The sequence below is a fragment of the Gossypium hirsutum genome, chromosome A10, assembly GCF_007990345.1.
Source record: "Gossypium hirsutum isolate 1008001.06 chromosome A10, Gossypium_hirsutum_v2.1, whole genome shotgun sequence".
Classification (NCBI taxonomy): Eukaryota; Viridiplantae; Streptophyta; class Magnoliopsida; order Malvales; family Malvaceae; genus Gossypium; species Gossypium hirsutum.
Genome location: NC_053433.1, coordinates 18,671,465 through 18,743,553, shown reverse-complemented (window position 1 = coordinate 18,743,553; position 72,089 = coordinate 18,671,465). Strand labels below are relative to the sequence as shown.

General features: G+C 33.0%; 3 protein-coding genes and 1 non-coding gene across 4 annotated transcripts; 3 read left to right on the top strand and 1 right to left on the bottom strand.

The window, feature by feature from the left end:
• The first annotated feature begins 27,778 nt into the window (after positions 1-27,778).
• LOC121208664 (small nucleolar RNA R71) lies at positions 27,779-27,885 on the top strand. Its single transcript, XR_005903795.1, has one exon. It is a non-coding gene; the product is annotated as a small nucleolar RNA R71 (small nucleolar RNA).
• A 21,166-nt stretch (positions 27,886-49,051) lies between these two features.
• On the top strand, positions 49,052-50,850 carry LOC107914304 (GDSL esterase/lipase At2g23540). The gene is made up of 4 exons (XM_016843177.2): positions 49,052-49,517; positions 49,602-49,981; positions 50,073-50,328; positions 50,410-50,850. The coding sequence occupies exons 1-4, from the start codon at positions 49,235-49,237 to the stop codon at positions 50,631-50,633; spliced, it is 1,143 nt and encodes a 380-aa protein (XP_016698666.2). The 5' UTR covers positions 49,052-49,234; the 3' UTR covers positions 50,634-50,850.
• Positions 50,851-52,540: 1,690 nt separating this feature from the next.
• LOC121208300 (subtilisin-like protease SBT3.16) lies at positions 52,541-53,133 on the bottom strand. Its single transcript, XM_041078853.1, has 3 exons — positions 53,057-53,133; positions 52,846-52,943; positions 52,541-52,742 (listed from the first exon to the last, which is right to left on the bottom strand). Exons 1-3 carry the CDS (start codon positions 53,077-53,079, stop codon positions 52,636-52,638), a joined length of 228 nt encoding a protein of 75 aa, XP_040934787.1. The 5' UTR covers positions 53,080-53,133; the 3' UTR covers positions 52,541-52,635.
• An 8,525-nt stretch (positions 53,134-61,658) lies between these two features.
• LOC107914347 (dof zinc finger protein DOF3.4) lies at positions 61,659-63,015 on the top strand. The gene has a single exon (XM_016843242.2). It carries the CDS (start codon positions 62,097-62,099, stop codon positions 62,787-62,789), a length of 693 nt encoding a protein of 230 aa, XP_016698731.2. The 5' UTR covers positions 61,659-62,096; the 3' UTR covers positions 62,790-63,015.
• Positions 63,016-72,089: the final 9,074 nt, after the last annotated feature.

The window sequence follows — 72,089 nt, the reverse complement described above, 5'->3', positions numbered from 1 at the left end:
AGGTAGTTTTTTTTCTCGGTTTTCTTTTAGGAGTCGTGGAAATTCATCCTTCAATTTGCCAATGATTATTTATTAGAGGGTTGATTAAAGTTATTAACTGAGTTTGTTGGGGTTTATATCTCAAAGGGTTCAATTGGACACTTATCCATCTATCCATTATATCCATCGGTTTATTCAATTCTCTTCTCTTCCACTTTTTATTCTATCGTTTCTTTTTTTATTTATTATTTTAAATATTTATTCTTTATTATTAATTTCTATTTCTTTTCTCCAATCTCTAGCGTCGTCGTTCAGTCTCTGGTCACCAATCGTCTTCTCTTCTCCCCTTTAATTTCTACTACTTTTTTTTAAATCTTTAAATAAAAACTAGCCTTTTTCTTAAAGTTTCCGATGTTGCTCTTTAAATATGTTTTTTGTTGTTATTTGAATGATAATTCTTGTTTTTAAAATGTTGTTATAGTGGTAATAATTGAGGGTGGTTGGTGTAAAAAGGGTTAAGTTTGAAGGAGATGGTTTGGGTATAGGGATGTTGGTGGTTAAACAATGATTGAATGGTGTTGAGGTTTGGTTAGGTTGAAAGTTGGTGTTTGAGAGAGAGTGCTAAGGGGACAAAGCTTATGATAGCAATGATGAAAGTAGCTTGAAGTGGCATTAGATATTGGTTTAGTGTTGTGATGTTGAGAATAGTGAGAAAGAGGAACAATGGAAGGTGTGAGATGGTTCGGGATGGTAGTGGTGGTCGCTAGATTAAGAGGGAAAGGTTGGTGTTTGGAATGATTCTAGAAAAAAGAAGAATAAGAAAAAAAGGAAAAATAAAAATAAAATAAAAAAATAGTTAAAAATATGTTTAAATTAAGTGGAAATGACAAGAAGCCACGTCAACATTTAATGACACAATTTGTCCCATGTCAGAATTTCGTAACTCTTTTAACATCAGGTAACATCACAGTGACCAAATTATTATAAATCCATAACATCGATGACTAGTACAACAATTGAAAGTTAAGTGGCAAAACATAAACTTAAAAAATATAAGGGACTATTTTTTTGTAGTTTACCTGTAACACCCTGTACCTGACCCGATCATCGAGTCCGAGTTATAAGGTGTCACATTGGTTGTTGAAACAACTACGATCGATCACAGTCAATTTATACTATTTAATGTTTAAATTTAACCAACATATATTTAATACAATATGCAATCATTTTCGGGTCTTACACGAGCTTATGAAAGTTCAAATAGCAATTGAAAGTTAAAAAATGACCAAAATGTAAAAGTTCCAAAATACAGGGTTGACATCGTGATGTCAACATTTTCACGTCATAACGTAGCCAAACGTTCGTCATGTCATGACGTTAGACCACATGACGTTGCGACTTCACTTACTGTGTTGGCCTCGTCAAACAATGGGTTTTGTAACACCTTAAAAAATCGATATATTATAAAGGTAGTGTTAAATTAAATAGTGTATAATTGATTTCTAGTAAAATGAGGGGGAGATATAAAGATGATAAAAGAGAAGGTTAAGAAATGCTAAAGAAAATTTTAAATTAAGAAGTATGTTGAGATATGTTAGTCTAAAGCAAAGACTAAATTGTAAATATGCAAAAAGTTTATGGTCTAAGTGTAAATATTCAACATATGAGGGGTCAAAATTTTTCTCCCAAATTTTTTGATAATTTCCATAGTCACCCAAAAGGAGAAATGAAGTAAAGATACTAGAGAATGTTAAAATAGAATGTTGATAATGGCAATGTATCACAAAGAAAAGGAAGAAAAATAAAACACACAAATTTTACGTGGAGACCATTTCGGGAAAAAACCACTGGCAGAGGAGAAGAAAATTTACTATTTCAAAGTCAAAATTAAAATACAAGGAGCATAGACTGCTTCTATTTATAGGTTTAGAAAACCTTATTATAATAAACATCTATAGAAGTAATGCAATAAGGTGAAACACCTTATTCAAATTAATATAAAACAGAAGAAGTAAACTTCTATACGGATTCTTCTTGTGTAACCTATACCATACTACAAGGGCCTTTGGTCTTTACCCTCGTGGATCCTTTTGCTACTTGTATTTTATTTTAATAAGAATTTGGGTTACGACTCTAACAATATCCACCTTGACACAAATTCTCAACGAACAAGTTCTCCACCTATTCTATGAAACCCCTTAAGGGTTTATCTTCAACAATGAACACCAACCAAGTCTAAGTAATGTTCAAACTTGGTCATAGGAAGTGACTTAATCATCATATCTGTAGGATTAATATGAGTACTGATTTTTCTTACAACAATATCACCACGAGTAATAATATCACGAACAAAATGATACTGAACATCAATGTGCTTTGTTCTCTCATGAAACACTGGATCTTTTGTAAGGAATATGACACTTTGATTGTCACAAAATACTGTACTGATTTGATGGTCTTTATTGAGTTTAATAAAGAGCCCCTTTAACCAAATAGCTTCTTTATAAACCTTAGTAATTGCCATGTACTCAGCTTCAGTTGTAGACAAAGCGATAGTAGTTTGCAAGGTGCCTTCCAACTGATTTTACAACCCCTAATTGTAAAGAAATAAACCATGAGAGATCTCATTTTATCAAGGTCTCCGAAAAAATCAGTATCGACATACCCAATGAATCTACCTCTATTTCTTCCAAACTGTAAGCAAACATCAGTAGTGCCTCATAAGTATCTCAAAATCCACTAAACTGCTTTCCAGTGTTCTTTATCGGGATTCTCCATGTATCTACTAATTGCATTGACTGCATATGATAAATCTAGATGTGAACAAACCATAACATATATAAGAAATCCCACTGCACTAGAATATGGAACATTTGACATTTATTCAATGACATCACCTGATTATGGAGATAAAGGTGATGAAAGTCTAAAATTGGCCTCCAAAGGAGTACTAATAGGCTTAGCACTTTGCATATTGAACCTACAAAGAACTTTCTCAATGTACCATTTTTTATTTAGGTACAATTTACTTAATTTTCTATCTCTGAAAATCTCCATACTAAGAATTTTCTTTGCTGCTCCCAAATCCTTGATCTCAAATTCTTCACTGAGTTGCGCTTTGACATTTCTTATCTCTCATTTATCTTTCACTGCTATCAACATGTCATCAACATAGAGGAGTAAATACACAAATGAACCATAACTGTTCTTCTTAAAATAAACACAATTGTCAAAAATACTTCTTTTGAAATCATGAGAAATCATAAAAGAATCAGACCTCTTGTACCACAGTTTTGGTGACTGTTTCAAGCCATAAATGGATTTTTTCAACAAGCAAACATAGTCCTCTTTTTCTAAGACTGTAAAGCCCTCTAGTAGTTGCATGTAAATGTCTTCCTCAAGTTTTCCATGTAAGAACATTGTTTTTACGTCTAACTATTCGAGCTCCAAATCATACATGGCCATAATACCAAGTAAGGCTCGAATCAGACTGTGCTTCACAACTAGAGAAAATACATCTATGAAGTCCATACCTGGAATCTGACTGTAACCCTTTGCAACAAGCCTTACTTTATATTTGGGTTCTTCAACTCTTGGATTCCCTTTTTCCTCTTGAACACCCATTTACAACGATCAGTCTTCTTACCTTTAGGAAGCTTCACAAGATCCCATATTCTGTTCTTGTGGAGTGACTCCATCTCTTCTTACATGACAAACATCCACTTTTCTGAGTCTTCACAGTTAACTGTCTCGAAATAAGTAGATGACTTTTGATTTCTATCTATATTCAGCTACATTTAAAGTATAAACAACTAGACCAGCCTCGGCATGCCTCTTTGGAGGTTTAATTTCTCTTCTAGTTCTATTTTTGGCAATAGAATATTGTGGTGAAGAAGTGACTCTATTTTAATTTTCTATTCTAACTTGAGGAGCCGATTCTGCTGTAGATATTGGATCATTTGAAGCTCCACCTACTTTTGTTGTTTTTTATTTGAAGAGTCGTTAAAAGATAAGTTAGGTAGCATAGCAGCTTCATCAAAAACAATATCTCTGCTAATTACAACTTTTCTATTACACCATAACTTATACTCGTTTACACCAGCCTTATAACTAGGGGTGTTCAGTCGGTTAACCGATCCAAAATACTGTTAACCGAATTAATCAACCCTTTAAAACTTTTAACCGTTAACAAAATCAAAATTTTTTCAAAAAAAATTAACCGAATCAAAAAATTTTCGACTAATTCGGTCGGTTAACTGAATTAACCGAAAAATATATATATTTTTATTTTTGGTTAAAATAAGTATAAAAAATAACCTAATTAACCGAATTAAAGTATTAACTGAATTAAAGTATTGAATCGCTACATAATTAAAAACATTACATAAGTCTTGAAAGTAACACATAATTGAAATGTAAGTCTTTAATATTCTCCGTTTGTATCCATTTCTTCTCTCCAAAAGATTTCCATTTGCATTATACCTACAAAAAAAACATGTGTAGAAACTGAGCATATAATAGAAATATACACATTTAAAAAATATAATATTATAAACAAATGAATACATTGTAAGCTAACAAGAATAAGATAGTAAGCATACCCTTCGACTCATGAAAGCTTATGAATTTAGGGTAGGCTCTGATGAATTCCAAGAAAAGTCTAAATATTGAATCAATTAAATAAGTAGGAGTGGTAGGGTAAAAAAATTGAAACTATTAAAATAAAACAATAAATATACCATTTTCAATCTTGTCAAGCTCTTGGATTTGTTCTTCAATCTTTTTGATGTCTTCTTGTGATGATGATTTTCGAATCCAATCTTAAGTACACATAAGAGCTTGTACAATTTTAGGAGTTAACGAACTCCTATATTGATTAAGCACAAATTTCCCGGTGCTAAATGCATACTTTGAAGCAACCATAGAAACCGGTATAGTTAACACATCTCTAGCCATTTTTGAAAGAGCAGAAAATCTAGGGCTGTTCACTTTCCACCATAATAAAATATCAAAATCTTTGACAAAAATCCTCATTAGCCTCAGCTAGATATTTATCCAACTCAGATGTTTTATCCTCACCACCATCTTCCAACCCACGTTTTTTATATAAAGCTTGCATTCGCCTTTCCATTTTTGTTATGGTTCACTGAGAGAAACTTGGCACACTCGATTGGCTACAAGTACTATGAAGTGGAGGCCTATACTCACCAAACAATTCATACAAAGATTCCTTCAATTTTTGTATCATTTCATAAGCTTTTCCAGAACTAGACATTTCACTAAGTGCAAATTCAAGATATTTTAGTTTTTATCTAGGATCTAAAACACAAGCAACAAGCATAAGCAAATTCATCTTATCAATATCACCACAATACTTATCATACTTCTCTTTCATCTTGATGGCCATAACATTGAAATCAACATTACTATTTAACTAAGCATCTCGTAAAAAAATATCAATTTCAGAAAGCTCGTCAAAAAAAATTTATTAGACGTGGCATATGCCAGATATACGCAAAGTGACTTCATAAAAGTGTTCCAAGAAATCCCTCAAGTTTCTAACATTAGCCCAATCATCCACACTAGGCCATCCCTCTCCCCTTTCAAGTTTAGCCCTAAAGTTTGTATATTGCTCCTCAAATCTCTCAAAAGCTCTATCAAAGTTCTGAGCATTGGCTAACATTAAGTAGGTCGAGTTCCACCTAGTAGAAACATCAAGACACAACATCTTCTTGCACTCTATCTTTTCCACCACAACACACTCCTTATACTTTTGTAATCTAGCTGAAGATTGTCTCACATATCTAACAGCCTCCCTAACACGTTCAATAGATTTATTCATTTCCTTTAAGCCTTCAACAACAATCAAATTCACAATGTGTGTCATGCATCTCATATGAAGATATATACCATTTTGAACTAAAGCCCCTTGAGGGTTAAATTTCTTTCTCAAATAACCAATAGAAACATCATTTGAACTTGCATTATCAATAATAACAGTAAACAACTTACCGATCCCTCAATTCAACAAACATTTCTTAATCACCATCCTAATAGACTCACCTTTATGATTAGAAATTGGACAAAAGTTTAAAATATTTTTTATTCAAAACGTTATTAATAAAGTGAGCAGTGATACACAAATAATTAACTCTTTGCAAAGAAGTCCATATGCTTCTCAAAAGTTGTTTTATCTTGAGCCTTTCATCTAAATACAATTGATAAACATCCCTAGTCATAGTAGTTCGTGAAGGAATATGAAACCAAGGACATACTACAAACATAAATTTCTTAAAGACTTCACTTTCAACAAACTTGAAAGGTAATTCATCAATCACAATCATTTGTCCTAATCCTTTCTTACATGCTTCTTGATCAAATCTCTAAGTTGAAAAATGCTCTCCCCCTCCTTCAGCTCCCTTTCTAGGTAAAATTAGTTATCCTTTACTAGTGTCAACAACATTACTAGGATTTTTCTTCCAGGAACCAATATGATATTTCAATGACCTTGTACCATGTTTTTTCATATCACAACAAAATTCCTTTTGACAACAATTACTATAACATCCCTAACTCATATCGGTTGTAGGAATAGGGTTACGAGGCATTACCGGATAATACACATCATTCACATACATTTATGCATTCATAGTTAATATCCATTCAACTCATCTACATTGTCCCTTATAAGATCCTACGAGACCTTAAAACATGCTTAAAAGTGGTTCGGGACTAAACTGATAATATTTATAAACTTTGGGAAACTTATAAAATTTTCAATCATTTAAGGGTCACAGGTTGTGTGAACAGGCCATGTGCCTCACATGGCTACCAGACACGCTCGTGTCACAGGCCATGTGAAAACAGGGCATTCATTCTGACTTGCACCACACGGCTGAGGACACACCCGTGTGCCAGGCCGTGTGAAAACGGGAGGGTTACTGACTTGGGTCACACGGCCAGTCACACGCTCATGTGCTAGCCCGTATGTCACACACGGCTAGTAGACACGCCCGTGTGTCTAGGCCGTGTCAAACTTGTAAGGTATACTGACTTAATTCAAAAGGGTACCTCAGGGGACACACGGCCATGTAGCATGACCGTATGTCGCACACGACTGAGACACACGTCCATTTCTCTTCCCGTGTGGACAAAAATAGGCTATTTGCAATGCTAATTTGCCACCCTTTTCTCAAGCACACCTAGAAACCAAAATGGTACCATTTAAATGCATTTATAGGCAGCCAAAACATGCCAATTCATACACATTGCATTCTATTTATAAACCATTCTCTTAACTACTCAAATACATAACTAAAACATACCAAATCAATATGCCAAAATCATCTAACTTACATAATTTCTCAATGCATTTCGTCATCATCTTATCATCTATTTCATGCTTCAAATCATACCATTTCATCATCTCAAAACCAAGCCACAACATATCATCATTCAAGCATTAAGTCACCAAATGACAACTAGTTACTTGAGCAACCATATAACCATACCAAACAAACCAAAACATATGACAACTTATACATCATGAATTACTTACCAAACACCTAATTCAAGCCAATTTAAGTGGCCATACACACCAACATTTATATCATTTCACAAGTCAATACAAGTGACTAATATCATATCTCAAAACTTATCATCAGCCTACTAGCCTATACATGCCATATACTATATTTACAAAGCTTCAAAAGTACCAACAAGATGATCGGTAGTGTGATGATGTTTCCCGATGATCCCCGAGTCCGAGCTAGCTTTGATAATCTATAAAATAGGAAAAGAACATACAAAGTAAGCTTTAAAAGCTTAGTAAGCCATATACAAATAAAGTCATCATATGAATATTTGCATATCAATTCAATTATGCTAAGCATAGCTAAACACATACAAGTTCACAAACCTTTCTCATTGTACACATATTCAATATCATAATTGAACTCATCAAATACTTCCCTTTTCAATACTCGTATGAATCTCGTACGTACCTGAGTCACTTAACTCATTCACACATTCTTTCTCGACTTGACTTTGCCTGTTGAACCATTCGAAATCGTTAAGGATACTCTGAATTCACATCTAGCTCGTACAATACCATATCCCAGATATGGTCTTACATGTTATCACATATCGATGCCACTATCCCAAATAGGGTCTTACATGAAATTAATTAACGATGCCAATATCCCAGACATGGTCTTATACGTAATCACAATACAATGCCAATGTCCTAGACACGGTCTTGCATGTAATCACATCTCGGTAACCTAATGTCATGACATTTGTATCCAATATTATTCTTAAGGTTCGTACGAGACTTTCGGATATCGTAACTTCGTTCATATTTAATCGTTCAACATTCATAGTAATTCAAGGAAAAATAAACATATACAATTCAATTTAAAGACATTTATTTGCATATGAACTTACCTCGGTTGTAGAAACAACGAAACTAGCAGATTAATCGAGTACTTTGTTCTTGCCTCGATCTAAGCCCAATTTCTTTCGTTCTTGATCTATATATATTCAAAATCAATCCATTTAATCACCAACAATTTCATTCACAAACACATATTTAAGCCAATTTTAACTTTGGCCCTAAACTTTTACATTTCTTACACTTTAGTCCTTATTTCAATAAACACAAAATTACACCAATTCATTAAAAACCCATGTGTGCCGAATTACCATAGTACCCCTAACAGCCCATATTTCACATTTATTTCACATTCCAACCACATAATTTGTACTTTTCACAATTTAATACCTAAATAGTGTTTTTTTTGTTTTACCAAAAAACACTTTACAAAACATGTAAATTAAACACCAAGCTTTCATATTTCAATATCCACATCACAAAGCTCATAGGTTCAATAATGGCACTTCATAAAATCATCAACAAATTCAAAAATTAAGGCACGGACTAGCTAGTACTAGATGCAACGATCACAAAAACATAAAAAACAGCAAAAATTGAGCAAAATACATACCTTAATCAAGCCACACAAGTGCCGAATGGTTTAAGCATTCAAAAACCTATTATTTTCTTTAATTTCGATTCAAAAAGATGAGAAATAATGAACCATTTTGTTATGTTTTGTTATAATTAACTTAATTATATAATTACTATTTTAACCTTAATAAAATAAATGCATAATTCACTATTATAAGGTCATTTGTGACCAACACTACTATCATTGGTCCAATAACATAATAAAGGCCTCACATTTAACTTATCAAAGCAAATAAGCACTTAAACAATTAGAATGCAAATTTTGCATTTTACGCGATTTAGTCCTTTCATCAAATTAAGCAGTCAAACACCAAAATTATTTAACGAATTTTCACTCGTACATATTCCCATAATATTAACGCCAAAAATAATATTAAAATTTTTTTATGAGCTCAGATTTGTGGTTCCGAAACCACTGTTTCGATTTAGTTAAAACCAGGCTGTTACAACTCCCTCCCCTTAAGGATTTTTGTCCCCGAAAATCTTACCAATGAATAGGTTTGGATATTGTTCTCTCATAGCATTCTCGGGTTCCCATGTAGCTTCTTCAATCCTGTGTCGATGCCATAATACTTTCACTAATGCAAATTTCTTATTTCTTAGCTCTTTGATCTCACGAGCTAGAATCTGAATTGTTTTTTCACTATACGACATATTTGATTGAATTTCAACCTCAGTCGGGGAAATTACATGTGAAGGGTCAGATCGATATCATTGAAGCATCGACCCATGAAATACGTTATGTATCTTTTATAACTCAGACGACAATGCTAGCCGATAAGCAACTGGTCCGACTCGCTCGATGATCTCATACGGTCCTATAAATCTTGGACTTCATCTGCCTTTACGACCAAATCAAAGTATTTTTTTCCATAGAGATACTTTCAAAAACACTCTATCCCCAATCTAAAATTCAATATCTTTCCGCTTCAAGTCTGCATATGATTTCTTACGATCTGACACTACTCTCAGACTATCACGAATTACTTTCACTTTTTGTTCGGTCTTTTAAATCAAATCGACCCCGTGAATCTTATTCTCGCTTAGCTCAGTCTAGTACAACGGTGTTCAACACTTTTGACCGTATAAATCTTCGTACGGTGCCCATTTAATACTCGATTGGAAACTATTATTATATGCAAATTCAATCAACGGCAAATACTTTTCCCACGTACTTTTGAACTCACGAATACAACATCTTAACATATCCTTGAGTATTTGTATAACTCACTTGGATTGACCATTCGTCTGTGGGTGAAATATGGTACTAAAATGTAATTTTGTACCCAGCGCATCATGCAGTTTCTTCCAAAACCTCGATGTGAACCTCGGGTCTCTATCCTAAACAATAGAAACAGGTACTCCATGTAATCTCACAACCTCGGAGATATACAACTCAGCTAACTTTTCAAGCGAATAGTCCATTTGTACTGGAATGAAATGAGCCGATCTTACCAATCTATCAACTATAACCCAGATTGCATCTTTCTTTCATAGAGATAGGGGCAATCCTGACAGAAAATCCATAGTCACTCTATCACATTTCCACTTGGAAATCATAATTGGCTACAATATACCAGACGGTACTTGATGCTCAACTTTAACTTACTGACAAATCAAACATTTCAAAACAAATTTTGAAATATCACGTTTCATACCAAGCCACCAATAAAGCTATTTTAAGTCGTTATAAATTTTCGTGCTTCCAGGATGAATAGATAAACGGCTACTATATGCTTCATTCAAAATCATTTGAATCAACTCTGAATTTCTTGGAACACATATTCAGCCTCTAAATCTCAAACAATCATCAGTGTCAACTTGAAATTTTGAATCAAGGTTCGAATCACATTGAACCTATTTTGCTAACATTTCATTATCAACTTTCTGAACCATACAAATCTACTGTAAAAACAACGGTCTCGCTTTCAACTCAGCTACAACCGAGCTGTCGTCAGAAAGAGCCAACTGAGTATTCATTGCACATAGAGCAAACAAAGATTTCTGGCTTAATGATAAACCGTAATTTAGACATATTTTTACCTCATGCTTAGCATATTTTTGGATAAATTATCCTTAGATTTGGTGAATTCAATGCTTCTAATCCTTTAATTTCATGTTTTATACTTAGGTGAGCATAGAAGAGTAAAAAGAGGGAGAAACGGGCCAAAAACGGAGAAAATGGACCAACATGTGAAATCAACACGACCTAGACTTCCGTACATGGGCAGACCACACGCCCGTGTCCTTTTAGTAGAATTGAGCACGACTTACACGGGTAGACCACACGCCCGTGTCTATTTAACAGACTCGAACACGTTTTGAAGCAATCGCACACGGGCGTGTCCCTGTCGAGCCCAAGTCTAGTCCTATTCAGAAAAGGCCACTCTTGAGGGTTTAGAAGTATTCTAAAGCCTATATAAACACCCTCGGAGGTACCAAAAAGAGACACATGGAGTAGGAGGCAAGGAATTACTCAAGGGAAGCCGATTGATCCATCTCAAAAGTCGAATTCACCTTCAAGATTGAAGATCTCCCTTCAATTCCCTTCAAGAGTTCTTGGGTTTTCTTCATGTTTTGTTATCATTATTCTTTTGAGATGTTTTCTTTCACAAATATAAACTAAACCCCCTAAATACCTAAGGGGAATGAAACCTAAGACGGATCTTGTTATTATTATCTGAATTGTATGATAAATATTTGACTTGTTCTTAGTTCTTGCTTTAATATTCTAAGATATTGATTCAAGTATTGATGTGCTTATTCAGAGGAGAAAAAGTTACTGTCTAAGAGTAGATCTAACATAATTAAGTGGATTTGATTGCACGCCTAGAGATAGAGTGATAAGATTTTTCGGATTAGGGTGAAACCTAATAAGGGAATCCATAGATCGAGTTAATGCAACACTAGGGAGTTAATTAGAAAGAGATTTCAATTAATCAACCTAGGGTTAGACGTTGTTAGTCTCTCGAGAGATAATAATATAAATTAGGGATTTCTATGGATTAAGTCAAGTGAATAAACCGTCTGATTCAGAGTCAATAACAAGTTAAGTCTAGGTGGATTTTTCCCTTAGGTATTGTCCAAATCATTCAGTTTCCCAGAGGACATTACTGATGATGTCCCTCCACGTCATGAGGACCCGCCGTCTCAGCCACCACCCATCCATTGTCCAGTTCATGAGGCGGCTTCATACTTTGACATTTCTGAGTGCCTTACACGATTTGAGCAGCAATGTTTTTAGTGCTTTGATCACATTGATGCGACTCTACATCAGATTTGCCAGCACTTCCACATCTCATCGCCACCACCACCTCACGAACCATCCGGCGATGACGATGTTTAAAATCTTTTTATTTATTATTTATTATTTTTACTTTTATCTTTATTTATCTTATTTAAGTACTTTTTAATTCATTTTAATTTATTATTATTTTAATTTTAGTTTTTATAATTTTTATTGAATAATTTATAGTTTCAGCTATTTCATTATGAGTAATTATGCTTCCTTATATTTCCTAAAAAGTACCTGATTCTATCACAATTATAAAGAGCTCCAAAGCTCATCATCGCATAGGAACTAAAAACCCCACTGACAAATGTTCTCAACGACTACCATGTCCTGCTTGACCACGACCATAGATACCACTAGATATAATATTCTTTTGGCACAGGACTTATGGACTACTGAACCCCTACCACCACCGGAGTATCCTCCTCTACTCTCATCATTGCCTTGGCTGATTATTCTCCATAACTCCAATTCAAGGAGTTTATTCATCATTCAGGAAGTTTCAACAGCCTGTGCCTATTCACGTTTTACACGGGTAGACTACACGCTTGTGCCTATTCAACAGCCTTGACCACGGACTGGAGTAATCGCACACGGGCGTGTCCCTACCGGACCCAAGTATAACCTTATTTAGAAAAGGCCAATTTTGAGGGCTCTTAGGCATTCTAAACCCTATTTAAACACCTAAGGAGGCACTTAGGAAGGGGACGCAGAGTAGGAGGCAAGAAATTACTCAAGGGAAGCCGATTGGTCCATCTCAGAAGCCAGATTCATCATCAAGACTGAAGATCTCCTTTCAATTTCCATTCAGGTGTTTTCGGTTTTCTTTATGTTTTGTATTCATTATTCTTCTGAGATGTTTTCTTTCATAAATATGAACTAAACTCCCTAAATACCTAAGGGGAATGAAACCTAAGACGGATCTTGTTATTATTATCTGAGTTGTATGATAAATATTTGACTTGTTCTTAATTATGTGTTCTTAATTCTTGTTTTAATATTCCAAGATATTGATTTGAGTTAATGCTCTTATTCAGAGGAGGAATAGACCCTGTCTAAGAGTAAATTTGTCATAATTAACCGGAGTTGATTGCATGCCTAGAGATAGGGTGATAAGATTTTGCCGGATTAGGGTGAAACCTAATAAGGGGATCCATAGATAGAGTTAATGCAACACTAGGTGTTAATTAGAAAGAGATTTAAATTAATCAACCAAAGGTTAGACATTATTAGTCTCGAGAGAGATAATAATATAACTTAGGGATTTCTACGGATCAAGTCAAATGAATAAATCGTCTGATTTAGAGTCAAATAACAAGTGAAGTCCAGGTGGATTTTTCCTTAGGTATTATCTTAATCTATCGAGTTTTCCCAAAAGTTTTTTCCCCAATCTTCTCTCTGTGCACTATTAGTTTTGTAATTAGTTTAGATAACCAAATCCCTTAATTTTAAGGCTAGATAATAAAAAGAAGGTAATTACTAGTACTTTTGGTTCCTTTGGGTTTGACAATCCGGTCTTGCTAAAGCTATACTACTGTTCGATAGGTACACTTGACTTCATTGTGATCATAGTTAGTTTCAAGAACGATTAATTATAAATATTTAAAACCTATCGAGAATATCACGTATCAGGGAGACAATATTTGCCATCTTCGATCTGCTCCACTACTACTTAGGGAGATAAGATCTACAATCTTCAACCTACTCCACTATTACTTAGAGAGATAGGATGGTGGCTTAAATCTACTCCACTACTGCTTAGGGAGACAAGATTTTCCATCTTTGATCTATTCCACTACTGCTTAGGGAGACAAGATTTTCCATCTTCGATCTATTCCACTACTGCTTAGGGAGACAAGATGGTGGCTTAAATCTGCTCCACTACTGCTTAAGGAGACAAGATTTGCCATCTTTGATCTGCTCTACTACTGCTTAGGGAGACAAGATCTACAATCTTCAACCTACTCCACTATTGCTTAGAGAGATAGGATGGTGGCTTAAATATGCTCCACTACTACTTAGGAAGACAAGATTTTCCATCTTCTATCTGCTCCACTACTGCTTAGGGGAAATAGGATCTACAATTTTCAACCTACTCCACTACTACTTAGGGAGATAGGATGGAGGCTTAAATCTGCTCCACTACTGCTTAGGGAGACAAGATTTGCCATATTCGATCTATTCCACTACTGCTTAGGGAGATAGGATCTGTAATCTTCAACCTACTCCACTATTGCTTAGGGAGATAGGATGGTGGCTTAAATCTGCTCCACTACTGCTTAGGGAGATAGGATCTGTGAATTTACCAATGTTGCTACACCATCCTCTAGGGATATAATCTGTAGAATCGATTTCATGGGCCTATGTTTATGCCAAATAATTAAGATGCCATGATCAGAATGAGCCAAATGCTCCTAGCTAGATAAATTATATGAATGCAGAAATGTCATGAGAATAATTCCTTTTTGAGTGCTTAAGACGTCATCGCTCATAGTTTTTCAGGGCTTTATCATCGACATATTATGTCGCCCTCTTGTTCGGCTGGTATTTTTGATAGAGCCCAAAGAAACAATTATGTCTTGCTCAATAGCTTTCTTCCACTGTAACTTTAGGGTTTTTTTCATCCAACCCATTGCAACTCAGGGTATAAGATTTGTTTCATCTTCAATCCATCCTACTGCAGCTTAAGGGTATAGGATTTGTATCTTTTCAATCCGTTCTGCTACAAATCAAGGGTATAGAACCTGTAGCTTTTTCAATTGATCTATCACACCCCTCTGGGTAACATGACCGGATGGGTATATAGAATGACAAATTTTCAAGAATAAACCCCTTTTGACGCTTGGGTTAACATTGCCTGCTATTCATCGAGGTTGCGTTACCAACAAAATACCTTGTTTTTTCGTGCAACTGATATCTTTAACAAAGAATCTGGAGAGATAGCCACAATTTTAGACTCCTCTCTCTCAAATATTTCCAACCCTTAGGCTTGTTGAGTTCTAAATAATGGTTCTATTTTAGGTTTCTATACTATTTAGAAGCTTCTAGAGTAATATACAGAACTTCTTTTGTGAAAGTATTATTGGTCCATTAATCATTATTTCAAAGCAAAATGCTTGAAAAAGATCAAAATGATATACAAACTGGAATTTATCAAGAACAGAATCTAAGAAGGATGGATTAATCAAATAAAGCAAATATTGCTGGAATACAAAATGGGCAAAAGGAAAGTAGGTGCCCCAGATATCACAATATGAGCTTCTCCGTACAAAATTCTTCAGGACCGTTTTTTAAGCTCAACATGTCTTTAGGGGATCTAAAGTACTTTGTTGATGCCTCAAGACGTAACATTTTCCTTTTTTTTGTTAATCTGGAGAAAGCGAGACCACTGCATGCCCCACCTTTGATAAAAAATTTGAATTTCCCATTTTTAGGTTTTCAACTCAAAAACCCCTTTTGTCTCAAGGCGCCCTTTGCTGGTTTTCACCTCGGCCTCTCCTTTTTTTTCTTTTTTCTTTTTTTTTGGTGAAGTATTTTTTGATTGAATCTGAATTCACAAGATTAGGCAAGTTTTTGCCATCACATTGGTCAGTATCGACACTCTTTCAGAGGAGGCCTTCTTTACCATATAAGGTCCTTCCCAATTTGGCGTACACTTTCCTTTGAAGTCCTTTGAAGTCCTTCTTGTATAGGAAAGATCTTTTTCAATACTAGGTTTCCCTTTTGAGGTGAACCTTTTTTATATTTGTTTTTGGTACATTTGCTCATGGTGGATAGCATTCAACCTCATTTTTTCGATCAAATTCAACTGATCACATTAGAATTGGATCCATTTATCTTCTAACTTCAGCTTTGACAAGACTCGAAGAAAAGGAATCTTGTCTTCAAAACTGTTTCTATCCCATAAACCAATCAGAAATATATTGCCCCGGCGAAAGTCTTGGCTGACGTTCGACAAGCATAGAGGGTAAATGTAACTTCTTTATGTCAATCTTTACAAGTCTCGGTCATTTTTTGTATGATCCTTGTTTAGTTATTTTTATTCATGTACATTTTTTTCTACCTCCACTGTATTATTTATTTTGAGGTAATATGGCGTCTGTTCTTTGAACAGACTGCGAACTTTTGACATTATGCAGTTGGATATGATTTTTTTGACATTTCTTGTCGACACATAATCTCACTCCTCTATTTTTTTGGGACTCTGATGACTGTCGACTTTGTAATATTGGCATATGAAGCGACGTTTACCCTCTTCGCGAAATAATTGATGCTTGCTAGAACCTTTCGACGAGATCAGCTTAATAACCTCCATGCCCCATATGGAGAACGTCTACGAAGAAATGAAGGGGCACATGAATCTTGTCTCCATAAATTTGGCATTTACGGTATTACTGATGCAATTCCCTTCCACGATGGACCAGTAGAACCTAAATCTCATGATTAGCCTAGCCATCGTAAACCCATTAGCATGTGTACTTCTGACGTACTTAGGGACCTCTTTTAGCAGCATCCATAGGTCTTAGTAGCCCAGGTATTTCTTGATAGGAACGCTTCGCTTTGTCTTTGTGGTGATGCAGGCTTTGATCCTTTCCTTTTTCTCTTCTCTTAGACCTACTGTTTATTGACTCTTTGTAAGGTAGGATATGTTTTTCATCTTGTTCTACCATCATTAACAAATCAGGAGATGGATTACTATCTCTGTCATCTTTAAAGTGCTAAGATCCCTTTAGGCCCATATTTCGCTCAAAAGGAGATTCTAGGTCAGTAGCAACATTGCTCATGTCATTGATATTTGAGGATCTATTGTAGGTACGAAGGCAGACTCCAAGAATAAATTATTCTAAGGATGATTACTTGTAGGGTATGATCTTGAGTGAAGAACATTTGAAAGAAAGTCCCAAAAAATGAAAGAATCTAAGGATAATTGTTTGTACGATATGAAATGGAAAGAATAAAAGAATATTTACACAAAATGATAACAAACATGCATTTTATTGAAATAAAGATTTTGGATATAAGCTTATTTCACAAAAGGATTCTTGTTGCTTCTAGGCTTAAAGAAACAAACGTGTTTTGAATATTACTCTAGATTAGTTCTAAAAATATAGGGGTCTCTTCCACAGTCTCATGGTTCAAAACACTCCCAAGTATGTAAAGGCAGATGCTCGAAAAATTCTATTCCCTAGGTCCCTCTTCTGATACGTCGTTAATGTTCAGATTCCCTAATATCAGGTCTTGCACTAGAGCCCTGAACTCGATGCATTCTTAGATCTCACGCCCCTCACATTATTTACCTCTTTAACAGAATGGTTGGGTAACAGGTTTTTTGCACTAGAGGGATCATCGAATTTTACAATACCCATTTTGATGAATCTTTCGATTAACTTTTTAAAAGTGGTACAGTTCTCGAATGAATGCCTTGTGATTCCCGTATAGTATTCATATTGGCCATTTACATCGTACCATTTAGGCTATGGAGGTTGTATTGGTTCTACGAAAAAAGGGGATACAACATGTGTGTCAAACAAAATTTGGTACAACACCCTATATGTGATTGGGATGGTTGCAAACTGGGGTTTTTCTGAGTTTGATTTTAGATTGAGTTTTTACCTTGGGGAGACCTAATGGCTGGTAGTTACCGTCCTTGGCTGGATTACTATAATCTACTCCGAATAGCCCTTGTTATACCTACTCATACTATTTGCTTCCTTTTCCTTCTTCTTTGGGGCATTTAAAGTCCACTCTCCTCTTTCCTTTGTTTCTGCCAGAACAACCGGTTTGGCTCGATCATCCTCCGGGTTAAAACCTAAAACTATCGGGAAGTTCAACAGTACTAAGGTATCAGTCTGATATTGAGGTTCGATAATGACGGGTACCCCTTGCGAATGTGTGTCTAGTTGGGTCAGGACGCTTATTGGGGAAAAACTTGGGGAATAGATGAGGTCTTCATTATCATCTCCACTGTTGACCACTGGGCCACTCCTTTTTCCAAGTTCTCTGGCTAGTAACTAGGTTAACTGGCCCATCATATTCCTTTGGAATTCTAGCATTTTTTCCCGCATCTCTTGTTGAATTTTGGTCAATTGCTCTTGCATCTGTATTTGCATTTGCTATATTCTTTCCAAGATTCGGTCCATGGCCTTTTTTTCTTGCACGAGTACCCTAACGATGCTCAGTTTAGTAGAGTTTTGAAGGTTCTCAAGTTAGCTGAAATAATTTTACCTAATTAGAGTTCTTTTGTGAAAATGTAATGCATGTGATGAAATGCAATGGAAATGCATGGGATGAATGCAAAAATAGAGGCGTTGATTTTGGATTCAATTCCATTAGAACAACTTTTCTAGAAAACAAATTTCTTTACATAAAACATATTACATATACGGCCTTGCCCTCATATTCCAAGCGAAGACACCGGTCATTTTCTTCATATCCAGATGTTATGGTTAAATCTTGCAAATTTTCCAAAAGATGTCTCTATTATCACTTTTTTGCTTGATCCGGACCGCGGCCCATTGCTCACTTATCCCCGCGATGCTCATCAGCTTCTTTAAGACATGACGGCTCTCGAATAATCTTTGTTGGGTTGAATCCTCAGGCAATGAAGCAAAGTTGTGTATTCCTTTTTGGACTCTCAGCCTTCTCTTGTTTTTTATTCGGACCATATTTGGATGGTCATATTATATTCCACTTTATCAAGAAATCTATTCTCCATGAAAAGCTTTTCTATTTAGCAATCGAATGTGACTTAACATCCCCTTTCTATGATAAAAATGCAATGCAATCAAAACAAAAGAAAACATGATAGCATAGGAGAAATAAAAAAAAATAGAGTACCTATCCGGGTGACCACTAAGGGGTTCGGAGTGGCTCTACCTAGGGTGGGCTCTTAAGGCTCGCTATATGGGGTTTGGTTCTAAAGAAAGGGTACCTGAACCAGCAAATTCTTCAATCTTCACCCATTATAGGCTCATATAGATCGAGTTCAATTCAGGGGGCTATACGGAGATGAAAATCTCACGAAGACATAGGTATGGATGTATCCCGAAAGTAGTCTATTAGCCCATGCGGAGGTGAAAACCTCACGAAGGTATATCTTCTCACTCCCACTTAAAAGGGTAAGATCGAACGATCATGTAATGCAATATGCAGAAAGATGTCTAAACTCAAACCAACACAACAATTATAAACCGCAATGATAAGGACCGTAACAAAGACGAATAAAAATGCAACGAAAGGATCTCTTATGATGAAAATGCAATGTGATCGAAGCAAAATCAAACGCATCAGCACAGAAGAAATAAACAAAATAGAGCACCTATCCGGGTGACCACTAGGATTTGGCATGCCTCTACTTAGGGTAAGCTCCTAAGGCTTACTACATACAATTTAGTTCTAAAGTAAAGGTACCCGAACCGATAGATTCCTCAATCTTCACCCATTATAGGCTCATATAGACCGAGTTGAGTTCAGAGGAATATATTTCCCTATGGATGCACGGAGATAAGAATCTCATGAAGATATAGGTACGAATGTATCCCGAAAGCAATCCACTATCCTGCACGGAGGTAAAAACCTCACGAAGGAGTAGTTTCTCACTCCCACTTAAAAGGGTGTAACCAAGTGGTCATGCAACGCGATATGCGAGGATATATGTATAAAAAAACTGGAAGCAATAAAGAAAATAGGAATTAAATGATGAAAATCGTAACAAAAGTGGATGAAATGCAAAGAAGGGATCGTATATTAAAACCAAAGTTTCTAATTTCGACCAAAAGACAAAAGTTAATCAACTTGTGGCTTGACTCTCTTATTTTGGTCCCCAGTGGAGTCGTCAAGCTGTCGAAACCATTTTTATTGAAAAAGGGGTTGACATTTTATTTTGAAAACGAAAGATGGGAGTCGCCACTAATCTTTTTTGTTTAGGTGCGATCGGATCACCTCGTAATTTGATTGTTTTAATAAAATGTTTTGTTTTACTAAAATAATGATTTTGGTCTACGAAATTCAAGAAAACGAGTTCGGGAGTCGGTTACGTACGAGGAAGGGTTAGCACCCTCGTAACGCCCAAAATTGGTACCTATTTGATTAATTAATGTCTTAATGTCGAAATTTAAAAAAATCGAAAAGAACTAAAAGTATGATCCTCTCTTTTTTAATGTTAATTTTTGTATGAAGAATTTGCTTGAGTAAATCGAAACGGATGTTAAAAACCTTCTTGTCCTGAAGTAATAAAATGCCACTTCCAATACGTAGGACACAACATTTTAAAACCTTGAGAATGAGCTTGTCTTTTTCAAAATTCATGCGTTTTAATTTTAAAGGGTTATTCGGTCTTTTGAATCAAACGAGACAAATCGAAACCTAGTACGTTAGGGCACGATTTCTCGAATTTCCAAAACACAGAATATTGCCTTTATTAAAGAATCCCCTTTTTTATGAATTTTGGTGAAAGTTGGTGAAATATTTAAAAACGATGTATGTGTAGTTTTTTTCGAGTATGGCTAACGTGTAAAAATCTCATATTGGATGAATGATAATGCAACATAAATTCAACAAATTAGTAAAGCATGAAGACATAACAACAATATGCATAATTTTATAGCATTAATAATAAAAAATAAAATAATGATGAAAATAATAATAATAATGATACAAATACCAACAATGAAAATAATAATAGTAATAATAATAATAATAACGACGTAAGTAAATACGAAAAAGAAATATATAATGTAGTATAAAATTAATTAGTTTAATAATATGATGATAATAATAGTGATAGTACAATAATAATAAAGTGGAAGATAAATAATAATAATACATTAAGAATAATAATAATATATTAATAATAACAATAATACAAAAAATAATAATACAAAAAAATATTGAAAATAAAATAGCAAGTAAAAATATAAATAAAATTAAGGGAGCAATTTGTATATAAATACATAAATAATAATATTGGATAGTAAAAAACATACTCAATAAAAATAAAATAAACAAAGAAATAAATAAATAAATAATGAATTGGAAAATAAATAGTTTTATTAAAAAAGGGGCTTAATCGAGATAAAAATGAAATTAAAGGTAAAAACTATAATAAAATAAATAAAGAAGGACCAAAATGGGATAAAAATAAAAAACGGGGCGAAATTTAAAGAAAAGAACAAAATAGGACCAAAATTAGACGCGCGAACGAAGGCGGGGACCGGTTAGGGAATTATTCCCATTCCTTATATGCAGCGTTTCAAAATGGGCCAAAGTGAGAAAAAAATGAAATTGTATGACAAAATTAAAAAGGAAAAAAAGACAGACAAGGGCTAAATCGCAACGTACTGCAAAATCAGAGGGACCGAACGCACAAATAGACCATAAGTCTAAAACCCACGGATCCCCTCCTGTTATGGGTCGAGTCGTACGGATTCCCTTCGAAACGGCGCCGTTTTGAGGCGTGTGGGGGTTTTGCAAAACATTGTCGTTTTGCATGGCTATTAAAGCCAAAAAAAAATTTAAAATTTTCATTTCTTCCCTTTCTTTTCAAAAAAATCAGAGAGTGGCCCTCCCCTCTCCTCAATTTTCTTTGCTAGGGTTTCAAAAACCCACTTTTGCATCGTCACCAAGCTTGCCGATCGAGAGAAGAGAGTTTCTCCCCTCCCCCTTTGGGGTTCGTTTTTGGCGACGGAGAGAAGGTCTCCGACGACAAAACCACGGGGGATCTCGGGTAAGTCTTCTCCTCCTCTTTCCTTTTTTATTATTTTATTTAAAAATAGATTCGGAATAGAAATATAAAAAAAATAAATCAAAAAAAGAAAAGAGAAAAAAAATAGAAGAGAAAATTAAAATCAACTTTTTTAGCCTTTGTTTTTGCTTTTGATTGCTTAATATCCATGTGTAGAAAAATACAATGAAATTTTGAGGCATTTATAGTCAAAGTACAACATTCGTTCTTATTCATATTTTTTGTTTTCTGCCATTTTCTTGTTTTTTTCTTGTTTTTTCTTTTTCGTTTGCGTGTTGCAGGTGATGTCAGTGGCGCCTGATGCGCGTGGAGGCGACGGTAGCGTACGGGGAAGGAGCAGCAGCAGAGAGACCTAGGTGCGGCGCACCTAGGGTTTCTTTTTCCTTGCTCACTTGTGTTTTGGGCTATATTGGGCTATTAGGGTTTAGGTTGTTGGGTTTGTCATTGGGTTTTCATTTTGGGCTAGTTTAGTTGATTTGTTTAGGCTTTCGAGTTTGGGTTTTTAACCGGTTTAGTTGTAATATGGGGCCTGATCAATGCATTTGGCTGTAAAAACCTGGACTGTAGCTTTCTCTTTTATGTGTTTTTAATTTTGGTTTTATTATTTGATTTGGATTCCTTGATTTGGGCCGGGTAGAAATTGGGCCCTACACAATGACTTGTAATCGTCAAAGGCTTATGTGGCTATTTGGCCATGTAAGTTGGCTTATAGTGGCAACATGGTTGTAAGCCTAAATATATTCATATATGTGTCAATGTCTATGGTGATATGATCATGGTATGCTTGCTGAATATGAAATATTTGGAAATATGATTTATGGCATGATTGTGTAATGTTTGGAATTGTGACCTATTGATAAGATGAGGAATATGAGTATAATTTGGTAACTAGATAGTAATTGAATGAAGCCTAATGAATGTGAGATTTGTATGTTTGATTTAGGGCTTAATAAATGTAGTAAATATGTTAGATAAAGATATAAAGTTGATATGTTTTAACCATGAATGTGGATGTTTTGGTTGCCTAAGTATGTATTATTTTGTGCCTTTGAATTGGGGTAAGTTGATCTCGTGATTTCGTGATAGGTTTTAAATATTTATAATTAATCGTTCTTGAAACTAACGATTATCGCGATGTAGGCAAGTGTACCTATCGAATAGTAATATAGTTTTAGCAAGACCGGATTGTCGAACCCAAAGGAACTAAAAGTACTAGTAATGACTGTCTTTTTATTATCTAGCCTAAGAATAAAGAGGTTTTTGTTTTAACTAATTAATTATCTAAACTAAGAATTCACAGACAATAAAATTGGGGAATTTCTTCTGGGAAAACCGATTGAATTAAGACAATACCTAAGGTATTGAATTAAGACAATACCTAAGGAAAAATCCACCTAGATTGTACTTGTTATTCTAGCTCCGAATCGGACGATTTTTTCATTTAACTTGTTCTGTAGAGATCCCTAAGTTATGTTATTATCCCTATTCAAGACTAATAACGTCTAATCCCTAGATTGAATAAGTGAGACCTTTCTCAAATTTACACCCTAAGGTTGCATTAACTCGATCTATGAATCCCTTTTTTAGGTTTCACCCTAATCCGACAAAATCTTGTCACCTTATTTCTAGGCACGCAAACAACTCCGCTTAATTATGACAAATGTACTCTTAGACAGGGTCTATTCCTTCTCTGAATAAGAGCTTACCTTGAATTAGTATCCTGGGTTATCAAAACAAGAATTAAGAACACATAATTAAAAACAAGTTAAATATTTATCATACAATTCAGAAAATAATAACAAGATTCGTCTTAGGTTTCATTCCCCTTAGGTATTTAGGGGTTTTAGTTCATAACTAAATAAGAAAACATCTTAGAATAATAAAGAATACAAAACATAAAGAAAACCCAAAACTCCTGAAGGGAAAATTGAGGAGAGATCTTCAGTCTTGATGGTGAATCCGGCTTCTGAGATGGATCAATTGGCTTCCTTGGAGTAATTCCTTATTCCTTATTTTGTGTCTCCCTTTTCTTCCTCCTCTAGGGTGTACTTATAGGCTCTGGAATGCCTAAGAGCCCTCAAAATTAGCCTTTTTCGAATTGGACTTAACATGGGCTCGGTAGGGACACGCTGGTGTGCGATTACTTCAGGCCTTCCTCAAGCATGCCAAATTGACACAGCCATGCGGTCTGCCTGTGTGAGGAGGTCCAGGCTGTGTTGATTTCGTACTTTGGCCCATTTTCTCTGTTTTTGGCCCGTTTCTCGTTCCTTTCGCTCTCCTATGCTCTCTTAAGTATAAAACATGAAATTAAAGTATTAGGAGCATCGAATTCACCAATTCTAATAGGAAATCATCCACAAAATGCGTTAAACATGGGGTAAAAATAGGTATAAATTACGGTTTATCAAATACCCCCACACTTAAGCATTTGCTTATCCTCAAACAAAATTTTCAACTCATAATCAAAATAAATTCTTTCTTAACTTATAATTTCTATCGGTAATATCTCAAAATAATCCATAGGTGATACATTGAGAATTCAACTAAAAGAACATAAAAGTTTCAAACATTCCAAGTTGAGTATTTAATCATGCAAACATAGGTGTCTCCCCTCATCTAAGTAATTGCCTTTGATTCAAAATATCACAGAGTTTCATATCTTCACCAAAGATTCACTCAAATCACTCGAGGTGTTTAAAGACAATAAATGAAGCACTCAATAATCAATAATGAAAAGTCATTACCATAGGCTTGCATGAAAATCAAATCTCCACCACTATAATTTAAGATGATACATCAATCAAAAGGTCTTTAGAGGGTTGTAATGAGGCTTGGTTAGGGGGTGTATTCACAAGCTGAAAGAAAGGGTTAGAATCGAGATTCAGTTGAAAAATTACTTAACTAGAAAAATATTTAATCATCACTTACGTACAACATAACTCTTTCTCTGACTATGGAATTTAAATACTGAAGCTTACAAATAGAAGATCACTACTAATATGTATGCATGTTTTTTTGTTTTTTTTAAGAACAAGTTAAATAACATAGACTAACTATTAAGAAAAAGACATAGCTAAGCAATTTATTCAACTCAAATCTCGACAAAAATAGGGATTAATTTAGGAAATTTCAACAATAATGGGTTAAGGGTTAATATTAAGGGTAATACACAAGGGGGTTTACTAGGGGTTAATCGTGGAGGTAGGCTTTTCATGGCATGAGTGGGTTAATCCTAAGTGCCTCTATCATCTTGACATATCAAATCAAATGGTGTGGTCTTGACATGCATAATCAAGCAAGTTCTAGAATAACAGTTCAATACTATTGCACTCAAAGCAATAATAAAAGTGAGCATGAAAGAATTAATAGATGCTCAAAAGACTCAAAAATCTCACAAAAATTATGGCTTTTTGATGTTTAAAACTTGTGAATTCCAACTCAAAGTAATACCTAAAATTTGGGGAAACAACATAGATTTTAAATTCTTAAAAATCAACTTATCATGCTTGATTCTCTAATGTCTTGAGGTTTAAACAATAAATGCATAAATGCCTATATTTTAGTTCAAGATATATCAATCAACGTCATAAATCAATCAGAATTTATCCTAAATACGATATGAGAGCTTTTCAAGAGAACAAGGCAGTTATTAAAGGATTTTTCTGATAATGAAATAAATACCCCCCACACTTAAGATGTACATTGCCCTCAATGTACAAAGATAGATATTAGAATATAAAAATAAGATAGGGAGAGAAGTGAAACTTCCTGTATGATGAATTCCTCGAACTGGAGTTTTGGAGAGTAATCGGTGCGAGAGTGGAGGAGATACTCCGGCAGTGGTAGAGGTTCATTAGTCCATAAGTCCTATGCCAAAAGAATATTATATCTAGTGGTAGCTATGGTCGTGGACGATCAGGACATGGCAGTCGTGGAGAACCTTTCCCGGTGGAGTTTTTAATTCCTATGTGATGATGAGCTTAAGAGCTCTATATAACTGAGATAAAATCAAGAACTTTTTAGGGGATATTAGGAAGAATAATTACTCATAAAGAAATAACAGAAATTGATAATTAAAAATAAAATTCTAAAATATAATAAAAATAAAAAGTAGTTTTAATAAAAATTAAAAACATAAAATAATAAATAAATGTTTTTAAACATCTTCATTGCTAGATGGTTTGTGAGGTGGGACTGGCGATGAGATGTGGAGGTGCTGAAAATTCTGCTGTAGAGTAGCATCAATGTTGTCAAATCGTTGAAAACACTGCTGCTCGAATTGAGTGATGTGCTTAGCGATGTCAGCATATGAAGTCGCCGCATGAACTGGACGAAAGGGTGGTGGTGGCTAAGTCGGTGGGTCCTCGTGCTATGGAGGGACATCATCAGAAATGTCCTCGTAGGCCTCCTCCTCGGTAGATTGGGCGAGACGATATTAAGGAGGGTAGGTTCCCCGCCACTTTTCGATCATCCTCGTGCTAAGCATGCTCGAGATGCCTTGTGGAGACATCTGGCCAATGAGAGTTAAGAATGATTCTTGAGCTACGGTGCTGAGGAGCCCGAAGTGTCGAGCCAACCGAGTAACATAGGGGCCAATGGAGATGACCCCCTTCCTATGCCGCTCTGTCTGGTGCTGAATCACGAGGGCGATGAAATAGGCAAGGTCAATGATGTTCTCGTGCGACATACACCATAAAAAGTAGGCATCGTGAGTGTTGGCGATGCCAGTGCTCTCTCACCGTCCTGTAATCGTGTGAGCCAAAATGGCGTGTAGGTACCTCAAAGATGGAGGGAGAGCCGATGCCTTGGAGCGGCTAGGATTGTAGGTGGCCCCACCTGGTGCTAGTGCGTCCCAGCACCGTGAAGGAGAATGATGGATGTGGCGGTTGAGAGCATGTAAGTCATTCTCCTCCTTGAATTCTTCTGTATATAAACCCAGCGCCGTACCGAATTCTGGGATGCTGAACTGGCGGACTAACCCGCCTAGGCGAAATTGGACCGTACCGGGATCATCGTAGTTCGTCATTACAGTCTGAAGATGGAACGTTGAGCATAGTTCCATCGTGATCTCGAGGTATGCTGGCTCGATGATCCCAAAAAACAGCTCCCAAGGGTCGGTGGTTAGGAGGGCCCGAATCGCTTCAGCCAACTGAACTTGTTCTACTGCGGCCAGTCAATGCAGCGGTCCACAATTAAAGGTCGGGCTCGAAGTATTTGGTAAAGTTCTTCTTGGGGCCCACGAGGAAACTGCAGGAAAGGGTGACGAACTTCCACGGTAGGACCCGAGGAAGATGACGCTCCCTTCCTTTTATTGTAAGTGTTACTATATGGGTTATTTTGGGATCGAGAGTTATTGTTACCCATATATTAGACTTGTTCCTCCTCAATGCTAGGGTTGAAGGGTTGATACTCTGTGCATGCTCCTCCTCCATTCGTCTCGCACCTCATTACTGGATGTACCTGAGTAGAACCAAGTAAACCATCAATCTTTTTATTTAGAAGTTCTACCTAATTTGGCAGCATAGTAACCGAATCGATGTTATAAACACCTGCTGTTTTAGTTGGCTTAGTCCTCATGACTTGCCACTGATAGTTATTCAGTGACATCTCCTCTATAAACTCATAGGCATCTTCAGGTGTTTTATTATTGATGGTTCCGCCAGCAGCTGCGTCAACCATTTGTCAAGTCGAAGGATTCAGGCCATTATGGAACGTTTGAACCTGTAGCCAAAGCGGTAACCCATGGTGAGGGCACCTTCTCAGTAAGTCTTTGTATCTCTCCCATGCATTGTAAAGAGTTTCTAAGTCCATCTGCACAAACGAAGAGATATCATTACGTAATTTAGCCGTTTTAGCCGGCGAAAAATATTTTAATAGAAATTTTTCGCTCATTTGTTCCCAAGTAGTGATTGACCCTTGTGGTAATGAGTTCAACCACTGTTTAGCTTTGTTTCTCAATGAAAAAGGGAATAACCAAAGACGAATGACATCATCAGAAACACCATTAATTTTAAAAGTATTGCATAGTTCCAAGAAGTTTGCTAAGTGAGCGTTAGGATCCTCGTCCTGCAAACCATCAAACTGAACAAATTGCTGTATCATTTGAATAGAGTTAGGTTTTAGTTCAAAAGTATTTGCAGCTACAGCAAGTCTAACTATGCTTTATTCAGTTCCTGTTAAAGAAGGTTTAGCATAATCATACATAGTGCGTGGAGTAGGATTTTGACTAATTGCAATTGCAGGAGGTAGCTGATTGTCTTGGTTTTCAGCCATCTCTTCGGTTGCGGGATGAGTATTCATCCTCTTGCTCGTTCTCTGTGTATCTTAAGCTTCGTTGTATTTCTCTTTGGTTTCTACAAACTATGCGATCGATTTCTTCGTCAAAAAGTAGTGGTCCTGACGGGTTTCTTCTAGTCATAAACTATAAAAACCTGCCAAGAGAAAGGAAAAAAGTAAATTAATAAATAATAATAATTAAATTAATTAAATTACAAGAAAAATAAATGGCTAAATTAATAAAAAATGAGCGTTCCTAATATCTTAGTTCCCCAGCAACAGCGCCAAAAACTTGATTGCATGATTTCGTGATAGGTTTTAAATATTTATAATTAATCATTCTTGAAACTAACTATTATTGCTATGTAGGCAAGTGTACCTATCAAACAGTAGTATAGTTTTAGCAAGACCAGATTGTCGAACCCAAAGGAACTAAAAGTACTAGTAATGATTGTCTTTTTATTATCTAGCCTAAGAATAAAGAGGTTTTTGTTTTAACTAACTAATTATCTAAACAAGAATTCACAGAGAATAGAATTGGGGAATTGCTTTTGGGAAAACCGATTGAATTAAGACAATACCTAAGGAAAAATCCACCTAAACTGTACTTGTTATTCTAGCTCTGAATCGGATGATTTATTCATTTAACTTGTTCCGTAGAGATCCCTAAGTTATGTTATTATCCCTATTCAAGACTAATAACGTCTAATCCCTAGATTGAATAATTGAGACCTTTCTCTAATTAACACCCTAGGGTTGCATTAACTCGATCTATGGATCCCCTTATTAGGTTTCACCCTAATCCGGTAAAATCTTGTCACCCTATGTCTAGACGCGCAAACAACTCCGCTTAATTATGACAAATGTACTCTTAGACAGGGTCTATTCCTCCTCAGAATAAGAGCTTATCTTGAATTAGTATCCTGGGATATCAAAACAAGAATTAAGAATACATAATTAAGAACAAGTTAAATATTTATCATACAATTCAAAAAATAATAACAAGATTCGTCTTCGGTTTCATTCCCCTTAGGTATTTAGGGGTTTTAGTTCATAACTAAATAAGAAAACATCTCAGAATAATAAAGAATACAAAACATAAAGAAAACCCATAACCCCTGAAGGGGAAATTGAGAGATCTTCAGTCTTGATGGTGAATCCAGCTTCTGAGATGGATCAATCAGATTCTTTGGAGTAATTCCTTACTCTCTATTCTGTGTCTCTCTTTTCTTCCTCCTCTAGGGTGTATTTATAGGCTCTGGAATGCCTAAGAGCCCTCAAAATTAGCCTTTTGTGAATTGGACTCAACTTGGGCTCGGCAGGAACAAGCCCGTGTGCGATTACTTCAGGCTGTGCTCGAGCCTGCCAAATTGATATGATGGTGTGGTCTGCCCGTGTGAAGAGGTCCAGGCTGTGTTGATTTCGTACTTTGGCCCATTTTCTCCGTTTTTGGTCTGTTTCTCGTTCATTTCGCTCTCCTATGCTCTACTAAGTATAAAACATGAAATTAAAGCATTAAGAGCATCGAATTCACCAATTCTAATGGGAAATCATCCATAAAATGCGTTAAACATGGGGTAAAAATATGTATAAATTACGGTTTATCGTAAGTGTATGTGTGAATAAGGGTGGCAAATGGCTTGGTAAATAGCCTTATTATTTTCCACACAGGTAGACACACAGGCGTATGCCTAAGCCGTGTGTGACACACGGTCAGCCCCATGGGCATGTGATCGACTGTGTGTCCCCTGCACTTAAATTGTTAAAAAATAGAATGCTCAGTATCAAGCACACGGCCTAAGCACACAGGCGTGTGTCATGGCTGTGTGACTTCAATTTGTTCTTTGGTGACAAACAGAGAGTTACACAGGTTAGGGATATGGGCGTGTGTAAACACACGGCCTACCCGCATGGGCGTGTCTCAAGCCACACGGGTGTGTGACCCCTGTTTTAGCAAAAAAAATTTAAGTGTCGTAAAATAAAATTTTCTAAGGTTCTCGATTTAGTCTCAAACCACTTCCAAAGCACATTTTGGGCCTCGTAGGCTTGTATTAAGAACTTTATGATTAAATGTAAAAATTTTGAATTTGATGCCAAATTTTATGGCTTAGAAATATATGTTTGCTTGTGTTTAAGTCTAGTAACGCCTCATACCCTGTTCCGACATCGAATACGGGTAAGGGCTGTTACAATTACCATGATCGAGATAAGTAACTCAAAAATCTTTAATACCAATTTGTTAAAATAAAATGTTGATAATGACAATGTATCGCAAAGAAAAGAAAGAAAAATAGAAGACACAGATTTTACGTGGAAACCCTTTTGAGAGAAAACCATGGGCAGAGGAGAAGAAAATTTACTATTTTGAATTCAAAATTAAAACACAATGAGTATAGACTACGTCTATTTATAGGTTTAAAAAACCTTATTCTAATCGACATCTAATAGAAGTAATGCAGTAATGTTAAAACACCTTATTCAACTCAATATCAAACAAAGGAAGTAAACTTCTATACGGATTCTTCTTATGCATCTTATACTGTACTGTAGGAGCCCTCAGCCTTTGCCTTCATGGATCCTCTTGCCACTTTTATTTTGTTTTAATAAGAATTTGGGTCACAACCCTAATAGAGAGTATGTTCATCAATTTAAAAGTAAGAAATTAGTATATGAAAGTGAAGAAAATTAGAAGAAAAGATAATGATAGTGAGGAAAATGAGAAAGAAATGGAAGTGAAGAAAAAAGGAAGAAACTCTTGACAAAAGGTAAGTTCCCATATGAACCATACTTCTATTAAATAAATTGAATTAAATATGTTGAAAATAAAATGTACGAAATGTGTATTTTAATCTAAATTCTTAAAATAGAAGGTATGTAATGAAGCATGACATATAGAAACTTGAAATACTAAGCTTTCAAATAAGAGATAATATGATGTGTGTTGTAAAAAGAATTAAGAATTAAGAATTAAGAATTAAGAAATGACCATGTTCTCTACACAAAAATATGAGTGATTAAATTTAATAGAAAGCAAAGGGATAAAGACTATGAATGATTAAATGAAAATAATGTAAAGAACCATGGAAAAGTTGAGAAATTTACTAAAAACAATTGTGGACAGCAACAGTGACTCTAATTTGAAAATTCACCAAACATTTTAGAAATTAATTTAGAGGTTGAATAAAATATGAAATTAAAGCTTAACGAGTCTAGTTTTGCACAAAATAAACAGTGCAAACAATAGAATTATATAATGTGAGATATAATAATTTTTGTAAGATAAGGTTAGAATGATTTCGGGTTCCCCTATTCTGACTTTGAAAAATTATTACAAATTGTACAAAACTGTTAAGGAGATGAAATTTATATGACTAAAACCTTAGTGGTTTTATTTTCAAAGGAAACAAATAGTAACATAATTTGTGCTCTTCACTAAAAGATATTTAATTTTTAGTGAAGAAGGATTAAAGCTGCCTAGCAACAGAACAAAGTAAGGTTTGAGGAAAAAACTGTATTAATTGGCTTATATGGAAATTATAAAATTTTTATGGTAAAAATTTCATTGAGCCTAGCTTCAAAAACAAAAAGCAGATCCTAATTTTGTTTTCTTTAGAAAAAGATAAAAAATAATTAATTATACATGTGATTTGTATAATCATAATTAATGTTACATGAAAGCATGTTATATACTAAAAGCAAAAAAATCTTATATATGTACAATAAGGATGTGGAATAGAGTGGAGGAGGAGGGGAAAATAGTAGAAGGATTGTAATATTATAAAGTTGTTATAAGGGTTGGAATGACTAATACATATGAGAAGTTTAAAAGAATTGATGAGATAATAAGTGAATAACGGTTATTTGATGTGACATCAAATGTTAGTTAATAAATTGAAGTATTGTGTTGAAGAATATATTGATTCGATTAACTAAATTGTGAAATATATAAGCTATTTTAGATCATAAATAGTTCTAATCTGAATTCAATTGTTACGATAAGAGTGAAATTGTCTTCAATAATAAATTAATATGATTAATTGATTTAAAAAATTTTTAATTACTTCAGCAACAAATGTGATGTCCTGGTACCATGACTCGAAAATCGAGTCGAGTATGAGGGAGTTTGATAATTCTTGAAAAGAGTTATATTTCATTCCTTTAGACCTAGCTAATTGCTTGTACTTAGGTATATTTAGTTGCATTTTAGGACATTTTATTAGTATTTTTCTCAATTGCATTAGGAGCTTGGACTGTGTTTAAATGTTAGGTACTTTTAATTGCATGTGGAAGGGTTGTAGGTATAGGATGTGGAGAAAGAAATAAATGAGTGAAGATTTGCTAGAGCAAAAGGTTGGATAGTTTACCAATTTGTATGCCGGGGCAATTCCAGGAAGATGATCGACTCAACACTTAACGCATACTAATCTCAGCCCAACTCTACTTGTACCAGAAAAATCTACCTAAAAAAGAGGAGAAGATGTCATGGGCTGTTGGATTTACCTTAGGGAAAAAGATTATAAAAAGCCAAGGGAGGAAACCCTAAAAGGGGCGAATAAAAAAAGAGGAGAGAATCTTAGGCAAACACAAAAGTGTATGGACATTCGGAGGCAACAGTAGAAGGTAGCAGCTGATTCGAGAAAGAAAGAGAAAGCCAAAGGCAGTCCCTCTCAGCCACCACAGGACACTATGTTGCTAGATTGAGAATTGGTTTGGTGACAACCATCTTCCTAAGTTCTTTCATTATTTCTTATTCTATTATCCTATAAATTGATTTGATCGAAATGATGTTGGATGCTTTTTTGAACTTGAATTTTAATCTCCAACCCATGAATTAAATCTCATAGGGTTGAGATTACATGATGGAACTTTTATTTCCTTTAATTTTTGAAGCAAATATTTGATTTAATCTACTGTTTCATTCAATTGCTTTTATTTTCTAACTATATGTGTACATTCTCTAAACATGGATGAGTGTGCAATATGCCCATAAACTAAATCTAATTCTGAAAAGGTGGATTAGTTGGACTGAAATTGAATGATACAAGTGGAAATTTGACCGAATACTGTACCAAACTCTAGACATAGAGCAAGGTTTGTATAGAATGAAGACAAAACAAGTTTAGTGCTAAGGCCTATAGAAAAATGCCAGGTAACTTGATATCTTGCTCTTGAAAGAAGCATGTCACTTTAGGTCTCTTTTGGGTAGTAGGTTAAGTACAATTTTGCTGACGCATTATTGAAAGTAAGGGCAAATTCTAGTAATCCCAACCTTCCAATCAACATCGTAGATCTTCTATCCTTTGCCGTAGTATCTTTGCCATAGCATTCTTAATTGTTTATTTATTCGTTCATATTTTATTCTCGTAATTGTTCTCGTAATTTCCATTTTGTTTTTTACTCTTGCTTTGCCTTAACATTTTCCAATATTAGTCAATATATATTTTGTACTTATCCTTATTATTTTAACTTACCACTACATACTTACTCGGTTCTGCCATAACATTAGTCATTATCATAACTTGACCATTTCTATACCTAATCCGGTCTCTGTGGAGACAATCTCACTTATCACTTTATTACTTGATTCGACATGTATACTTGAACAATTCACATATATATTCACACATGACAAGTTTTTGGCGTCATTGTTGGGGATCGACAATTTGGTGTAATTTGGTTTGGTTATTTTACTTAACTCTGTTAGTTTTATTTAACTTAGTTATATTTAATTTCTACAGGTTTGTCATCAGTGTATGAGAAGAGGCATTTCTGCTAACAAAGAATATCCTTTTGACTCAGATATCGAAAGAACTTGTAACACCCTTAACTCCTCTTCGTTGTCAGATTAGGGTTATAAGCATTACTAACGAATCAAACAATTAATTCAATCATAATCAACATATAAACTAACTAATAACATTATAATATGTAAGGGTAGGTCACGACAATCTAATACTTTCATGCTAGATTCTTATACATTCGAATAATAAATTATGCTATACATTTCTAAACTTGGTTTTCCACTATCTACACTCTTATAACTATTTATACATTGCTAAACTTAGTCTTCCACTTTCTACACTCTTATCACTATTTATCCCTTCTAGAATGTCAGAATTTGGATACATATAAGACTATTCCAATTATTAGCATCAGAGTATTAGTCCACACTCTGTCTACGATTATCTTTTTAATTTATCTTTGATGATGTTAGTGGAATGCACTTAATTTAGGTTTTATAATCCAGGCCGTGCAATTCTCTGACTTGGGTCACACGCCCATGTGTGTTGCCCGTGTGTGACACACGCCTGTGTGGCTAGACCGTGTGCACCCAAAAGTACCTTAAAACTCAAGTTTACCAATTCCTACTTACTGGGGCACTAAGCAACTAAATTACCAATCATTTAACCTATCCAAAACACGATTAAAAATGCCCAAAATACACCAAATTTATCACCTAATATTCCTAACCAATATATCCTCATTGGTACCACATTTTATATGTTCAAATACATCAACAACACATCACAAATTCAAGACTATCATTCATATCACACTTACCATATTTGAACTAACTTTCAAACTTCTAAAGTTACCAAATATGAAACTAAACACATACCAAGCATTATGCTAAGCTACCAACTTTAAACTATCACATACCAAAATATAAACTAGGCTAGCATACCAACATAGCCTCAGTTACAACCATATACACATTTAACCATCATTTCACTAGCAACTAAGTTAACCACATCTTGTAAACGATATCAACAAAACACTCCCTAGGTACATGCCATTACAAAATGAAATATCACTACAGTTGAGCTCGGGATTTGTGATTTGATGCTGAGTCGACAACAATTCAAGCAATACTTAGCTTGCACATAGAAAATAAAACCACATACTGAGAAAAACTAATTAATATTCCTATAATCTGAGTAACATAAACTTGATGTAAGTATTTAAAATGCAAAATGTAACAAGTAAGCTATGTTCATGAGTTTCAATTCAATAGTATAATTTTTGCTCATTCCTTATTCATATCTACTAAGATTTTCACATGTTCAAATATATAAGTATATATCAATGGCATTTTATTAAACATTTGAATACATCATCTCATGCAATGGCATGATTCATATCTTTGATCAATACTTGAATTCATTCAAGTTTCACATATCAATTCATCAATTCATATTTCATTTCTCATCACATAATCATTTCTCATATTTTTCATTTCAATATTTTCTTATCTCATATTCATTTATCATCTTTGCCATTTCAAAATCAATCATATAAATTATTATTTTATTTTCCCCCATTAACACGACACGGACTCGGACGGATACACGAATCCAACCAACACACCAATTTTGCACCGAGTGCCTCATCGGATAAATCTGAAGTAATAACTGCGACTAGCCTATATAAATTGATACATAGTGTCTTATCGGTTAAACCGAAACAAATTGACACCCAGTGCCTCATCGACTCGAGGTCAAAGTAATCCCTAAACTCTTCATTTCTTATGATATGCCATCTATATCTGACTTAGTCTGATAAAGTTAATAGGGTTTCATTTCATTTTTCAATACAACCAATGTCTCAATTTCATGAATATATATCATCACATATAAGCATATATTCAATTTGATAAAAATCACATTGTTCTCAATACACATATATTCAAAAGCAATACATCTCATAATATAAAAAATCAATCTATTTCATTTCAATTATTAATTTAATTCAATTCCCAAGTACCAAAATACTCACCTCAAATGCTTCCCATATGCAAACAATTATATATGCAATAATCTACTATTTAATTCGGATTATAGAAACACAAATTGTGATTTTCGAGCTATTTGACGTTGATTTTACCCTTCCTTTTTTACTCGAGGATTCCGGTACGACATTAGCTACAAAATAAAACAATTAAATCACATTAATACTACACATTTCAATTTAACATTAAATTTAAATTTTCACACTATATTTTACTTATTTATCAATTTAGACCTTAAACCGAGACTAATTTTAACCTTCACAATTAATTTCATATTTTTATACTAATTTCACTCTAGACCAAATTTAGCTTCCTCTTTTCTAATTTGACCCCATAATTTTGAATTTTTCACAATTTAGTCCCTATTGTTCAAAATCAACAATTAATTCCACAATTTAGTCCTTTTCCATTTCTAACTTAAAAATCTTATTCCCTAATATTTAAACTATTCAACAATGTTAACATCTAAAATCTTGAACAATACTAAAAATTATAATATGGGTCAGGTAACCCTGAATATCGAGATTTCAAAAATATAAAAATTACAAGTGTAGGGACTAAATTGCACTAACCAATTTGGATTTAAACTTCAAACCCCCAAAATTACAAGTGTATGAAACATTATATGAAGCTTGGGAAAGATTGAAAAACTTAATTCAGAATGTTCGATGCATGGATTTCAACACTAGACTCAGATGGAGATATTCTATAATGGGTTGAATGCACATACGAGGATGGTAGTTGATGCTTCTGCCAATGGTACTTTGTTAGATAAATCTTATAATGAAGCATATGAGATTTTGGAAAAGATTGCCAACAATGATTATCAATATCATACCATAAGAGTTGGGATGGGCAAGAGAGCTGTTGGTAGTATAGAGTTGGATGCAATCACTTTGTTGACAGCCCATTTATCTTTTTTGGCTAATATGATTAAAACAATGAAAAGGCCTACTACAGTCTAGGAGATAAAATTACTCAAACTATTGTCTGTTTATTATGGTGAAGATCATGTGTTTGATGAATGCCATCAAAATTAGCATCCGTGTGTTACATGGGTAATTTCCACTGGAACAATAACCCACATTCCAACACGTATAATCTTGGGTGGAATCAAAATCTAAACTTTAGTTGGAAAAATCAAGGTACGAGGAATTTTAACAATATGGCAAGACAAAATGCCATCAATGCACCACCTGATTATGCTCTACCTATGCTGAAGCAAAATGTCCAGCAAGGTCAGCCATCAGTTTCATCATTATTATTATCATCAATTGAAGCCTTACTAAAGGAATATATGCTAAGAATGATGTTATAATTTAGATTCAAGCTGCGGCTCTCCAAGCTGATGTTGTAATTTAGATTTAAGTTACGTCTCTCTGAGCTCTTAAGAAACAAGTAAGGCAAATAGCGAATGCTATAAATTCGAAACCATATGGAGCATTACCAAGTGATACTGAGAATTTAATATCACAAGGGAAAGAGCAGTGCAAGGTCATCACTCTTAGAAGCGGAACTCAGTTTGATGATGTTTCTCAATATGCCACGGTAGAAAAGGATAACTCGAATAACGACTAAGTAAAGATCCCAAAGTCATCTGAAAAACATATTAAACCTAAAAAGGGTAAGTAACCAAATGTTGTGGCAAAATCAAAACATTTTGTCAATAAGAATGCCATAACAAAACAATATCAGCAACCTAAAGCATGATCACCTTTATCTTTTCCTCAGCGATTTCATAATTCACAATAGGATATTCAGTTCAAAAGATTTTTGGAGGTTTTGAAGCAACTCCATATCAAGATACCTTTAGTAGAAGCTTTGGAGAAAATGCCCAGTTACGTAAAATTTATAATAGATATATTGTCAAAGAAGCGCATATTGGGAGAATTTGAGACTATCGCTTTCACTGAATGGTACAATAATGTTGAATAATAAATTTTCTCTAAAGTTGAAAGACCCAAGAAGTTTCAGTATCCCATATTCAATTGGAAATCATTATGTTGGTAAGGCATTATGTGATCTAAGAGCGAGTATAAATCTAATGCTTATATTTTTAGAAAGCTAGGAATTGGAAAAGCAAAACCTAGTACGATTACGTTGTAAGTGGCTGACTGATTCGACGCGCATCTGGAAGATAAAATTGAAGATGTGCTGGTAAGAGTAGATAAATCTATTTTTCCTAGGGATTTCCTTATTTTAGAATGTGAAGCTGACCAAGATATGACAATTATTCTCGGAAGACCTTTTCTTGCTACTAGCAGGACTTTAATTAATGCACAAAAAAGCAAACTGACCATGAGGGTAAATGATCACCAAGTTACCTTCAATATGTTTAATGCTTAAAAAATGTGATGATGTTAATAATGAATGCCACACCATTGGGTTGATAGAAATAGTAGTGAAGGAATTCATCAGATATTGCCATAACAATTCTAACAGTGGCGAAGACTCACTTGAGTAGAGTGATGCAGCAAGTTTTGAGGAATTAAATGAATTTATGGAAGCTAAGCAGATAGTAGATAAACTAGGGAAGAGGTTTGAACCCTTGGATTAATCAAATCGACCTTTCAATCCTCTTAAACCTTCTATAGAGGAACCTCCTACACTAGAGTTACAACTTGAAGTATACATATTTAGGCAAAAACAATATTTTTTCGATAGTAATTTCTACGAAGCTGACACCTGAGAAAGGGGCAAGGTCGTTAGAAGTTCTTCGGCGATTTAAGAAGGATTGAGATGGATCCTGGTTGATATAAAGGGAATTATCCCTGCCTTGTGCATGCATAATATTTTTTTGGAGGATTGCCCTAGCAATTCCATTGAACAATAGAGAAGACTAAATCCAATTATGAAAGAATTTTTCAAAAAAGAGATTATTAAGTGGCTTGAAACTAACATTATTTACCCTATTTCAAACAGTTCATAGGTGAGTCCTGTGCAATTTGTACCTAACAAAGGAGGTGTCATAGTGGTACATAATGACAACAATGAGCTCATACCAACTCCCACTGTCACGGGATGGAGAGCATATATGGATTACCACAAGCTTAATAAGAAAACTAGGAAAGATCGTTTTTCCCCTATCATTCATTGATCAGATGTTAGATAGATTAGCTGGGAAAGCTTTCTACTGTGTTTTGGATGGTTATTCGGGATATAATCAAATTGCCACAGCCCCCAATGGCCAAGAAAAGACAACTTTCACATGTCCATATGGTACTTTTGCATTCAGATGGATGCCGTTCGGGTTATGTAATACCCCAGGAACTTTTTAATGTTGTATGATGGCCATATTTTCTAACATGGTGTAAAATTTTCTTGAAGTCTTCATTTTTCTGTATTCGGGAATAATTTTAAAGATTGTTTGAAAAATCTGGAATTGGTTCTATGCAGCTGTAAAGAAACGAATCTTATTTTAAATTAGGGGAAATGCCACTTCATGCTTCGTGAATGAATTGCCTTAGGACATAGGATATCACAGAAAGGAATTGAAGTGGACAAAGGAAAAATTGAAGTGATAGAAAAGTTGTCACCTCCCACAAATCTCAACGGTATTAGAAATTTTTTAGGTCATGCAGGTTTTTACAGAAGATTCATTAAGGATTTTTCAAGGATATCTAAACCCTTGTGCACTTTGTTAGAGCAAAATAAACTTTTCAATTTCGATGAATAATGTTTGGTAGCCTTTGAGGAGTTAAAGAAAAAACTTATAGCAACACCAATTGTAGTAGCTTCGGAACGGTCATTGCCTTTTGAACTCATGTGTGACGCTAGTGATTATGCTGTGAGAGCCATGTTAGGGCAAAGATAAGAGAAAATACTGTAGGCAATATACTATGCTAGCATAAATTTATCATAAGTACAGCTTGACTACACCACCACGGAAAAGGAGTTATTGGATGTGGTGTTCACGTTCGATAAATTTTGTTCTTATCTAGCTTGTATTAAGGTCATAGTCTACATAGATCATTCTGCTATTAAGAATCTAATGAGTAAGAAAGATACTAAGCCGAGGTTGATTAGGTGGATACTATTGCTGTAGGAGTTTGACTTGGAAATTAAAGATGGAAAGAGACTGAGAATCAAGTGACTGATCACTTGTCAAGGTTAGAATTTGAAAGTGAAGGTGATCATGATACACTTATTAAAGAAGAATTTCTAGACGAACAGTTGTTAGTTGCCATGGCATTACCTTGGTATGCTAACATAGTGAACTATTTAGTGAGTGGTGTGTTGCCACCTGATCTCAACAGTCAAAGAAGACGAAAATTTTGAATAGAATATCACCCTCAAACCATCAGACAAGCTAAAATTTTGAACAAAGAAATTACTTTTTTTATTAGAAAAGTGGTAAATCCTACTCGTAAGTTTAAGGATGTCACCTTTTAAGCTTGTCTATGGCAAGCCATGTCACCTTCCTATAGAACTTGAGCACAAAGCGTTTTGGGCTATTAAGAAGCTAAACATGAATTGGGTCACTGCTAGTAATAAAAGGTTGTTAGAATTGAATGAAATGGAAGAGTTCCAAGAATAAGCATATAAGAATGCTAAGCTGTACAAGGAAAAGACCAAGCGTTGGCGTGATAAAAGAATCATGTCATGGCAATTTGAACTAGGACAACAGGTGTTGTTATTTAACTCTATGCTCAAATTGTTTCCTGTTAAATTAAAGTCTCGTTAGTCAAGTCCTTTTGAAGTAGCCCAGGTGTATTCTCATGGAGTTGTTAATATCAAAGATTTGAAAATGGGGGTCACATTTAAAGTTAATGGGTAGCACTTAAAACACTACTGGAGTACTCATGTGGATCGAGATAAGAACTCCATTGATCTCCGAGATGTTTGAGCTAACAATTTCTTTTATCTGTATTTTTTTAATTGATTTACTTTAATTTTATTTTTAATACTTATTTAATACTATTTCCATTTCTGTTCTTATTTTTGAATAGTTCTTTTCTAGAGACAGAATAAAGAATATGAACTAAGTAGTTGCGATATTAAGTGGAGTTTGTCGTAGCATTGCGACAAACTGAGAAATAGGTAACGTAAGGATGACCAAACAGATAAGTCCATAGGGAGAGATTTGTTCTTTTGTTAGCTGGGCCAATTTGTATTACTTAGGAGCCCATGGAAGAGCAGTTAAAGTTTTTGTTTATAGATTATGGTACTTCACATTTTTCCCCCAAAATCCTCTTAATTTCCTTTTTTCCTCCTCCACGTCATGCAACTTCCCTAGCACATTTCACTTTTGTTGAACTGTTATCACTATCTCCTTATTTTTCTCTCATCAACTGCTCACGTCTCTTAAGTTTTCCTTAAAATTTTCATTTTTATTACTTTTTATCTTCAATCTCTCCTATTTTTTCTTCCACTACATTCTCTAAGATTTCTTCCAGCTTTCTTCAGTGGCTCACATCAAAACTACCTCCAAAACTGTTGGATCATCAAGGGCTGGTGTTACTTAGCCAAAGACGTTCTTTAACAGTGCCGCAGCCATAAGATACAATAGCAACATTGCAAAGCGCCCTTTCTGTTTTGAGCAAGGGTTCTTATTTAAAGATGAACTATATATGGGATATGATGAATCTGTGTCTTTCATGGTAGAAAAACATAATTGAAATATTTTTTGTTTGCACCTCGGAAACATTTTAGGAAAAATTGTTTAAGAATTTTATGCCTATGTAAACTCTCCAGATTCCCTTTTTATCTATGTAAAAAGTACTTCAGTTCCTTTTGATGAAGACCATATTATTGCACAGTTTGGTCTTGCAGGTATCCAAGATGAGCACACATCATTTGTTGAAAGTATCACTGCTGAGGTTTTAAAGTAAGTGTTGGAAGATTTATGTATTGAAGGAACATGATGGACTATTTCTAGTTAGGAGTGTTATACTATCGAGAGGGCTTTGTTGAAGCTTATTGGGAAAATATAGTATCATTTTTTAAGGAGCCGACTTATGTCGTCTACGCACAATACAACTATTTCAAAAAAAAGAATGTTTTTGTTACACTTCACTATAAAATGGAGAAGGATTAATGTCAAGAGGATTATTTTTCAAGAAGTACATCGGTGTGCTGAGAAGAATGCGAGTGGTTTAAACTTTCCCTCACTTATTACTGCTTTACGTCGAATCGCCTGAGTCCCTTTTAATGCGGAGGAGGATATCACCTCTAACAAAGGTGGACTGACCAGGACTATTTTTGCTAAGATCCAGGGTACTGGTGCTACTACGACAACTCAGCAGAGTCATGCCACCACTTCCTTTACTACACATACTCCCACAACAACACCTCCAGTTTCTCGTAGCTCCTTTAAATAGTAAATAGTGCATCCTTGAAGCAATTAGAGCAGATGATTCTCCCTTTTTGAAACCCAATAGTTTCACCTGACTAAGGAGATGACACATGCCTAGCAGCAGCAAGCTGAATATTGGGCTTATGTGAGGAGTAGGGATTTGGCTCTAAGAAAATCCCTGCAAAAGAATTTTACAAAGCCAATGCCAAAATTTCCTATCTTCCCAACCATCTTACTCGCATTTCTTGATTTTGCCAAGGAGCCCACTCAAGCTGCTACTGAAGCACCCACTCAACTTGCTGTTGAGACACCTACTCAAACTGCTATGGAATAGCCCAAGAAGACGGCGCCCCTAAATGCTAAGACGGTGGAAGAAAGAGAAAAGGATGATACTGCCACCACTGCCACTACTAAAGGGAAAAACCCTGTTACACCTTCGCCACCAGCTCCTGTAACTGTACAGGACCGTGACATAGATCGTATGATCGATGAACTCGCAAAAATTAACAAGGAGAGGAAGAATTGACTCCCTCGAAAGAGGAAGTGGCAATACAAAGTCAGTGCTCGAAAATCCACTTGTTGGGCAAAATAAAGTATCTACATGCTAGTCCAAGCCAGCTAAGTTTTTTTTTCTTTCTTTCATGCATCATGCATTTCATTTCTTTTGCTATGGTATTTGTTGTAAAAATTTCTCTTTTGGTTGTTCTTTTATATATCTAATCATACATTGAGGACAATGCATCCCTTAGGTTTGGGAGAGTGTTGTGCATTTTAGGTTGCATGTTATATTTAGTATGTACGATCATTTTAGTTTAGTTGAATCTACTTTTCCACGACAATGTAACTATTACATACTGTTTGCCTATGAGGAGTACAATTTGTACTTATGATGTTTGATGATGAGCTAAGATTCTTCAATACACTTAGAACATGTGACAGTGGATTGGGTGAATTTAGCTTAGGATTGGTTGCTTGAAAATTAATTTCTAAAAATAAGATGTCTTATACTCAATTTTTTCGAGTTGTAGTGAGTATCTTCTAATGAACTTAAGGACTATTGAAGCCAAAATTCAGTCATTTTGCTTTGGCATTATTAAATAAAGGACAGTAGGCACTCTAATGCTTAGAATTGCTGAGTGAGTCAGCACCACTTTGTTTGCTCCATCATGTTGTTCACTAGAAAGGTGAGTTTAGGTAAGAGTGTGTAATAGAAAGTAAATAAATTAGGGGCAGTTCGCTATAGTAACGAGCTGAGTAGCTAAGGAGGTAGTTCGGTGTATGCTCCATTGTGATTATCAAGCGAAAAAATTTTGTGACATGCTAAATCCCTATTATAGTAATATTATATGAAAAAACATGCTAAATCCCCTATTATAATAATATTATATGAAACAAAAACACAACTGTAAATGGTTTATACAAGTATGATTAAGAGCAAGAGTGACTTGAGTTTAGGTAACAAATGAACTGAATAAGCTAGGAGATATTTATTATGGCCACAACACACATGGAACTTAGAAAATCTTATTTTTAGGGAACAATTTTCTACACTACCTTTGTTAAATCAAACCTTTGTAACTTGAACATGTTTTTTTTAAGAGAAGATGGCTGAAAACTGATGTATATATTAGTCTTCGAATAGATTAACAATACAAGATAGGTATATGTACTAGTAATACTGCTACATACATGCATTTATGCATATATTGCTTGAGGATAAGCAATAACTTAAGTTTGGGGGTGTGATAACTCTTGAAAAAAGTTATATTTCATTCCTTTAGACCTAACTAATTGTTTATACTTGGGCACATTTAGTGACATTTTATTAGTATTTTTATCAACTGCATTAGGAGCTTGGACTGTGTTTAAATGTTAGATACTTTTAATTGCATGTGGAAGGGTTGTGTTTGGTGGTTTGGTAGGTGCAGGATGTGGAGAAAGAAATAAATGAGAGAAGGTTTGTTGGGGCAAAAGGTTGGATAGTTTGCCAACTTGTATGCCATGGTAATTCTAGGAAGATGACCTAGTCAACACTTAATGCATACTAGCCTCAGCCCAACTCTACTTGTACTAGAAAAATCTGTCTGAAAAAAAGGAGAAGATATCATGGGCTATTTGGATTTACCCTAAGGAAAAATATTATAAAAATCCAAAAGAGGAAACCCTAAAGGGGGCAAACAAAAAAAGAGGAGAGATCCTTAGGCAAACACAAAAAAGTGTGGAGATCCGGACACAACAATAGATATCTTGGGTAGTTGGATTTACCCTAAGGAAAAATATTATAAAAAACCAAAAGAGGAAACCCTAAAGGGGACGAACAAAAAAAATAGGAGAGATCCTTAGGCGAACGCAAAAGAGTGTGGAGATCCAGAGGTAACAATAGAGGGTAGCAGCTGAGTAGAGAAGGAAAGAGGAAGTTGAAGGTAGTCCCTCTCAGCCACCATAGGACACTGTGTTGCTGGATTATAGATTGGTTTGGCGACAACCATCTTCCTAAGTTCTTCCATTATTTCTTATTTTGTTCTCCCATAAATTGATTTGATCAAAACAATGTTGGATCCTATTTTGAACTTGAATTTTAATCTCCAACCCATGAATTAAATCTCATAGGGTTGGAATTACACGATGAAACTTTTATTTCCTTTAATGGTTGAAGCATATATTTGATTTAATCTACTATTTCATCCAATTGTTTTTATTTCCTAACTGTATGTGTGCATTCTCTAAACATATATAAGTGTGTAGTATGCCCATAAACTAAATCTAATTCTAAAAAAGTTGGATTAGTTGGACTGAAATTGAATGATAAAAGTGGGTATTTGACCAAATACTGCACCAAACTCTAGACATAAAGCAGCGTTTGTATAGAATGAAGACAAAACAAGTGTCGTGCTAAGGCCTATAGACAAATGACAGGTAACTTGATATCTTGCTCTCGAAAGAAGCATGTCACTTTAAGTCTCTTCTCGGCAGTAGGTTAAGTACAATTTTGATGAGGCATTATTGAAAGTAAGGGCAGATTCTTAGTAATCCCAACATTCCAATCAACATCATAGACCTTCTATCCTTTGCCGTAGTATCTTTGCCATAGCATTCTTAGTTATTTATTTATTTGTTCGTATTTTGTTCACGTAATTATTCTCGTAATTGCCATTGTGTTTTTTACTCTTGCTTTGCCTTAACATTTTCCAATATTAGTCAATATACATTTTGTACTTATCCTTATTATTTTAACTTACCACTACATACTTAACTCGATTTTTCCATAACATTAATCATTACCATAACTTGACCATTTCTATACCTAATCCGGTCCTTGTGGAGACGATCTCACTTATCACTTTATTACTTGATTCGACGTGTATACTTGCAGAATTTGCATATCATATTCACAAGTGACAATGTTACCGGGTTCCTTGTCTAACTATGACATTATAAGTCTTTTCTCGTCACGATGACATTTGAACTACATCGCGACATCACATATTGTCTTGGAAATTTATACTGAATAATAAACTGCAATTTTTCCAACCAAGTTCTAACTTATTCAAATCTCATACCAACTAACAAATACAGTCCTCTAGTATCTACAAATGTACTTAACTACCTAATTCAACAATAAGCAATTGCTTTATAACCTTTAAGCTAACAATCTAATGTATTACTTTCCAAAACATACACATTCATGTCAAAAATCAACAAGACTTTCAAACTAGATTTAAGTTAATTTGCAATCCATATATAATAAATCAAGCTTATACATTAGTCTTTTGAAACACAAGTGTTTATAAACGTAATGTGTACCAAACTTGACTCAACCTAGGTACATGCCTTATAACTAACAAAAGAGATTTATACAAACATTGTTAAGTCCAGGATTCTAATTGGATGCTGAAGTCGATACTCGATATCTTACTTTGCACCTAAACTGCACACAGAAAACAAAATCATACACTGAGCAATAAGCTCAATAGTATTTCTATAATTTAAGAAGTAAAATACAAGTCAAGATAATTAAAACATTGAATCGACATGCCATTTAACCAAATACCAACATAACAACATAAGGTATCATTTAAGCCATACGATTCATTCTATACATATTCAATTAACCAATATAAAGATACACCAAATTAACATACCATGTCCTGAATCAAAGATTAATTCATTTCATTTTATTTCAATTCTTTATACTTATAAATTCGATTCTCATACTTTTTCATATTGGCAATTCAATTTATATAACATTATCAACCTTCCATTTTAAATCTCTACTAACTTGACTCAGAATCAAACAGATACATGGATCCAACCAACACACCAAATTTGGCACCTAATGCCTCATTGGATAATCCAAAGTAAATAGATTGCACCTAGTGCTCATCGGTATAACCGAAGTGAAAGTTGTGTCCAGCACTCGACACGTAGTCGAAATAACCCGTCTCAATCTATCCTATGGCATGCCAACTATGTCCGGCTCTACCCGAATAGTTAACAGGGTAACAATTTATCCAATTCATCATTTTGTTCCATTCACATTTCATCATATCAATTCATCGTTCCATTCATCAATGTATTACATAACATAACTTATCTCAACACAATTCAATTTTAATTTCATATTTCATCAAATTACGTTATTTTCAATTCTATTCAATTTAGTTCTCTATCTTGATAAACAAACATATTTGCACCAATTCAATTCAACTAACCAATCTCAACTTACCTTCATATCTTACCATGTAAAACAATAGAAATATGCAACAATTAAAGTGAGTTGAATTATAGAAATACAAATCTAACATTCAAGTTACTTATCATCGGATCTCATCTTTCATTTCCCTCTCGACGTTATTGTGTCGTATTTAGCTACCAGTTATAATCCAACAATACATAATATTAAATTCTAGCTCAAATCATAGTCAATTACAAAATTCATACATATTTTATAATTTATTCAATTTAGTCTCTAAAACTACGACTAACTTAACTTTCAATTTAAAGCTCCAAATCAAAATCCGATTTCACTATTACTCATTAGGGTATTCATATTTCTTATTTCTACAGTCAATTTTACATTTTATTTACTTTAGTCGCTAATGTACCAAACTATCAATTTAGCTTTACAATTTAGTCCTTTTTTCATATCTAATCTTAAAATTTATCAATTTAACACCTAAACCTTCAAGAAATCAATAACGAAAACTTTTAAAAATTTAATAATTTTATAAATTGGTACATGGGTTAGTTAAATCAAGGTCTCATGACTTCTAAAACATAAAAATTACATGAAAAATGACTAAATTAAACTAACCAATTGAAGATCAAAAGTTTGAAACCTTAGCTATGGCGTCAAGAGCTTTCTTCCTTCTCCAAATTCGGTTGAAAGAGATGACATCTCTTTCCTTCCACCAAAAAGTAACTTTTATAGTTGGATTAATTTATAAATTAATTTAATTAATTATGTTTCACTTTAATTAATCAATTTTTTTACTCGTTAAACCTAATAATATCCTACGGTACACTAGTTCTAAATTAAATATGGTTTTATTGATGTTTTGGTCCTCTAGTTAATTACAATTTAAGTCCTTAAACCATTTACTAATAAAAAATTATAGCGATTGGACATTACAATTTAGTCTCCGGGTCCTAATTAAATACAATTTCGGCTAAATTACTTATCCAAAATTTAATTCACCTATAAAATAACTCTTTAAATATCTATATTTAATATTTATGGACTCAATTTATGAAAATAGAGTCCCAAAACTACATTTTCTGAACTCACTAAAAATTGGGTCATTACATTACCCTTCAAGATGTGGATTCTAGATTATTAATATTTTTTTCTTTTTTCCATGTAGGACAAATTGATGCAAAATATTGATGCAATTATTAATTATCTTTGCTTGTTTATTTTTTAAATTGATGGGAATTAAATTACTTTTTCTTTTATGGATCAATTTACTCAATATTAAAATTAAAATGAATCATGGGGTTTTTACCAAATATTTTTAACTCATTCTTCTTATTTATTTCTTAACATATAATTATAGATAATAATTGGATGGATTTTCAAACAATTGAGAGTTAGCATTAAAAAAACTATATTTTAGAGGAATGTACTATAACTTAATAGAAATGAATTTGTTGTTATTACAACAAAATGGATAAATGAAGGAATGGAAAATATGTCTATTAAGAAAGAATTGTACGAGTAATAGCATAAAAAAATAAGTATTAATCCTTCACACATATATATATATATGATGTTATTAATAAAATAACATTTTCGAATACTAATACAAAGTTCATTAAAAAAAAACTACTAAATTTTAACATTTTTTTCATTATTTTAGTTATCAATTATCATGTTTTAAGTAAAAAATTTGTAAACTTATTAAATATATTTTCAGTATGAAATACAATACCCTTATACATTGCACAAGTAAAAACCTAATTTATTTGTATTTAATTGCTTTAACAATTACCAAACAATCACCAAGCTTCTACCAAAAAATCATAAATTTACCCCCACAAATTCCAATTATAACAAAGAAAAATTAATTGCAGCCAAGACTGTCTTTAATTAATCATAGCAGCAGTGCCACCTTACGTTTACATAAAGCAAAAGGCCTCAAAAAGTTCTTAACACACGTTGAGAAAAGTTGTAACATGTTGATCACCTAACTTTCATCAAACAGTCCATTCCTTTACAAGAAAAAGGTCAAACCAAATGCTAACTCCATATATACACAAGTTTACAAGTTTGATCAAACTGGACTTATTATATATTCACCAATTCGATAAACGAAGGGATCGTAAGGTAGCGAATGGAGCCAGTAGCCATGGTTATGGAGAAAGCTTGGAGTTTTGGTTTGGTTCTTTTGTGGTTCAGTACTTTAAGCTGCTATCTGGTTAATGCAGCTGACGATAAAAATGGTGGTTTTGGAGCTTCTTTCATCTTCGGTGATTCTCTGGTGGATGCTGGTAATAATAACTATTTACCAACGTTGTCTAGGGCAAATATTCCACCAAATGGAATTGATTTTAAAGCTTCCGGTGGAAACCCTACTGGCAGATATACCAATGGTAGAACCATTGGTGACATTGTAGGTAAGCTCTGTTAACTCTCTTTATGTCTTGGGTTTTCGTATTATATTTACGGGCTTAACGGATCTTATCCTAGTTAATTAACAGGAGAAGAATTGGGAGTACCAAATTATGCAGTTCCATATCTTGCTCCAAATTCTACTGGGAAAGCTATACTTTATGGTGTAAATTATGCATCAGGAGGAGGGGGGATTATGAATGCAACTGGAAGAATATTTGTTAATAGACTGGGATTGGATATCCAAATCGATTTCTTCAACAATACAAGAAAGCAATTTGATAAATTGTTGGGTCCATCCAAGGCCAAAGATTATATTTCGAAAAGATCCATTTTCTCAGTTACAATTGGAGCAAATGATTTTCTCAACAACTATCTTCTCCCAGTTCTGTCGATTGGAGCAAGGATTTCTGAAACTCCAGATAGTTTCATTGAAGACATGATTAATCACTTGAGTAACCAATTAACAGTATGGACATCTTTCAGCTTAATAACCAATATTGAATTATCATTTCTTAACTAATTACAGCAATGTTTTAACTTGTTAATGGTGGGTTCAGAGACTTTACAAGCTCGATGCTCGGAAGTTTGTCATCGGAAACGTCGGTCCTATCGGGTGCATTCCTTATCAGAAAACCATCAATCAATTGAACGAAAACGAATGTGTGGATTTAGCAAACAAGCTAGCAATGCAGTACAATGGGCGATTAAAGGAGTTACTGACTGAATTGAATGGAAAGCTTAAAGGAGCCATATTTGTTCATGCCAATGTGTACGACTTAGTGATGGAACTCATCACCAATTATGCGAAATACGGTATAATTAATCCCAGGTTGTTGGAATCATATTTTCCCTTCCCCAGATTAATTTCTCAACATTATGGTTTTTTACATGTAGGTTTTACAACAGCAAGCGAAGCATGTTGTGGAAATGGAGGGCAATACGCAGGGATAATCCCATGTGGACCGACATCAAGTATGTGCAAAGACCGTGACAAGCATGTTTTCTGGGATCCTTATCACCCAAGTGAGGCTGCTAATCTTATAATTGCTCGACAACTTCTCCATGGAAGCACCAAATATATTTCTCCAGTCAATCTTAAACAACTTCGTAATCTTTGATTAATTAGATGTGATTTCTTGTTAATCACAAGAGTTTGTTTAATATTCGAAGAACATACGCAAGTTCCTATACACATTTTCATCATCCATGTTTAGGTTCAAATGAATTTGAAGATGATTCTGGCAAGTGATGTAAGTTTCTTTGTTGAGGGTGGATTATCCGCTTTTCACCAAACATTTTATTCACAAAATCACCTCACCTACCTTCTTTAATAAATGCAATTACTTATTTCTCCCACTTACAAACGAACAATTAGCAGGCTTCAACTGTGTCTGCTTTCCTTAGCCACATTTAACATTGATTGGAAGATAATACCCATATTCCACTATGAAATGTCCATGGTCCCACTGGATCTAACTCACCATCCATTTTTATTTTCATTTCCTTGGGGTCATCTTCGAATATCCATTTTTTATCATTCAATGGTAAAAATATTTTTAAAAAATAATAACTGTTTATTATTAGAAGAAATTTGATACGAAATTTGATTTATTAAAATGTGATGGTTAGAAAAGTAAATTTAATCAATATTTAATATGCTTTATTAAAATTCTAAAATATAATGGTAATTTAAATATGAAACAACACTTATTAAATAAAAAATAATTTTAATACATTTTAATATTTTACCCTAATTTTTATGATTAACAAATATTTATATTAAATATTTAATAAATTTATAATTTTAATTCAGAAAAAAATTGTTTCAAAATTATCTTGCATGTATTATATAAAGGAATAATATTTTGTATGCTACTAGTGGGGTTTTTAGACTCCACAAACAGGATTAAAAGGTTGACAAATGTCTTATAAAAGTATAGTAAAATATTAAAAAATAAATATTTTTAAAAAGAGACACATGACCGGCTATTTGTAAAATAAATAAGATGTACACTATTAGTGTACCAAATACTAACCCTTATTTAAGTACCTAGAGATATGTTTTCTAAATATATTCATGTATATTCGAAAAGAAAACATATATTAAATATGTTTAAAAAAACTTAATATAACATTTGGTATTTAAACTTGGCACTTTTTCTTAATTTGATATTCAATTTTCTTTTTTGTCTAATTTAGTGCCTAAACTTTTCAAACGTTATATAAATTATCTAATATACTAATAATGTTATTTTTTATGATGTAGCAAAAATGATCAATGTATGAACAATATCTGGAAAATGATATGGGAATTTTTTTATTTTTTTTGTTGTTGTTGTATTTTAAATATTCAATTAATTTTAGTTTTATTTATTTTTTTAATTTTTTTAATTTAACATAATAAATTAATTTTATTTTGGATTTTTAAAACTCTTGTTTTCTTCTTTAATATTCGTTCCTTAAACATAGCTCCAAGCATAATTTTTGAGCATGCATTTCCTCTAACACTTACGAAATTTTTGTAGAATGTAGAGCTTTCTGAAGATCAATTCATGTTTTAAACTTGCAGCCCCTCTTAAATTATTCTTGCCATTAATCTTGACCCTTATAAAAAAGTAAAATTTGAGCATATTATTTAGGGAAACAAATTAAACTCCATAGAAATGTAATCATTTCTATTATTAGATTCCATGTCATCTGTCCATGTTAGTGTACAATAGTTATTTCTGTCATCTCATAAAAACTAACATTGTTAGTGTTCCGAGGGGGAGGGGTAATTTGTATTACCATTTGAAAAGTTCACGTATCAATTTCGATAAAAAAAAAAAGATTGAGCATCACAAAGTATAAAGTGACTAGTTTAAGGCATTGAATTGGACTAGAAAAAAAAAGTTGATATCAAATTAAGGAAAATATCAAGTTTTAGATGCCAAATGTTACATTAAGCCTAAAAATAAGATTAAAATATGTCATAAGTCCATGTAATCTTTAAAAAAAATTAGAATTAAGTCCATGTAGTTTCATTGAAATATGATTAACAGAGCTGAAGAAAAAAGTAGAAAGGAAGCAGAAACAATGAGCGAAGAATGGAGATTCCAACAGTGAAAGGCACGTTAAATACTATAACTTTCTCTGGAACATGAACCAACTTGATCTTCCATGAAACAATGACCACAAAGCTTCCTCCACCGATAGCCCAAAACAGATCCTCACTAGGAAATATAACCCTGCAATTTGTAACAGTAATTTTTTTTTTTTAGTTTTTAAAGTTTTATATGCTAAAAGAAAACAAAAACAGCAAATGCAAGTTGTTGCAGGACATTATATCACCTTCAATTTCCTTTTCCTGGGATTCTGTCAACCTTGCTGCAAACCCAGAAAAGCCATGTTTATAGCTATTAAGCATTGAACTTTTTTCTGCTTCCTTGCTGAGATTCAAATTTCAAAGATATTACAATCTTGATTCATCCAAAATAAAAAAGGAGCAAAGCTTATGTTATTATTTTTTATTGAAATTTAGTGTAATGTAAATTAATAATACCTTCCAAGCAAATTGGACAGCATTGGAGCGGATCTGTTAGCAAGGCATTGGAGAAGTTTTTCAATTTCAGAAGAAGAGTGTGAAGATCAACTAAAGAAGATGAAGCTGAACGGTGTAGTTTGAAGTGTGGGGCTAATTTTTTTTTAATTAATTATAAAATGACATGAAAATTATGTGAAAAAAAATAATTAGAAAATTACATGTCATTCAATTAATTGCCAACTCAGCAATTTATTAATATTTTAACGGTTTTACACTAAAAAATAAAATGATAAATAGAGTGATATTTTATAATTTTTTAAATTGAATTACCTAACAATTTTTTTTTTAATAATCGAGTGGCTTGCCTTTCTTTTTAACTTTATACAATTTTTTTTTCATTTCATGGTTACGCTTAGTGGTGCTCATGGGCCGGGTCGGGCCTAAAAAATGGATCTAAAATTTTGCCTAAGCCTGACCCAAATAAAAATAATAAAACTCGGACCCGACTCGGCCTGCCCATATTAATTTTATATTATTTTATATAACTTTTAAATATATAAAATACATCAAAAATACTAAAAAATCAAAATAAATATTCTCCAACAAAATGAAAATAAATTTTAAAAAATATGTTGACTTAAATAGCACTAAAATAGATGCAACTTAATAAGCAAATACCTCTAAAATAATAACAAAATTAACAATAAAATAAGTTTTATACAATATCCAAACAATAACAACAAAATAGTAGTAACATAATAGTAATATGGTAGCAAAATAGGGAGAAAACAATAAGAAAATAACATTAAAAAAAATAACAGATTTTTTTGTCATTTAGTGAATTCGAGCCGGGCCCGGGTCAAAAATTCTTTACCCGAGGCCCGGCCCGTTTTTTAAACGGGCATTATTTTTTTGTCCAACCCCATTTTTTGGGCCTATATTTTTGCCCAAACCCTCCCACATTTCGGGGGCGGGCCTTCGGGCTGGGCCTGTAACCCGACCCATGAGCAGGTCTAGTTGTGCTCTCAAAGATATTTTCTTGTCGGTACAAAGATATTGAGATAATAGATAAACTAGGATAATGTTTACTTATGAAAATAGTTAAAATTAGAAACCGTTAAGGGATTATTTATTTTAGGAGAATTTTTTAAAGTGTTGTTTTTGAAGGTACCAATTCAATCTCTTAACAATGAAAGGTTTTATTTTCTTTTGCAAAGAGTTGTGTATAGTTCACGGAGGAGGTGTCTTGGTCGTACGTAGATGTACAACCACCTACTCAGAGGCGATGTGAGCATCTCACCTTTGGTAGAATTCTAACCCTTGACTAACCGCTTTGTTCGGCCACTTAGGTGGAAAACATGTCAAGTGTTGTAGGTCAAGAGGTAAGTGGAAGACTGTTCATAGGTGTCTTTTAGGTGTCTTCTTGTCGTGTTATGTATAGCATTGGTGGGGTACAATAAATCTTTCTTCTTCTTCTTTTTACTTTATTTTTAATTTTTACTTCCATAATTTACGAAACAATATTGTACTTTTATTTAAAATATTTATTTTAAATTATGACAAATAAAATTTAATGTTTAATTTAATTGTTAAAAAACAGTTTTAGTATTGGAAGGACTTAATTCTTATAGCATCGATAGTTTAAGAATGCTATTGTAATAGCTCGATTTAGACCTTATTCGGAACAGTGGTTTTGGGACCACGAATCCGAGTTAGAAAAATATTTTTAAAATTACTTTATATGTTTATTAGGTGTGAATTAATATCTGTGAAATTTTCGTGCTTTAATTTTGTTGTTTGAGTGCTCGATTTAATAAAAGGGCTTAATCGCGTAAAATGAAAATTTGATGGTTTAATGTGTGAGGACCGAATTGTGATTGTCTTTGTAGTATGATGTGTTTAAATTGCAATTTACCCATAATAGAATGTAATGGACGGTAGTGACCTTATTATATAATGGCTTTATATTTTAAGTTAAAGGTTAATTATGTAAAATAGGTAATAACATGTATATAATAAAACATAAAAATTAAAATAAGCATGCATAATGTTTTGTTCTTGTCGAATAATAAAAAAGAAACAAAAGAAACAAAACCTTCAAGGGTTCGGCCATTAGCAAGCTTGATTCAAGGTGAGTTCTAGCTCGGTTTCTGATAATTTTTACGTTTTTGAGATCGTTGCAATGTAATGTACAAAGTCCATGCTTAAATTTCTGATTTTGATGAATATTTTGAGTTATGCCATTGATGAATAATTGAGCTTTGTGATGTTAGTTGATGAAATATGAAAGATATGTTTTGGATTAACATGTTTTGTATTGGAATTTTTATGATTTTTAGTAATTAGGACTAAATTGAAAAAATAATAAATTTAGAGATTAAAATGTGAAATAAATGAAATATATGGACTTGGATGAACATAAGGAAGATTCGGCCTAAGCATGGTGTACTCAAATTTTGCATGTTTTGTGTTTTGTGCAATTTGGACTAAATTGTAAAAAGTGTAAAATATCAGGGTAAAATTGTAATTTGTCATTTATGTGTTTTTGGACTAAATTGAGTTAAAATATGTTTGAATGAGTTTAATTTGAATATGTTTAGATCAAAAACCAAAGAAATCGAATTTGGATCAGGGGAAAACCAAAGTTGTCGATTAGTCGTCCCGTTTCGATTTTCGTTGTCTGAGGTAAGTTTATAAGCAAATAGATGTTGTTTATTTTAAATAAATACGAGTTTATTATGCTGAAATGAATTATGTGAAGTATATTGTTGTTAGTCGAATATGTATATGCTAGAGAGCTATATTTACAAATTCGTTTTGACCGAGTTATGACGTCTGAAAGCCCCATGCGAACCTTAAGAATAGCTAAGATACATATGTCATGACATAGGATTCCGATATGTGATGTACGAGTAAGACCATGGCATCGATATATGTGTGCAAGTAAGACCACATTTAATACGTTGGCATCGATATGTGATTTCGATATATTTGTACGAGTAAGACCACTTTTAATACGTTGAAATCGATATGTGATTTCGATATATGTGTGCGAGTAAGACCACTTTAGTACGTTGGCATCGATATGTGATTCCGATTTACGTGTGCAAGTAAGACCCTGTTTGGGACAGTAGCATCGATATGTGATTACATGTAAGACCACGTCTGGGACGTTGGTATTGTACGATATGTGTGATTATCCGAGTATCCTATTCAATTTCGAATGGTTCAACGGGCAATGATAAGTTGTGATCGAATGTGTAAAACGAGCTAAAGTGACCAGGTATGTGATAGTTGATTACCTATTTGGAGATAAGGTAAGTTGGTTATTTGAGATAGGATGCAAATTATACATAATGCTAATGTAAATATATATGTATTAGTATGGTATATTCGGTCATATGTTATGCATAAATATGTGATATTAAATTTTTATTCAAGAGTATATGCTTTTGAGTGTATATATATTAGGTTATATAATGTTACTATGGTTTTGAAATTGAATGTTACTTTGATAATAGATATATATTTTCGGCCAAGGTAAAATTTATATATGAAAGTATATGTTGTATATGACATTGTAAGCTTGAAATTAAATGTGATTATGATATTATAAATTGGTTTGGTTAAATTGAGTTGATATCGTCATTGAATTATTTATTTGCTTATGACTTACTAAGCTATGATAGCTTACTGTATGTGTATGTTTGTCTCCGCTTTATAGATTTTAGAGTCAAGTTATGAGCTCGGGGATTGTCAGTAAAGTCTATCACACTATCAGCTGTTTTTGGTACTTTATAAGTTAAATTTCGAACCTATGGCATGTATAGGCTAGATAATATTTGGAAATGTTGGACTTTGTTATGTGTATATATATATTTAAGCCATGCGAAAATGGCTTGTTTATTTTATTAGGTTCAGTTTCAAGGTTTGATCAAATTTTGGTTATATTTGATATGGTTGGAGTTTATTTTGGTATGCATATTATATGATATGTATGATTTGTGTTTTGATGATATGTTTGTGATGCTGATTATATGATTCGAAAATGAGATGTGTTAATGATAAATCATAATCGGCCATGAAAGTAGCTCATTTAGAATGTATGATTTGTGGTATATTTTGTGAGGTGGTTGATTATAAAATTGGCTTAAGTGAGGTTAATATGGTCGGTGGATATGTTTTGGTTGTGGTTTTGATGTTTCGGTCATTATATGTTTATATGTGAATCATGGTTGATATATTTGCTAATGGTAATGAAGTTATGCCAAAGTATATGCGTATGGAAAATTTAGTATGATGTGAAATTGTGGTAGGATATTTTTGTTAAGTGATATGTATGATATAAAAGTGGGATGTATCAGGTAAATGGTTATGATTTGAATTATTGGTATTTGGTTATGTGATGAAGTAAATATGGATAATGATTATAAGTTTTTAATCATTAGTTATAAATGATGTGCATTCATATTCAGCTAATGATAGATAAATTAAATATGTGTGCATGTAACATGTTTGTTTGTGGTTTGATATTTAAAGGTCAAGATGATTAGTTTAATGTTTGATTCTTGTTATATGTAGAAAGAGTTAACGGCAAATTATAGAAATAATATGGCTATTTTAATTCTGTACTTATTAGTAAATAAAGAATATGTATGAGGTATATTTTGTTAGCAAAACGGATAGTCATTAAGTGACAAGTTAATATTTGGTCGAATATGCAAATGGTAATTTTTAACTTAAGATTGAATGGTGAAATTGGTATGACTTTAATGGTTAATTTTTAATAGCTGAATAGGTGAGCAAATGAATTGATTATGTATTTGTAATTTTGTCATGATGTTAGTATATAAATTTTGGTATGTTTAGATTTGATAATTATGCTTAGAAATGGTTCGTAGATTGTTTGATAATATGATGGTTAGACATGCTATTTAGCTTATGTATTAACTGATATTATCATGTTTAAATTCGGCCTTGACACTTTATAGCATTAGACAAGAGTATGTTATGTTATATGTACAAATACAAACTTGTGATGTGTTTGATGAGAAAAGTAAATTATGATTTACATATTGATTTGGTTATATGAAATGTTATATGCGTGTATAGTAATAGAGACAAATGAAAGTTGACATTGAATAAAGTATATGTATTTAGTATGTCTTAATATTCAGTTATTGTATTGGAAATTGGTCATATGAATAGTAATTTATGTTATAAAATAACAAAATGGTTATATGCAGGGGCGAAGCCAGAACAATTTTTTTGGGGGGTCGAATGAAATTTTAATTTTTTATAGTCTATATATTTATAATTTTTAAAGGATTAAATTAAATTTTTATAATTTTAGGGGGGGCAAAGTGTAATTTTACCTTTACTAATTTAAAATTTTAAAAAAAATCTAAAGGGCCTCAATGGAAATTTTCCATTTTAGGGGGGGCCGGGGCCCATGCCTGCCCCCCTGGTTTCGCCCCTGGTTATATGTGAGTTTAATAAAATTGTTTTATGCTTTGTGTATTAATGATTCAAGAATTGATAAACTAAAGTTACAAAGATATACCTTCGAATATGATCTGAGTAATTGTGTGAATGTATGAAAGTTGTATCTTTTTTGGTAATGTCTCGTAACCTCATTCTGAAGACGGATACGGGTTAGGGGTGTTATAGCTATTAATATATTTGGAAATTTAAAGACCAATTTAGAATTAAGATCATAATTTGAGATGTCTATACGATTAACTCAATTATATTTTATCACTCTAAGTTTATAATTTAAGTTGGGTGCATGGAGAAAAAATTGGCTTTAATGTGTCCCCAGAAGTGAAATACTTTTCAAGGCTTCAGACATTCTTCCATTTTGTTGCCATCAATTACAATGAATGATTACACATGCGTAACATGTAAAATATATACAAGAAATCTCTCCATCTTTTTAACTCAAGTGAGAATGAACTCCTCTACATGAAATGGTTTGTACACTTTGCTAACGAAAAACAGAGTTAGTGATTAGAGTGAAATCGTAATAAGATAATCGTACTAAAAGAATGTTGTTTCAATAACAAAGAATGAAATCTGAATGTAATAAGAAATCAAAATAGAAGCACTTGATTTATACAATGTAAATGTAGAGGGAAGGAAAAAAGGCAAAAAAGAAGATAGTTGAGGGGAAGAGAAGAAAGAAATGGAAGCAAAATGGTGAGATAGCATGGGGGACACCGAAGGCAAGGATTGGAAACTGAGGATTTTGTTGGTTGACAGCGACACATCATGTCGTGGCTTAGACAGTTTTAGATATGAGATGACCACTGAACCCTGCGCGTGCCGCTGCCCAACAACCCCTTCAAACCCCACATTCACCCGTCCTTCACTCACTGCTCCCCTGCTGCTTCTTCACACCCCCTCCCCCACCTTTTCTCTCTTACTCTCTTGTTTTATTTATATGGCTGTCGGTTTATACTTCACGGCTTCAACGTCTCGTATGCAGATTTCACATCGATTTGTTTTAATGGAAAACGTCTTTCTTACAAAACGTAAATATTAGTGATAGAATGGATGATTTTGGTAATATTTTACTTGCTCCATCTCATCTTATATTGCAATATTAAGTTAAAAAATCATTAGTAAAGGATGTAACATATCTATTAAGTGAATGTTTTCAACATTTGTTCCAGATTGGAGTGAAAGGTAATAAAACAATCTCCACTCCCTAATTTTGCTCCTTGTTTTTGCACGTTTAGCTTGCATTTAATTAAGATTTCATTGTACATCTCAAAAAAGCCAACATCCATTCAAATTGTGGCGTTGATCAAATATATTTTATTAATAAAACTTTGGTGATGTATGTAGTATTTTGAGTAAATGACACATGTGGGTTCATAGTTTAAATTTCATGATTACAAATTATTTAAGTTTGTATTAAATTGATTATACGTGTTATTTGTAGTTTGTATTGTGTATAGAGTAAATTAGACATAAGATTATTAATTATTAATTAATTACGTTTTAATTATTTAATTTTAAAAATTTATAAAATGATTATTAAACTATTTAAAAGTCTTCATTTAAATAATTAAACTGTTAAGATTATCATTATATGACAGTTTCTATTTGTGCTGTCTATACCTATCAAAAGCCATTCTTTCATTTCTTTTCTACAATTTAAGTTTTTGTTTTAATAAAATAATTTCGAATATCATCAATCTGCTAAATAAAATTTAACTAATTTTCTTCTTTAATATTCGAGACTAACTGTCAAATTGACTTGAATTTAAAATATATTTATTTATTTATTTATTTATGGGTATTGATAATTGAATCCAAGATTAAAACTTAGTAATCAAACTTGAAAAAAACTTCAGACTTGCAATTTTTAAAGTTAAGTGATGCTTTTGTATTTACTATTGAATTTAAAACATATATATTATCGGGTAAAAAAGGGGTGTGAGTGTGAACATGTGAAAAAGAAAAGGGCAGAGGTTTGGTTGGTAAAGAAGAAATGAGAAAAGAGGAGATGGGAAGAGTACGGAGAAGGAATCAGAAAATGCCAGACATGAGGCCTCCGAAATCAGAGGGAAGACCCAATAATTGCACCCCACGCTGCCCGACACTCTCATTATGTCGCCACTTTCCCCACCTCCATCTATCCCCATCACATCCCTCTTCCTGTTTTCCATCCATATTCACCCCTTCATTGATTGCTTTGCAATTCAATTAGTTCATTTATGTTATTAAAGCTGTGTTCTACAAGAATCAAGTAAATCAAACTCCAATATTTTACTAATAAAATCATCTCATTTCCACCTCTATATCATTATCAACCTTCTTTTTTTTTTTTTCAAATTCTTTTGACTCCCAATGCTTAGCCAGAAACTGTTGGGGAATTGGCAATAGCATGCTTCTCTACCCAGGAACTGTTTTCAATTACTAGTATAATGACAGTGCTACAATTTACACGATGGTTGTTCATACTGTAACCACCAGCTCCTACTTATCATTTTCATCTAGTACTTTTAACTTTAGTTTTTCTTTTAAAAATTTTTCATGTATTCTAAAAAAAATTCAATATTTTGCAATTCATTTTGATTAATATTGACGTGTATTGATGTGTATTGGCTTGCACCAATAAATATAATATTATTTATGTTTTAAATAATTTATAATATTTTTATCAATAGCGAAGTTGGGGGTGATAAAGATTCATTTAAATTTTTTTATAATTTATAAAATTTTAAATTAATAATATTAAAATTATACTTAAGTATCTAAAAATGATAAAAATTTTATTTAATCCTTTAAAAATAATAAATATACAGCTATTAAAATAATATAATTATATTTTTACTATCATATACATATATAATTTAATTTTGGACTTCAAAAAATTTCTTACTTGGCTCCTAATTTTTATCTTCAATATTTATAGTTTTTTAATAATTACATTTAATATAATTAATAATTTTATATTTTATATTTGCATTGAGGTATATAACGAATATTTTATTAAAAAAACTAAAATATAGATTACAAATACATAAGATGAAAAAATATGGACATTTTGGAATGGGTAGATAGGCATATATGAAAACCAAAAAAATTGAGAGTAGAGCGTTAACAACTAAATTATGAAGTAGTTCATCCATCGGGATTAGAAGCAGTAATATTTGAACTATGTCATCTTCCATTGACGAAAAACTACAGATATCCCAAGTGGGAAAATCATTACCCTTCTTTGACTGCTTATCCATTTAATGATTATTATTCAAAAAAATCCATTTAATGATTATCATCCCCCGCCCCCTTCTCTTTACATCTGATTCTGTCGTTTCTAACAGAGCACTGTCATGCCTGCTCACTTCTTTCTCTCTGTCTGTTCATACAACCTTCGGAACATGTTTCACTGTCCACAGATCTTATTACAATCTTAAATTTGTTGTTTTCATATTTATCAGAGCATTCACAATATAAATAACATATTCTCCTCTTCTTTCTCTCCTCATTCTATTTCTCCCACAACAAGCAAATTCCTAAAATTAAGCCACTTTTGTTTTATCGGAAAATGCCATCGGATTCCGGAGATCCAAACAGGCGGTTAACCAAGGCCCTTAACTCTGGAGCCCCACCACCACCAGGACAAGAACAGCTGCCTTGTCCACGCTGTGATTCCACCAACACTAAGTTTTGCTATTACAATAACTATAACTTCTCTCAGCCTCGCCATTTCTGTAAGTCATGTCGCCGTTACTGGACTCATGGTGGCACCCTAAGGGACATCCCTGTTGGTGGTGGCACCAGAAAAAACGCAAAACGTTCACGCACCACCCATTCCACCTTCATTTCTTCTTCCACCAATGCCGGCGCCACCACTAGCTATAATGACTTCCAATTGCCTGCCACTCAAGTTTTACTGCCAGTCTCAGGCAACCAGGGAAGTTTGGGTGTTGTTGGAGAGTCCAAGGGCAATGGTTTTGCTTCATTGTTGAACCCTCAGGGACCTGGTTTTCTGGCTCTTAGTGGGTTTGGGCTTGGTATTGCTCCTGCACTTGAAGATGTTGGGTTTGGGCTTGGAAGAGGGATGTGGCCTTTTTCAGTGGGAGATGGAGCAGTTGGTGATGGCGGCAATGGTGGGGCTGCAACAGGAATGGGGAACCCATGGCAGTTTGATGGAGCAGAAGCTGGGCCTGTTGGTGCTGGGGATTGCTTTTCTTGGCCTGAACTTGCTATTTCAACCCCTGGAAATTGGCTCAAGTGAATCTCATTTTTTAGGTTCATTATCTTTTTCATGTACCTTTCAAGGTGACTTGACGTAGTGAGTGTCTCTGAGTAAATTATTAGGTTTATGAATGTATAAACAAAACTACAATATTTTTTTGTTGTTATTGCTGTCGTCGTTGTGTTCTTTGGTACTCAATGCCATTTGGTTTAGTTTGGTTTGTCCTATATCTCTCAGTAAAGTACATCAAAAGCGCTAAAATTTACAAGTTGATCTAAGCATTCTCATGCCATTTTGTACATCTAAAATTACTGTAGGATCCATGTTCTTAAAGTCGTAAAAGTAAAATATTGTTGTGCTTGAAAAATTAGCGTCGTAATTATACACCAAATCGGACAGTCACAATACTATTTGGGATCTTCAACGGAGATCACAGGAATATTGGTATAATCACACATGACCGAACCTCAGATGTAAACAGGAAAACATTATTCTATTGCTCAAAACCGAATAAAAAGATTCAAAAAATCCCAGTTTTATAGAAATTCTCTAGTGTTGGTAACTGAAAAAATTCCCTATGCCAGGGGGATTCATAATCATGTTGAAGCTCAACCCTTTTCCTTTTGAGGTCCAATAAGAGTAGACCCACATGCCAGCTTTGTTCCTCATAGGTAGCTTTTGTCAGTTTGAATGAATCCTCCATTGGAGTTGTCATTGTGGACGACCTATTCGATTAAAGGACCTAGGGGAATGTAGGGTTTAGGAACCACCATCCATATTTCTCCTTTCAAGAGATTCCCCCTTCTTCCTTTTTGGGAACCAACAGCTTGAAAAACCAAGGATTCGATGCAGGGGGTTGTTATAATAAGTATAACGTACCATTATTTTACAATCTTCTCAACAGGTTTTCCTCTTAACAAAAATGAAAGCAGAAACGATCGGGGTTCCTTTTGTTCTCATATTTCTTTTTGTGGTTGAAATTCCGATTATTAATAACAATTTCAAGTGACTTACCTTCTTTCTCAAAATCTCAGTTCCGTCTTCCTTTCTTATTTTGTTCTGTAAGAATTAACATAGAATAGTAATTTGTCAATTCAATCACAACCATTGCAGGCTAACAGTGATGTGAAAATCCCTATACTTTTGTTTACTATAAAGCTGAACGATCTTATCACTCTCGATGCACAATTGTTTTCAAGCATAGAATATTTCATGCCCAGATTTCCATTGCTTTTTCTATACCACTTGGCCGCCATTCATTGAATTAAATCATTTCAATTTATTCCTCCAACATTAATCAGTTCTTAAAATTTGGATTTTTTAGATTGTAAAATTTTCTGTCTTTCAATTAAATTTATTACTTCCATACAAATACATTAAATTTGAATTTAATTCATATTCTCTAATTTGATAGTTTTAGCCTCCAAACTTTTTGAATATTAAAATTTTATTATTGACTCAAATAATAATAGTTGAATCCATTAATTAAAATAAACTAAATTTTTTATGAGCATTATGTGATAACAAGTTGACATGATATTACAAATCTAATAATATGCTAAGTGTATAAGATTTTTAAAATAGTAAAATTTAACTTAATGAATTTAATATATTATGTTTATTTCAAGACTAAAATTTCAAAATTAAAAAAGTATGAGAATTAAAATTAACCAAATTAAAGTACAAAAATCAAATATGTAATTTACACATAGAACGGATATTAATAGTAAAGTTTGACCTTAAATTTATTTAATAGGTAAATATTTTTAATATGAACAATAAGTTTTATAAATAGAGTTTTTATCTTTAAAATTGAGTTAAAATCTTTATTAGATCTCAATTTGAGAGAGGTGTTAGATAAGTTAGAAATTTGTAAGTGAAAAAGTAATAAAGGAATGAAATGGTAACAAGAGAAATTTGTAAGTGAAAAAGTAATAAAGAAATGAAATGGTAACAAGAGGTGTGTGGAATCTTGAGTTACTTCGTATTTGTTTGTCTGAAGATTTGGTGAAGCGAATTATGAGTATTTCTCCTCTGCATCCTTTGGTGGGACTTGACAGGATTGTTTGGAGTCGTACTCCAACAGAGGCTTTTGCTGTAAAAAGTGCATATTGGGCACTTTCGGAGAATTCTTGGCATTCTAAAGATGAGTTTTCGAAACTTATCTAGAAGTTTCAGAGACCCCAAAGAGTTCGCTTATTCATTTGGCTTACCATCAAACGACAATTACTTACCAATGTGGAATCAGTTAAGTGAGGTATTGGCCAGGATTGTTCATGTTCATTTTGTGGTCATGATTTGAAAGATATTCTCCATGTTTTGAGAGATTGTGTAGCTAAGAAGAAAGTTTGGCTGCATATAGCGCCCGAAAATCAACAAAACAAGGTTTTTCTGGTGATTTATTGGAATGGTTAAAGTTACAATTGGAATTGTCTACGTGGGAGTTAGTTGATCTTGTTTTTTTGGTTTCATCATGTGGCGTATTTGGAAAAAACAAGAACTTATTTGTTTTTCAAGGTTTATCTTGGAGTGCTTTGAGACTGTAAAAGTTTCCTATAGTTGGGCTAGACAATATAACAATACCCACAAGAAGGAACTTATTTGTTTCTTCAAGAGAGTTTCATCTCAAATTGTTGGAGAATGTTGCACAATAATTCTTCCGGATAGAAGTATTAGATCAATTTGCTACTTCCAAATTATCACGATTCTGGTAGTTAAAATAAGGTGATGAAGATTGAGGTGGGAACAAAGCCGCTCTCTTGGGACAATATGTGCCCTCTTGATGATAATAATTGATGCAAATAGGTTTTTATTGGACATTATTCCTCAAAGTAAAACAAGCCTAGTCACTTACCGTGCAGCTTACTAAATGTAAAAGTTAAAAAATACTCTATCTAAATAATACTTAGGATGATTTATTTTTGCTTTTGTTTGTAATTGGATATCTTCACAATTAAAATATTTAAATGAAGTAGTTACTCATAAAATTTAACTTAAATGTGACTAAAATTTATACATACAAAAAAGCTTGTCTTGGTATTAAAGAAGGCATAAAACATTTTGTTTTTTTATCAAAATATCCCGACCCTACATAAATTTGAAGAAAAGTTCTGTATAAGATTGAGTTAATAGGCCTAAAGGTATAAAAAAAAGGTTAAATATATTTTATATGTTTAAACACTGTGAACATGGAAATTAAGTTTGATTCGTATCAAGTTTATAGGGTGTTTTTGTACTCTTTAAATAATTAATTTTCTCCCTCAATGTAGGCAAATATGGTCAAACTATGTTCAACATTACCTCTCTATTATTGTGATGAGTATCTAATACCAGCCACTTCATAATTGGGGCCAACAAATATCTCACTTGCATCAGCTAAATTAAAAATTTTATCAACAACAATTAAAGATTAATCCATTCACGTAACTAAGGGAATTATTAAAATTTTAATCATAATAACATACAATCCATATACAGACTCAGCTTTGGAGGTGCGATTGCCCAGCGTCTAAGGTGAAAGGGATTTAAAATATTATTTTTCAATTTTAGACTTAATTTTTAAAAGTAAAAAAATAATATACCAATTTTTAAGGGCCCCAAAACAATTTTCTTTAGTTTTTAGGAGTTCAATTTTTTTTTTTACCAATTTTTAAGGAACCTAAAACCCCATTCTATTGTTTTGCCTAAGGCCCCAAAAATATCAAGAATGAGCCTGTCCATATAATAGTTGGTGTATACTTTATAGAAATTAAAAAAATACATAAAATTTTTAAAAAATAATAATAAATTAAAAATAATTATTTATGTCAACAATTAAATACACGTGAACAATTAAAAAGTTATCACATTTGTGTCGTTAAAAAATTAAAAGTTCAATCAACTTTTTCTTAAAAAGAACAATTTAATTAAAATTTAAAGGCTTAAAGTAATTCATAATAATAATAATAATAATAATAAAGAAAATATTAAAGCCACAAAATAAATAAGCTTTAAAACTAAATTTATCATTATCACTATTGAAAGTAATTCATTTAATTTTTTATCTCTTTTAACCCTTAAACTTGTATTATTTGTCAAATAATCTTAAAATAGATGAAAAAGTTAATGGTTGTTAAATTTGATAATGTGACATCCACTGACAGTTCACGTATATGTCACTTTAGTAATTAATTAATTATTTTTAAAAGTTAAAAATATTTTTATACTTTATACTTTTTAATATTTTTTAAAAATAATTTTTTTAAATTTTTTAAATTAAAAAATTAATTCATTTCTGACATGACATGACATGACATAATATCTATGTGGCAATTTATATGTAGGTCATATCAAATATTAATTTTTTATCATTTTTTAAGATGATTTAACAAATAATATAAATTAAAAAATTAAAAAAAGAAAAAAAGAAAAATTAAATAAAAGATTAAAATAATTTATCTTATAAAATTAAAGGATGTTATACCTCTTAAAAAAATTGTATTCACAAACTAAGATTTATTTTGCCAAAAATATATGTTAGCATAGATTTTACGTACAAAAGTATCACCTTATCCTTTTGCCTCTTCAAATTGAACGTAGTGAAAGGATGATACAAGTTATTAAATTTCCTGGAAACTACATATAAACCATCATTTTCTAGTGAAAAAACAAAATAATTATTGAATTCAGCTTTGGATTTGGTGTGGGAATTATTAGTACATAGTTTGATAAAAATGAAATTGAACCGGCTGCTTTCTTGGTTTTATCAATGAGAACCAAAACATTAAGCTTTGATAGATATAGTATTTGAGAATAGGGGGGCGTGGAACCAATAATACAAAAGCAAAATGCAGCTGACAGTGATGGAACAATCGAAAAGGAAAGATTAGAGAGAAAGCCCGTCGATCAATGGGAAGGCTGTCTCCACTCAACATTGACGCCGACTGCATTATCTGCCCAATTTGGCCTCCATAAAAGGATGACTGGTACGCTTTTGGATAATAAACCAAATACAATTGGTATTTTTTTTTTTTAGTTTTTTATATAATAGAGTGGAGTACTAGAGTAAGAGTCTCAATTTATGTCAAACATAAATTTTACAAGAATTTTAATCTATCACTTTTTACAAATTAATTTTACTAAGTTTAGTAGAATAAATTAATTTAATTAGATCAAGTAGAGTTCAAGCAATTTGAGTAGAGAGTGAAGAGAGTGAAGATGATATCATTATGTTTATTCAAATCCTTAAATCTTAATTTTTTTTGTTTAAAGTATCTCGAGACAATAATTTTATTGTCTCGAGGCCAAATAGCAAAAATGTCAAAAGTACTATTTTCACTTCAGGAAACTTTATCATACCTATGCATAATCACTATATCAGCTAATTATAAAACATCAATTTTGCATTCAAAAACATTATCAAATAACTTTGAAACATAGCATCACCGCTTAGCCCAATTGTACCATTTATCAAGTAAGCATAATAATGCATATACACATCAAAATTAAATAGCTCAGTTCAACATTAGAACACTCAAATGTCCAACAAGTACCAAAGCATATTAAAAGACCCAAAAATGACATTTAATTATATGACTCAACTTAGGTACATGCTTTTAACCACTTATAAGAAAAAAAATATAAAATTGGTCTGTGATGAACCTTTGAGTCTTAGATGCTTCGTGAAACCTTTAATCTATCAAATCTATCCTAGATCTATGAATAGAAACAAATAAACCTGCACACTAAGTATTGAATACTCAGTGGTGCTAACATAATATGAATTCAATATGTTAAAACCTTAAGCTAATAAGCGAACTATTAATACATTATATCAAATCATCAAATCAATTCAACTATCCAGTATTTCATTAACAACAAGATGTCATATTCCATACCATTATCAATGATTTCATGATATCATTTCGTTTAGTCAATCTCATTATCAAAACCACCTCGTGTTCATTATTAGCATGATCAAAATCACATATCATTCTCAGAATCATGATATCATTACCAAGATCAGAATAACCTTTCATTATCGGAAACAGAATGACATATTATTATTTACAATTGGCCCTTATTAACTGGACGTAGGCACAAGTATGAGTACGCAGATTAATCCCCTAACACTCCACAATAAGTACTAAAGTGCTTACCAGTCATAAATGCACTAATCTCTCTAACAGTCTGCAAAATGCAATGCACCATAGTGCTAGAATGAATCACACTGAAGTGCCAAATGAGTCGCACCGAAGTGCCAAAATGCTCCCACTAGCAGCATATATGAATTTTATAACATGTCAACTATAAACTGACTATGTCTAGCATCGTTTAATAGGGAAACTTCATAATTTCATAGTACCATTACATGCAATATTCATAGTTTCAAATCTCTTATACCAACCATACACATATCATTTTCTCAATAACATTTTATAAAATTTAATCAACATGAGCACATAACATCACACACTTTTCATCAAAATACCATAGTAGCTAAGCTTATCTCAATAGCTTTATAATAATTTATATTTCACTTTATATATATATGTCAATTACTATCATCATGATCTTATAGTTCATGTTGAACTTTATACCAATTTTATTCACATAAAAATACACTTATATTTATTATTTCAACAATTATCTAAGTTATTAACTTAACTTGACATCAATATAATACATATCATAGCTTTATATCAAATCATATAATCAAGCATAGCAATTTAGCTTTCAATCTCAATTACATTAATTTACATAAATTATAGTTACTTACCTTGTTCATTAATTAAGCTTGGAGGTCACTACTTGATATTTACACTATCATTTGGATTTCAATCATAACATAAAACAAACATACTTTGCAATTTATGGCTACCATTAATTTAAAATATACAATCATCAATTAAAAATATGGATTAAGACATATTAAGTTAGCACAAACCAATTTCGCTTCTATCACATTAAACCCTAGACAATCCGGTCTCGCTTCCATTACATTTGATAATTCATTTATGAAATTGTATCAATTTCACAACCAAATAAAACATACCCAAAACTAAGCATAATTACATACTTTACAAATAAGTCATTTTTTAATCTTTATATCTGAATTGCTCGTATATTGTTATTTACTTTATTAAGTTAAAAAATGACTTCGAATTTATTCTCTAGAGATCTCAAACTATCAATCCATAATATTTATTTCCAACTGCATCCATTCTTTACAATTTAATCCCTAAAACTCAATAACAATATTAAAGTTTTAAACTTAATCTAACTACATTCCAAGATAACTCATTTCATTCTGATCGCACCTTGATGTATGTGCACTAGGACTATGAATTAACACAAATAAAAGTATAACTATAGTGTCTTTACTACAAGTGTGACAAGTTAGTTGTAATATTTATAGTGTTATAATGGAACACCCGAGTATTCCAAAGATTGAACCCAAGAAGCCTAGCTAGCTACTCACTAAAAACTATATTACAAAAAATCATAATCAACAGATAATTACACTAATCAACTATTTAACATGAAGAAGGACTAAATTACAAAATAGTAAAAATTACACGATTAACAATTCAATGCACGCAAGAAGTTGATTGACTTCTATATTGCTGATTAGTCTTTGGGTTAGGGATCTAAAAGGTTAAAACTTATAATTGGTTTAATTTTACCTCTCGATCACCATTTTACTAAATCAGACGATTTAGTCTGATTTATCTCTCGACCTCACCAAACTAACTTGGGACAACCAAATTGGTACTCAGGAGGATCTCCTATTGGTCTCACCTACTTAAATATTCACCTAGAGGCATCAATTCTAAATTTTGAAATTTATTCGATTTAATCTAATTTTTACGATTTAATCCTTGTACCAAAACTAACAAACAACATTTCCATCAACCACCATAGACTTAGTTACCAAACATTATATTCATTCAGACAACAACCTAATATACATTCAAATCATCCATTCGAATGAGCATAAAAGTAGAGTTGAAAAAGGCTTAGAAATTTCTTAATGGTTGCTTGAAGAAGAAGATGACAACAACAATAGAGGTGAAAACTACCCACAAAGATCAAATTTTTACACTTTGAAGCTAAGGTGGAGCTAAAATATATTAAGGTTTTTGGATGAAAATGAAATTATAAGATGGATTTTGAGTACTAAAATGCAAACAACACCAAGCTATAATAGAAATTAACTAGCTAACAACTAAAACCAAAAAAAGCTAAGAACCAAACCCTAAAAATGGTGAATAAGGCTAAGTACTTAGCTAAAAGGATAATAGAAAAGTAAAAATAATTAGCTCATTTTAGTTTTCAGCCAAAAGTGGCTTTTAACATCTGATTACAATCCAAAAAGTTGACAAGAATGCCCCTAAAAGTTGTACTTTGATTAAAGATGGTGTTGGAAAAAAAACCTAACCCCATAGTAATTTTTCTCTCTATCAAATATTGATGTCGTGACACCCTAAACAGTGGTGAACTAGTGGATCTTAGGGTTTCATTATCACGACATCCATTGGTTGATGTCACGACATCACTAGAGTTGGCCTTAATTTCTTCACTTCAACACCTTCAATAGTATCACGACCCTAGAGGCACGGTGTCACGACTTTCGCTCAGTGTCTCCACATCCTACCCTCGGTATTGCAACTCCTAAAATAGTAACCTCCATGTTGGTTTTGCATTGAACTTTTGCATCCGTAAGGTGAAAGTGTAACAGCCCGTTTTCAGTGAAATTGGAACAGTGGTTTCAGGACCACAAATCCAAGTCCTTAAGAAAAATTATTTTAAAATTATTTTATGGTCTACCGTATGATAGGAATATCGTATAAGAATTTCGTTAAGAAAATTTTACCGATTACATGTTTAATTGATATAAGAATGATGATTCATCTATGGAAAATTAAATAAAGAAAATGATAAAATTGGAAAGATGAAATAATAAAAGATGATATTTTAATTAAATAAGAAATATCATCATTTTATATCATCTTTCCCAAATTAAAGACACGGAAACCCTAATTATGGATATTGAACTCAAGCAAGCTATTTTGGCTTAATTAGCTATGTTTTCTTGTCTCGTTTTTAAAAATTTTCATATTTCTGATATTGTAATAGCTTAATCTAGCTATCTCGGGGATTAATTTGTAAAGTTATCAAAGTTTTAGGATTTTCCATGGATGAATATAGTTGAAATATGAAATTTTATGGTAGAAAATGAAAGGTTGTTGATAGATAAACAATTTTTGTAAAGGGAATTTTGATGAAATTATGATTTAGGGACTAAATTAAAATTTTGTAAAATTCATGAAAAAATTTTGAATTTTATGGAATACATGG

Bases quoted from the DNA above. Each gene is read 5' to 3' on its own strand.
- LOC107914347 (XM_016843242.2), top strand. From the start codon at position 62,097: ATGCCATCGGATTCCGGAGATCCAAACAGGCGGTTAACCAAGGCCCTT.
- LOC121208300 (XM_041078853.1), bottom strand. From the start codon at position 53,079: ATGCTGTCCAATTTGCTTGGAAG. The intron at 52,944-53,056 runs GTATTATTAATT...TTTGAATCTCAG, and splicing joins CTGTCCAATTTGCTTGGAAG to CAAGGAAGCAGAAAAAAGTT. The intron at 52,743-52,845 runs GTGATATAATGT...TACAAATTGCAG, and splicing joins CCAGGAAAAGGAAATTGAAG to GGTTATATTTCCTAGTGAGG.
- LOC107914304 (XM_016843177.2), top strand. From the start codon at position 49,235: ATGGAGCCAGTAGCCATGGTTATGGAGAAAGCTTGGAGTTTTGGTTTG. The intron at 49,518-49,601 runs GTAAGCTCTGTT...GTTAATTAACAG, and splicing joins AACCATTGGTGACATTGTAG to GAGAAGAATTGGGAGTACCA. The intron at 49,982-50,072 runs GTATGGACATCT...TGGTGGGTTCAG, and splicing joins ACTTGAGTAACCAATTAACA to AGACTTTACAAGCTCGATGC.